This window comes from Seriola lalandi, unplaced genomic scaffold (genome assembly GCF_002814215.2).
Source record: "Seriola lalandi dorsalis isolate HSWRI2012SDOR001 ecotype SW California unplaced genomic scaffold, Sedor1 jcf7180002054947, whole genome shotgun sequence".
Lineage (NCBI taxonomy): Eukaryota > Metazoa > Chordata > Actinopteri > Carangiformes > Carangidae > Seriola > Seriola lalandi.
In genome coordinates, this window is record NW_019525498.1 from 1,191,504 (window position 1) to 1,252,420 (window position 60,917).

A 60,917-nucleotide genomic window follows, 5' to 3' on the forward strand; every position below is an offset into this window, starting at 1 on the left:
GTATAGTAAGACATAAAAATGTCAAAAAATGTCATAAAAATGTCATAGTATAGTAAGTCATAAAAATGTCATATTATAGTAAGGCATGAAAATGTCATAAAAATGTCATATTATAGTAAGGCATGAAAATGTCAAAAAATGTCATAGTATAGTAAGGCATAAAAATGTCAAAAAATGTCATAGTATAGTAAGACATAAAAATGTCAAAAAAAGTCATAAAAATGTCTTAGTATAGTAAGACATAAAAATGTCAAAAAAAAGTCATAAAAATGTCATAGTATAGTAAGACATAAAAATGTCATAGTATAGTATCACATAAAAACGTCAAAAAATGTCATAGTATAGTAACACATAAAAATGTCAAAAAAAGTCATAAAAATGTCATAGTATAGTAACACATAAAAATGTCAAAAAAAAGTCATAAAAATGTCATAGTCTAGTGAGGCATGAAAACGTCAAAAAATGTCATAGTATAGTAAGACATAAAAATGTCATAGTATAGTAAGGTATAAAATGTCATAATCTATTAAGGCGTGTAATGTCAGATTATTGTAAGACATTAATTGACATGAAGAACTGAGGCTGTCTGAGAGGCTGTACCCAGTATCATCAAGGTGTTCCTAATAAAGTGTACAATGCCCTCACATATGAAAATTTCGGATTACGTTGACATACAGTAAGTTCAATCACTGCCTGTATGAACATAAAAAGTATGGTGATATGTAAATAATCAATGATAAAAATCACATTCATTGATGTAATCTTTTTCAACTGCACTTATGATGGCTATAAATGATATAGATGTCCGGTTGCTTGTTTACAGCAACAAATCATCATCCATCACTGTTATCACCAGAGCTCTTCCTCATTTCACACACTGCAAACAGGAAAAAGCTGATATGGTTTTAAGGAACTAAAATGTCACTTCGGAAAAAAAAAAATCCTCTCTTTACTGTCTTTACTGGTGGAAAATTGCAGATTCATGTTGGGAAAACACACTTGCTTAATGTTCATTATTGTTCTTTATTGTTCAGTTTGCAATTTAGCAGCTTTTTCTTTTAGGAAACTTCTGTTTTAACTTTCAAATATAGATGTAGAGCTGACAGTTGTTCATTCATGGTGTACGTCTACATAGAATTTTAAAAAGCAATTTCTTCACCTCTTCTTGTCCTGTCCCTCCCATAACATCAAACTGCCTCTCTCCCACACACAAACACACACACACACACACACACACACACACACACACACACACACACACACACACACACACACACACACGTCCATTTTTTCCATAAGTTTTTTTTTTACATGTCCAACATCCTGGTTAGATAAAGGACAAACAATAAAAATGCTTTTTCATTGTGACTAATATCTTAACACTTCCTGTTCCTGGTCTTATGTTCTTCCCTGTGCTCACGTTGTCATCATTTCACCATCAAGCTGCCGTTTCTCTCCTGTTTTTGTCTTTATAAACACACAGGTGTTGAGATATTGAAGAAAAGCTGTTTGGCAGGAGATAAAGTCAGTGTGTGTGTGTGTGTGTGTGTGTGTGTGTGTGTGTGTGTGTGTGTGTGTGTGTGTGTGTGCATGGAGATCTGCAGAGGCTCAGTGGGAGCACAAACACTCCCACCACAGTCTGTGCACTTTGATCAAAGCGTTTCTCAGAATGAGAAGCGCTTCAGGTAAACTGTGTTCCCTTGTATCAGGCTGTGGTGTCAAATTACTCTTACTCTCTGTCAAATCACAATAAAATAATAATAATGTCAACACAATTAATATTACGAGTGTGTTTACCTGATGATTGTAAAAGGAATCTGTACTCATGAGCCTTTCCTGGAAAATCTGAGTTTTCCTGAAAGACAAACATCCTGCTGATGTGTTTAACAATGTGTGTGCCAGTCCTGAGCTCATGCATGTGGTTTGACAGTGAAAGTCGTTTTCATTCATTCCAAGGACACAGGACTGAGTGTCAACGAGATCATGTTTCACACTTTGAATTGGATCTCACCCTGTGGCTTTCTGAACAATATCAATATCAACAGATATTTCATATTATGTCAGATGCTAGGTTAATTAAATGATATTATAATATTACAGGTTTTGTTTTACCCTAACCCTTTTTCTTTGCACTTGTGTTTCTTCATTTTATTGTCATTGATTTTTTTCATAATGTGTACAGTTTGTCTTGCACTGGTTGTGTGTTCTTTGTTGTGTATTTTATTAGTGTTTACTCTGTGTGCACTTTAAATTGCCCCCTGTGAACAAATAAAGTTTATTGATTTGAAATGAACTGTGACATACGTTTAATGTTTTGTTTTATGTTGGTTTTCTGAAGCTGGAGATTTCCAACAGTTTAGATAGACGTTCATCTGTAAATATTTCGTAGGGTTTATGCCTAAAATGAAAGTTATGTTGTCATGGTGACCTGTGAAACAAAAAGACCATCGTTATACCTCGACATCTGTATAACAGACTAATCAAACTAGAGACCATCACAGCGGCTGGTCGACACGTTGATGCTCCGACCTATGAGCACTCAGTAGTCATTACTACATGAGTACTCAGCATTCGCTGTCAGGCCACGCCCCCTTTTGACCCAACCACACCTATAGATTTTAGTGACTTGGAAGTTGTGACACTATCGAAATGATAACATCACAGACAGACAGAGACACTCTCTGTGGTAGTTCCTGTTACAGTAGGAGTCAACTGTTGATGACACACAAACACAAGGTGACAAAAAACACCAGGCATATTTTTATCGTGGTGGAAAGTAGCAAATCGTCCATTATGGCAGATGTAAAGGAATAGTTTGACATTTTGGGAAATGCACTTTTTGCTTTTTGACAGACAGATGAAAAGGTCCTACCACTCTCGTATCTCGTATCTAAAAAATAAGGCTACACCAGCAGCCTGTTAGCTTAGCTAGCATAAAGGCTAGCTAGGTGCTGACTAGCAGTGACAAAATCCAGCCTAACAGTTTTTATGGTGTAAGAAGGAAAAGTGTCAGTTTAAAGGCAGGTTATGTGCAGGACTCTTCTTTGGTTTTAGGTTTGTTACTGTCGGACAGAGCCAGGCCAGCTGTTTCCAGCTGTTTCCAGCTGCTGCAGCTTCATATTTAACAGACAGATATGAGAATCTTATCAATCTTATCATCTAACTCTCTAATGGAAAGTAAATAAACATATTTCCCCAAATATTAAACTTTCACACAAATTAAATGATATGACACACACACAGATTTGAAATGACTCAATGACTAATAAAATTTCAACAGTCTGGAGCCTGTGTAGAGCTTGGCAGGCTTCCTGGTGCTTTTCACTGTTTTGTCAGAGACAGTCAGTCAGCATTTATTTCAGTAAACCATGGAGCGCTCAGAAAAGGGAAATAGTCCCACAGATCCTAGATCAGCTCTGACTACTGACAAGGAAGTAGCGATCATAAATATACAGGGTATTCTCTTCCTTGCTGTCAGAGAGAGTTTTGTTTCTGAGCAGCGAGTGCTCACTTCCTCCTGTGAGTAATAAGAGCTACTTCACACCGCTTGTCAGAGACTGACTGACTGAGAGAGAGAGAAGGACTCTGGTTCACAGCTCGCTGAATGTGTGAGTACAAAGTAAGATAATTTCAGTCATGTGACAGTGTAGCTCTATTTGTGTTTAAATGTGAATCCTCAGCCGCAGCCTGTATAGATTCTTGTCTTGTTAAGACTTGTCATGTTTCAGACTGTGAGAGACGAGTAAGTGTCAGGGTCGACTGTGTGTTGACTGTGTGTTCAGCGCTGCAAAGAGCAAAGGTTGTTGGAGGAGGTTTGGACATGTGAGACAAACAAGCAGAGATAATCATAGTCTTGGTTTTCTGAAAAAAGACAAGACTGAGGAATAAAGACGTAAATGAACTGAATGTCAACTCAGCAGCAGAGGATGTGGTTTGGTGCAGGTTGTAGCAAGTCTGTGCAAAGCCAAGCCCCTGCGCACAGTGTAAGTCAAAAACAATTTTAGCTGTAGTGTATGTTTTCTGACGGGTTTGTTAGGCTAAAAAAAGAAACTCTCACATGATTAACATCACATCTTTGTTTCTTTTCCTCATTCTTCAAATGTCAAGCGGACATATCAAATGCAGGAGAAGGTAATCAGTCCGTCTATCAAGGCGCAAAAAGGCTGTAAAAGAAAAATGCTACTTGATAGAATGATAGATATGTTTTGTATGTAGAGTTTGTCAGAGTAGTTTCACACACTTGTGTTAAAGTTTTGCACAAATAGTGCAGCAGATAACTGCAGTAATCTTTCAAATGTGGATATAAGCACCAAAGTTGGGGCCATTCATTTGAAAAATCCCATCAGCCACTGATGGGATTTAGATTTAAAAATTTCTGGCATAGGAAACATATTTTTACCACAGAATTTTACCCACAGGACGATTTTTTCGAATTTTTAAGTGGCTAACATGTTTTATCAAAAGAGTAATATAGGCTGAGCAGCTGTCCCCAGGAAATGTCCCTGATTTTAATGTTTGTAATTAAAAACAGATGTCTAGTGTTTAGCTTGTTCTGGCTGACAGAGGGGGCTGGCTGCTATCTATAGCAGCTTCAGAAAGTGAAGCTAAAACCATCCAAATAGTTTATCCAATCAGATTTTTCTTTTTTTGTTGGTCTCTAGGCAGAGAAGAGGTTAGCTGGCTCACTCATTGGTTAGGAGTTCATAACTGGGCAGTACACTAACAAAAACAAACATACTCCAAACAAACTTCCCAACTGCTTCAAAGGTATGGAGTTGTCATTTTATCTGTCATCACTTACTATTGTCAAAATACATGAATGTCCCCCTTTTTTATTTCTTAGGTAAAAACATCGGATATTTTAATGATATATTTGCTGCTGAACTGGAAATGTCTCCAGTTTTCACTTCAGATATCTGGTCACCTTAGAGGAATAACCAAGCAGGATTTGTGCCAAGTTTAGTACTTGTATCCACATTAGAAAGATTTCCCTGAACTACACCGCTGCCGCGCTTTAAGAATAGTTTTACTTGTGGGAGGGAAAAGTGGAAAAAGTTGGTTTGAGTCATTCAACAGTTTTCACCCTCAAGTGCATCAGTGTGATCTCTTTTTTGGCCCATGAAGTTCAGGGGGTTTCCAGAAAGTGCAATAAAACATGTGTGGAATGGGGAGAGGCTCACAACATTAATACCCACTCTCACATTCACATCAGTTCCATTCATTCATGTTTGTTTTGGTCGGTGACACTGGTGGTAAAATTAGACCAGAGATCAGTGAAGACCCTCAGCTTCCTCCTTTGGTGTGTTTGTGTGACAGGGGCTTTCTCAACCAGCGTGACGTCAGCCGCTGTTTGCGCTTGCGTTGGCAGTCATGAGGTTGTGGTGAGCAGGGCAGATTCTATCAGTGAGCGCTAAACCGCAACGATTTGTCCGAAAACCCCTGTGAGACCGCAGCTGTGCTTCCGGTGTTTACAGCGACAGAGGTTGACTCTGCCTCAGTCCCCTCTCTGACACCTGTCAACTATTCCAAAACATACAGGCTGTCACTGTGGAGATACCGATGAGCCGGAATAAGGAGGCGGAGAGGATTCCCCACACATACAGTCCTGAGACGACGGAGGAGAGGGAACACACTTGCTCTCAGTCAGCATCCACAATGGACCGCCAGCAGCAGCAGCACGCCAAAGTGGAGCGGTTTCTCAAGTTAGGATACTCGCACAGTGACATCCTGAGGGTGCTGGACAGCCTCCGCCACGACGCCCAGACCAATGACATCCTGGAGGAGCTGATAAAGACCTGCCACACTCAAAAGTGGGACAAAAGTGTCCCAAACAGCCCCAAGCTGGTGCCCAGAGGCTGCAGCCCCAGTCCCAGTCAGCCCAGACCTGGACCAGACAGAGAGCCGACTGCAGGCTTCAGACCAGTGGTTATAGATGGAAGCAATGTGGCCATGAGGTGAGTGCAGTCTGCATCCGTCAGTGTCACAAGTAAAAGTGTTTGTTGGTGCATTTATATAATTATAACTGATGCTTTAATATGTTAGCAGCATTTTAACTCTTTTAACTAATTCTAACTACTTCATTTATTGTTGGATAATTTGATCTATACTGATGCATCATAGTTTAAAAGTTGATCATGTTTTTTAAAACTTTTTTTTTTTAATGTTATTTTACAGAACACACCTTATACCCCAATAAAACACTAATTAAAAAATAAACAAATAATTAAAATAAATAAATAGAGGCAGACATTTGTCAAAGGGAGGCATTAGCAGCACATCAGTGTCCGTTATAGAGGAATATTACAATGACATTATAACCAAGTTTATCATGTTTTGTTTTTTAAAATCTTAATCTGCAAAGTAACTGTAGCTCTCAGACATAATGATGAGTACAATATATGCAGAAGGATAAAATAGAGCTAATCTTAAAATTGTCTTTATCTACAGCTCTTGAGAAAACATATTCAGATACTTTCCACCTGTCTGAAAATATCTAACATCATGGAAATAAAAAAAAGCTGATACTTGAGGCTTACAGAGAGAAATAACACTATAACTATTTTTTCAGTCTGCATTTGTGTCACTTCCTCTTTAAAGATGTGGGAAGTGAAAACGTGATGTGCGGCTTTATTCTTCTTTTAATGTCTGCTTCACGTTGCCTGAAGGACAAAACAGCACGTTCATTTCAATTCTGACATCAGAGCTGAGCTGCTGACGCTCATGCAGCGTGACTTACCTCTACTTCATGTGACCTCATTGTTGTCAGCTTTACCTGCCCTGAATTGGGTAACGAGGAAGTTCTTAGTCAAAATCTGCTCAAACAAATACCTTGGTGTAGGTAGGAGGAAGGCATGATATCAAAGGAGAAAACAAAGGACATGTTTTCATTGTGCATATTTCTGTAAGGACATAATTGTTGAATTGTTGGAAGAGGGTTGAAAACTATTTACTGTCACACCTCTGTGAACCTATGGCTTGATCCTCGGATCCGATTTCTAACTTTTCATTAGGTTTTCAGGCTCTTAAAGCAGCACTCCGGTGGTTTCAGCGCAGCACTGCCACATGACAGATTTTAAAGAGGTCAAAAATAAGGTCAGACTTGAAGCAGCAGATTTCCTCACTTGAATCCTATATTTCCCATAATGCAGCTCAGTATCATCTACTGCTAGACCCTCCATGCTCAGTAACCCCATGTATTTTTAACCTCGCCACCCACAGTGTGTACCGCAGGATTTATTATATAAATATGTAGTTTCCAGGCTCAAACCAAGATTACACAGACAATCTCACTTCTGTAATTTCCTCACACTTTAGCACTAAACTGTTTTCAGATAGCACTCAACATATTGAGACCAATACATTGACTTTGGTGTCATCCAATGATTGTTACATCCCACACATGTATCAGTTACATTTTAGTTACTGTGCAGAATGAGGCTTTGCATCCAGAACATTTAAGATCATAAGATATGAAACGATGTGATATCTTACAGCTGAATTGATCCATATATTTTTATATCAGGCCTAATAATGGGTAAAATGGCTGTGTGTAATGTTAAAGGTGTCTCCACAGACATTCCCCCAGGATTCATTTTTGGACTTATGTTCATCAGGTGGTCAGCTAGAAACCACGAGTCCTCCAACCTGAACAACCACGCAGGTGTTTTTTCTTTTTTTCTTCAACCCTGTGATATGACCCATAAGAGTGTCTCCTGAAATAGCAGGTGTGGCCTACTGGACCTCGGTTGTCATGGTTACAGTAATAAACAGTCAGACTGTACCGACAAACAGCGTACCAACCTTCGTTGCCATGGTTAGTGCGATAAGAGTCATGGTTAGGTTTAGGAAAAAGATTGTGATTTGTGTTGAAATTAGTACTTCCTCGACATCAGACGGCCTTTGTTGTCATGGTTACAATATAAACAGATAGTTTCACACTGCAATGCAAAATGTTATGTTGATCAACATACAGCTTTATAATATATATAATAATACATCAGTGTTGTGAGTACAGCTGCCTGCTTTAAACTATATGAAGTGGATCATGTACAGAACAATCACGATGAATACTTTTATTCATAGGCAGATATAACATTTTAAGTATTTTACTGCTAATGTATTTTAAATTTTGATATCTTTATGACTGCAGGACAGTTACTTCCACTGGATGGTTTGTTTACATTATGGTGTGGCTTGATGTATTTCTGGTAGAGCAGCACCATAACCGATTTAGGCTTTGATTAACACAGGGACACTTTCAACCAATGAAATATGAGCCAGCTGCAAAAGTGCTAAATATGCAACTCTCTAAATGCATGGATTCAACTTTGGAGGGACTGCAAGTGTAAATTATCCAGGAAACACCATTCAAAGTCAACGTTATCACCCCCCAGTGAAGTCATGCAGACAGATACATTTACTCAGAATCCATAAACTATATCTCATGCCAAGCCTTGTCTCTCATACCTGTTGTACGCAAAGTGTCTCACCACTTCCTGCTTACTGAAAGAAGGGGAACCCCCCCACACACACACACACACACACACACACACATGCGCACACGCAGACACACACAGACACACGCACACACACACACACACATGCGCACATGCAGACACACGCAGACACACGCAGACACACGGACACACACACACACACACACATGCGCACATGCAGACACACGCAGACACACCCATACACACACACACACGTGTTCTTCTTCCTGCAAGCAAAACAATCCAGTTTACATCTTCTGTAGCACTTGAGTTAATCCTTGTCACGTGAGTGTTACAGCAGGTTTGGGTTTCAGATCACAGCTGTTCTGAACTCACTGAACAACTGAAAGTAGGTCAGATTTAACTTCTGATACAAATTATTGATAATGATCATAATGCAAGACATTCCAGGCTTCAACACTCACTTCATCCTATAGTTTTCAATAACTTTTAGGTCATTCATTTGAAAAAGCCCATTAGCCACTTGAAATTTCAAGATGGTCACCGTTTCCAGTCCAGAGTTTTACCTACAGGACAGATTTAAATGATTTTGAAATTTAATCCTATGTTTTTGCCTCTGAGGATGTCAAGGTCACAATTGGTAAATTTCTTCAGAATTTTATTTTAATTTCTAATATGTGAAAAATTTATAAAACACAATGTAATTATAAACCATTTATTATGAATGAACCAAAAGTTCTGTGAAAGTTGACAGTCATCATTTTATTCAAGCCTTAAGTCAGCAGTAGGCTAGCTAACATTAGCTTGCTAGCTTGTTATCATAACCCGCTATCGCGCTAGGCTAGTTAGCGAGCTAGTAAGTTAGTAAACAAACCCTGTCCATTGAATTGCCCCCTGTGACATTTTAAAGGCACTTACTTAAAACACTTAACCTTGAAGCTTGGACTTCAATATGAAAACATTGTCAATGTTAGCTGATGTATGCTAACTAGCTTGCTAGCAGTGGGACTGTCATGTTCAGTTTCCAGGATATAAATTTTTACTTTGTTTTCTTTTTTTCCTCAGAATCAGCCACAGTGAATACAAAGGACTAGCTGCATAAAATAGACCTGACTTATCACCTAACACTGTCACATTCAGAGATCAAACACTGGATAATGTTCAGCAGGATTTGATCATAATAATATTAGGCAACATAAAACACAAACATCATCACCAAAAGAGAAACGTCCAGATATCTTAATATAAAAGAAGCGTTTTATGGTGTTCCCATTTTTAAGACATATACTCTGCAAAATGAATCAAAATCTTTGGTAAAAAAAAAAAAAAAAAAAAAAAGTTTAAATGCAAGAATCATCACAAAGTCATTATTTTATTAGGAAACTTTTATGAGTTTGCTGATATTTTTGCTGAAATGAATTCGTTTAGTAAAATTCACCTTCTACATTGTTAAACTGTATGATTTGACACCTGAATCGTTCATATGGGAAAATTGTGGGTGAACTTATTGCAATAAATGACATTTCCTTGCCAGAAATGGCGGCCATCTTGAATATTTGAACGGCTAATGTCTTCCATCAAAAGGGTAATACCCAAGGCTGCTTGGTCTGACCCTTAAACCTGTGTGGTGTTTGTGTGTCTGTTACCTGAACCTGCTGCCAAACTAAATGATTTTTATTTTGTGTGAGAACAATTTGGAGGCAAATACATGAGACTTTACTTACTTTCGCAATTTGCAAATGTCAACACTGTTTTGTAAAGCACAGTAAATTACAGTAAAATGTTATTTTTTTCAGTGGTGTGATTAACCGGAGTCACCTCTCCAGACAAAGTGCACGTGAACGGTCTCAGTTATGTGCCAAGTTACTCATCTCTGAACTTTTGCAATTGTGTTTTACACAACTCTGAGCTACAGGCCTTGCAACACCATCCACTTCCCGAAAAACAGAGATGTGCTTGTGTTTGTGTGTGTGTGTGTGTGTGTGTGTGTGTGTGTGTGTGTGTATGTGTGCATAATGTGAACAGAAACACAAAAGAAGAAGTTGTTTTTTTTTTTTTGTTGACTCTGGCTTCTGTGTCTTTGTAGCCATGGCGATAAGAAGGTGTTTTCGTGCCAGGGCCTCCAGCTGGCAGTGAACTGGTTCTGGGACAAAGGACTGCGCGACATCACGGTGTTCGTTCCCCTGTGGAGGAAGGAACAGCCGCGACCGGACGCACCCATGACAGGTAAGCTCACCTGAATGAGCTGCACCTGCTGGTTCTGACAGTGTGAGGTCAGTCAGAGGGAAGTGGCACCACTGAAGTTATTTTTGTTGTTGCGGTGTGTGGTTTGCACATTTTTCTTCCCTTCAGGCTGACCTCACCCAACTGTCGAGTCACATTGTATTTTAACATGGCTGCAGGTGGTTGATGGACAAGGAAGGAAGTTGTGCCAAACAACAAACACAATAACTCTCCTATTGTATTTCAGCCACAGCCAATCAGAATAAACAAGCGCTTTAACTTTTCTAGACGCACACACTAATGGATAAAACTTATGAGTCAATGAAAATCCATGACTTCATTCATTCATGTTAGATTCCAGCTTCATAATTAAAGCTTGTTGCGCAGCTTCAGGTTTTCATCTGTTTCATCTGTGTACAGGTGAACGAGTCATAACACGTCTAGACTATTTCATACATCCAGCCGACGGACAGCAACATTAGTTTCCTGTTATATATTTACTCTCCTTTCCACTTAATGGCTGCTAAATTCTTCGTGTTTTTAATGTAGGAAAATTTCAGTTTCACTGCTCTGTATCAGGAAGTTCAGGTCAACGCTATTGATTCAGTCTCCTGTGTGAAGCTCCCACAGAATCTGTATCACCTTTAAAAGCAGGTGCACTTCCTGGGGAAAAAGTTCTGCAGGAAATGAAACATTTTAACACTGAGAAAAACAGCAGATTCATTTGAATAAACCAAGGAAAAAGTAAAAGCCACAACACTGAGTGTCTGTCATACAACGTGTTGAAACAGCGCCTACATTTACTGGAAATATCTAAACTAGGATTTCTCATCAGCAAAACGGGCAACAAGGAAATGATAAAATAACGTGGTGTTTATAACTGTCCTGGCATGTTAAAGTTCCCATCCCTCTGCCCGGCTGTCGTCCTCATCCTGTTTGGCAGCTGTAGCCAGCTCGGAGTGACAGCAGCCAATTCTCTTCAACTTAGCTCCACTTAAAACAAGTATCAAACAGCCCATGGAAACGTCTCAACCAACTGAAATCCAGTTTGTTCTTCGTGTTGGATCATGTCAGATAAAAATAGCTTCTGTCCTAAAAGCAGTATGAGTACAGCTCCGCTTCTTTTATGATCATGCTGTAAAACTCTAAGATAAAGATAAAGCTGATAACGTGCAGCTCACCTGCCTCCATAAATGCCAGTTTATCATCAAGGACATTTTCATTCATCATATGAATTCAGCATTAACCTCAGGGTTCAAAATAACAGTTTAATAAGGCTGTGGGCAGCACAAGCATCAACGTATTTGTGACTTGTCAACTACGTAAATCACACACTCTCCACACACTCCTAAACAACATATTTGCTGTTGCAGTTTAGTCGTACAGAAACATCCGGGGTTGGAAATAAACAACGATAAACAGATGTGTTCTCGTGTGTCTCCTAGATCAGCACATTCTCCATCAGCTGGAGAGGAGGAAGATCCTGGTGTACACGCCGTCCCGCTGCGTGAACGGTAAGAGGGTGGTGTGCTACGATGACCGTTACATCGTCAAGCTGGCCTGCGACTCGGACGGCATCATCGTGTCCAACGACAACTACCGCGACCTCCAGACGGAGAATCCGCAGTGGAAGAAGTTCATCGAAGACAGGCTGCTCATGTACAGCTTCGCCAACGACAAGTAAGACTGGTGGCGGTCTAAGGGGTCGGGGTGCACAGGCAACGTGAAATGAAAAAAGGGTGGTGGGGGCATCACATCATGCATTGCACTGATGTCACTGGATCCTAACTGTGTCTCTGCGCTGGTGCAGGTTCATGCCTCCGGACGATCCTCTGGGCAGAAACGGTCCCACCATTGATGATTTTCTGAGGAAGAAGCCGTGGACCCCAGACAACAAGCTGCAGCACTGTCCCTACGGTTGGTTCACATTTCACTTTCAGCAAAACAACAGAGAGCTCTGCTCACGTTACACTTCCTTGTTCTCTCCTATGGGAACAGTAAGAACCTGGATAATAAGAGCCATCTTCAGAAATACAGAGGGTGTGACAAAACCAGTAAAAACAAATGTTACAAACTGCTTCCCAGAACATCAAACTAGAATCACCTCCTCGCGGTTGTTTCCTGTTGCCAACCAACCGAGTTACAGGAAACATGGTCACAGTCTCTCCCTCCTGAGTTACAGTGTTGAATAATGACCAGAAGTGTTTGTTACTGATGTCACAGTGAAGTTGACCTTTGACCTTTTGGATATAAAATGTCATCACTTCATTTTATCCTTAGAAACGTTTCAGTTAAATAGTGAGATAATTAGTGAATGAATTGTTGAGGTAAAGCCTAAAACGTGTCTGGGCGTTCCTGATATATCATTCACAAAAACGTGAGATCAACGTGATCTTGAACTTTGACCTTTGTCTACCAAAATCTAATCGGCTCATCCATGAGCCCTAGTGAATATTTATGCCAAATTTGAAGAAAATCCCTCGAGGTGTTACTGCGTTATTGTGTCCATAGCTACGTACAGACAGGGTGGTGCAGGCCGGCAGGTGTAGAACTGGTTTCAATGAGCAAACAACACTGATGACTCAGCAGAATGATAAGTGACTGTCTTCAAATAGTTGATTAGGGATGTTTCAACTATGGGAATGGAAACATGTGCACACCTCAGCAAATATGATGCAAACCACACATATGCTTATTCGTTTCTTTGCACTTTAAGCTTTTATCATTAGAGTTCCTCCAGACCTGTTTTAAACTCCCACATGAATCTGAGTCTGAAGATCATCTCATACTTCCTGATTGAGAAACCTGGATCAGGCCATGTGCCCCGCCCACCACCTGATTGCTCCAGGTGTACAGGTGAAAGAGCAGAGAGTATCATAATGGTTAGAGGAGGAAACATCAGAGAGACTCAGCCACATGTTTGAGCCTCAGTCAGACCCAGACTCAGAGGAGTCTGTTGAGACCAGAACCAGAGACTAGCAGACGGGTCAGAATGGTTAGCGCAGTTAGCATCTCCCAGAAAAGTTAGCATAGTTAGCCTCTTTTCAGAACTGTTAGTGTAGTTAGCATGTTGTTTGTTAGCTTGTAACTGGCAGTGGCTGACACAGTGTTAGCAGTGCTAATGCTAACTCTCTCTCTCTGTACTGACAAGGTTTCAGGTGTATTTAGCCCCAGCCCCCTGCATCCCCACACATTGACAGGATTGGTTCCTTAGGTTGGTGACATATGAAACTCTGGCTGTCTGAACGTCAGTGGTTCTCTCCGCTCCAAACGCAGCGTGGCTAACCGCTCTGAGAGGCGCAGGAAACAAATTGACCGCAGTGTATTTTCTAAGATTATCCAACTGGTTTTTAGAAATAAAACATTTCACAAGATTGAAACATTCTCAACACATAGAGGAAGTATAAAGTCCCCGAACATCTCACCAGGGTGGAGTTTCAAGAGTTTAAAAAGACGTGAGAAGCAGAAGCTGTGAGGAAATCTCTGTCCTCGCTTCACTTCTGTGTCAAGTGAAATCTGCCTGAACTGAAACTGTGATTTCAATCCAGCATGATCTGTTTTAGATGGTTTTTTATGAATGTCTCCTCACTGAAGCCTGTGAGTGGGGCTGAGAAACACAGACACCGTGGGAACCAGGGAGCAGGATCACTAAAAATAAGTTAACAAGTTTCCTTGTGTACCCAGCGGTCACAGCTGATGTGTTTGTAAAGCAGAGTGTGTTGACAGCAGTGCAGGTGTGAGAAGCTGCAGGTTACACAAATGTGGCGCACATGTTTCAAAAGCCGCTGCTCCTTCACGTCGAAAGGAGCCGGCTGTGGTGTTTCGGGCTGATGCGTCCTGGGCGCCTCCCTTTGGGGGTTTTTCCGGTCATGTCTGACTAGGAGGAGACGGCGGGGTGGACCCAGAACTCACTGGAGGGATTAGATATCCCATCTGGCCTGGGAACTCCTCAGGATCCCCCAGGAGGAAGATAATGGATGTATGGATGGGTGTTTCAAAGGCCTGTAAATAACCTCTTATTTATATATTTCAGGAAAGAAGTGCACCTATGGAGTGAAGTGCAAGTTCTACCACCCAGAACGGGCCAACCAATCCCAGCTGTCTGTGGCAGACGAGCTGAGGGCGCTCAGAGACAGAGCCAAGAACTTCTCGCCCACGCCCAGCCTGCAGGACACACCGCACCCTCTGTACCAGCCGGAGCTCAGGTACACCTCGTCCACCCCTCCCCCTCTGAGCATCGAGGACCAGTCACACAGGGCATCACCCAGCGAGCAGTTCCTGTACCAGAGAGACTCCTGCAGCCCGAGGAGCCAGCCCAACACCAACCTGCACCACTGTCCCAGCCCGGACGTGGACGAAGCCTTCAGCTCCATGGAGAGCTCCATGTCCAGGCTCTACATCCAAGACTCGTCCTACAGCATGGAGCCCCCTCCCCACAGCTACAGCAGCGGGGTGGCCAGCTACAGCCTGAGCCACGACGACTACTCCCTCTCAGGGTCGTTCAGCGGCGGCACGCAGAGTCGTCCCTGTCTGAGCAGAGGAGGTTACTACCCCCATCAAAACTGCCAGTGCAGGTGTGGCCACCAGCAGACCAGGATATCGCCCCCCCCCCACCACTCAGCGTGGGCCTCCTGCCCGGCTCTGCCTCCACACAACAGCGAGTATCCCAGCCACAGTTCCAAGAAGCAGTACTTCAGACAGGTCTCCAACAGACAGACCTACAGCTTACCCAGGGACCCGTGGGTGCAGGGCGGCCACCCGGACACCAGCCTGAACGGCCGGGCCGAGAGCCCCCCCAGCGAGCAGCGGAAGGCCCTGAGGAGCCAGCTGAGCACCCTGTTCCCCCAGAGCACGGTGGAGCAGGTGATGAAAGTTTACCCAGACGTGTCAGACATGTCCCAACTGATGTCTCTCATCCAGGACCACAGGACCAGCCACATGTCCTTCTGATGCCGAGCTCACAGCGGATCACAAAACATCTCCTGTTCTTAAAGTGACTGGATTTATATTCTTATGAATTCTACTAACTCAAACTCCGTCCCAAACCTATCTTTCCTCCAAGCATTAAAAGGCGACTCGATCGGATGGAGTCATGAAAATGTAGCAGACTGAATGCTCTCTCTTTATCCCAGTGTAAAAGTGCAATGCACTACCTCCGTACAAGCTACTTATTGTAGCTCTGATGAATGTCTTAAAGCAGCATGTGTTGTTTGTCTCATGTTGCCTCAAAATGAGGAATGATATCCTCTTTACTTCTGTAAAGAAAGTCATTGACCTATTTTTGATGCAGTGTTTCCTTATTTTTTTTTTATTTCTGTGCCTGTGAAATAAAAGCACTGACGTCACTCTGGGAGTTTGTCTGTGATTAACGCACAAAGTCGACTTCATGGAGGGAAATAACGGTGACACTGAGAGCTTCAGAAAACACATGTGAACAGATAAAACACAAACAAATACAGAAAACATCACTCTCAGAATTAAGGCAAAAAGTGATGAAGCCGCTGGGACGCACCTGTTGTTCAGTGCTTTTAACTCCAGAAGTCACAATTCAGCGTTGAACAACAAGTGCCTAACCCAAACCCTGGCAAACATTTCAAACCAAATAAATCTTTATTTCTAAACCTTCAAACACTGACTTCAGATCAGACTTAGTGAAGAATCTTCTGCCTCATCTTTATCTGTCTCTCTTGTTAGGACACCGACAGGTTCCAACATGGCTGACAGTAGAGGAGTCGGCTGTGATTGGTTTTTCTCCTGTGATGAACACAGTGTGTGGGCTATCATATTTTCAAAATAAAATAAAATTCATTCCACTGAGAAGCTCTACTTCAAAGTAAGAGTATTTCATAGAAATGTAGTGGAGTCAAAAGTACAGTATTTGTCTTTAAGTGTAATGGAGGAAAAAATATAATAAGGTACAAATACTGAAAAAGTTTACTCAAGTAAATGTACTTCATTACTGTCCACCTCTGATGCCAACTACTGTAAGTACATATAATAAGTGAGAAAAGGAAAATTACATAATAAACCTAGAGAGTAAATAAGGGGAAAAATTTGGGCAGGGAGGGAGGGAAGTTTGTACAGAGCTGAAGCAATCTATGAATCTTTTGAGAAAAAAAATGTGGAGGTGGTTTTCAGAGAATATTAGTTACACACCTCAGTGGTAAAGATCTGATGACATCATCTCGGGTTTATAGTCTTCAACTTCACATGAGCAGTTAAATACTTCATTAATCCTTAAAGAAATGATCATCCACCTGTCTGTAGTCCTGAACCAGCTGCATAAAGATTTACACCAGGTGAGACGCGCTGCATCTACTGAGATCTATGTTGCCGTCTGCTGCCACCTAGTGGAGAATCTGAGGGGAAGCATCACAAAGACACCAAGAACATTCAGAATAGATTCTTTTTTTTATTATTTTTACAAATAACTTATCTGTTACAAAGACAGTTTACCCAGCTAAAATCAAAAAAAAAAAAAAAAAAAAAAAAAAAAAAAAAATAAAAAAAAAAAAAAAAAAAAAAAAAAAAACTTTAAAAACTTTAGATATCCAAATTCTTTTTTTTCATTTAATAAAACATGAATAAACTGCCTCTTCACACCAAGGTGCAGATAAAGCTGAAAACTGGTATCTCTGGGTTGGAAAAAGGAAGAAGGATGGTGTAAGTGCTTAAGAGACAATAATTCATCTTCTACTTTTTAAAATGGGTTTATACAACAAGAAGGTTTCGCTTTTAAAAATGGCACTTGGACGTGACAAAATAGATCATCAATACAAATTCAATAGTTCTAAAAGGCACTAACGCAAGGCAACATTTCACAAATGTGGAAAAACAAAACAAAGTAACTACTCCACAGTTAAGGTAAGTTAATGACAATAAGTAAACTTTAGAAACACCCTCGTCAATGAAAGCTTAGGAGGATGAACCGAGCCAAATAAAAGTACGAGTTTACAGTCGTGGACGTGTTTTTGTCGTGGTGTGTTTTTGAGGTTTTGTTTTTGTTCTTTTTGTTTTTTGTTTTTGTTTGTTTTTGCCTTGTCTGCTCCCGAGATATTGTAACAATCCTGACCTGTTGCATTTAAGGCACGACGGGGAACGTGTGTGTATTTCTGCATCAGAGGAGCATTTAAACAGAAACATATTCACTTTGATCTTCGGACCTCACAGAAACTCTTCATCCAGTCCGCAGTAAGATCCTGATTGTACTGGAAACTGAGTGTCTCTTTGCATCGAGGTGGACTTGTCCCCAAACGTTAAACCTACATTCCAGTTGTCAGATAAGATGGCAGTTTGTAATTTTGATTTTTGACCCCTTCCCTCCCCCGACAGTCCCGAAAATATTTGGCGTCCGAAGAAAAAAAAACAAACAAACAAAAAAAAAAAAACAACAAAAAAAAACTAAAACAAAAACAAAAACAAAAAGACTCCTCCATCGCCTTCCACTTTGCTGCATCTGCAGATCGTACACAGGAAACTCAGCAATGACACAAGCGATGAACGGACCTGGCAGACGTAGCTTCATGATGACTGCTCTGCTCCTCTCCTTCTGCAAGGCTTCAACTCTCACAGATATCAAGTAAAAAGCTTAAAAAGGGAGCATGGTGCTTATTTGTTTGAAAGAGGGAAACAAAACAAGGACAAAAAAAAAAGTTAATAAAGTCTATAAAGCTATACTTACAGGAAATACAAGTGATTCATAGTGTGAGGAAGAAGGCTTTTAAGGCACATTCTAAAATTATGTACAGTAAAAAGCTCAAGGGGAGTTTCTGCCTCCGTGTACTGTACACAAAGCATGCAACTTAGTTTCTTTTTTCATTAACTCATGATTGAAGAGAAAGAAAAGGGAAACTGAAGGGGGAGGACAAGAGGCACGTTCGAGCCCCCCTTTAACATCCTCTAGAAACAGCAAACAAACTTTAAAGTCCATGAGTAGTCTGTTAGTTTTCCCTTCAGATGGAGAGCAGCGGCTGAGCACAGTTCCCGATCCCTCGCTCACGCCACCGCACAGGAAGAAAAACTCATTTATCAATTCAGCAAAAGCCCCATTGGCACCTGTGTTGTGTGTGTAAAGTGTGTGTAATGTGTGTGTAGGTGTGTGTGTGTGTGTGTGTGTGTAGGTGTGTGTATGTGTGCCGTCACACTGCAGGGCCACACTCGTAATACTGTAAGTGGGAGCAGCGAGGTATCCCCAGGGGTAAAGTGTCACCCGTCGAGCAGAAAAAGGGGGAAGTGACCCCACGCAATCTGAGTCTCTAAGGTGAGGTATCATCTGACTCTGTCAGCCTTTAGGAAGAAACACGAGTTGTAAACACTATCCAGTCGAGCCTTCAGTGGACAGCATTCTACAAACCTTAGAGAGGAAGAAGAAAGGACAAGAACCCCACCCCCCACCCCCCGAAGGAAAAACAAAAAACAAAAAAAAAACAAGGAAAACCGGCCGCACGATGCACGACGACTACGCCCCGTCCCAGTTTTCATACACGTAGGGAAGAAGAAACTAGAAGAAACTCTACTCTGGTAGACGACAGGCGGGCAGAGGAGGGAGCGGCGCGTCACAGCCTGGTTGGCTCAGAAGTGCCGCGGGAACTCGCACTGTTCACAGCGGTTGAGGGCGGGATGGTTGAGGAAGGTGCAGGCTGTGCAGCTCCACTGCGTCCCCTCGTCCTCCTCCTGGTCTGCAATGGGCTTCACAATCTTACTGCCCGGGTCTGTGACGAGGGGGGGGGGAGAACAGGAGGGTCAGAGCAGCACACCACACCAGAGCAGAGGTGCATGTTTATCCATGAAGTGATGAAAACACAGACATCAAAACTGTTTACACGTGTCTGTGGTGGAGTGAACAGTGCGTACACTCAGCGTGCTCACATGTGCCGCAGTAATCTGATTGTTGCCCACTTGGCAGCGATCTAACGTAAACACACAACCTGGAGGCCTTTTTTAGGTTAAAGCATTGAGAAGAAGTTGGATCACACAGCCGCATGTCTGCTCAAAAATGTTCCTGAAAAGTCCAAAGCGCACGAACATGGAGTCCAAGAATGGAAAGTGTCATCATACAGAAAAGCAGTGCTGTTAAAGCAACACGTCGTACTTCTAACACGCTGTCCCGACGTTAACTGCAGGTCACAGGGTAAATATGAGGCATTAACAACATAGGAAATAAACTAAATATATATATATATATATATATATATGTGTGTTCTACTAAGGTCTGTAAATGTTGCTCTTGACTGATTGTGTCACAGCGGCTCGACTTCGCTGTCAGGTTTGAAAAGGCTCCTTCAAAGAAAAGGCCGTTAATTCCTATTTGTTTACGGGACAGTGACGCCCGATCCAATATGGCGGCGCCGTTAACGTACGGCATCAACGGGCTGAAGTCTATGTATTTATGTCTATGCTGTTGAACGTCAGTCTAAACAATCAATAAAACTACAGTGTATGTGACACTAAGGGTAAATAAAGACAGACCCCTCCCTCCTCATAGTGCCGGGGTTGTAAACACGGCAACAGTCATTATATGATCAATAGAACAAACAAATCAAATAAATAAAGGGATGTTTACAACAAAGCGTGATGAAACTTACCAATAGATAAAGTACCTTTGGGTTTGGGTGGGACAGGACCGAGGAATCCAATGTTGTCGTAAAAATTATGGATTGCACTGGGATTAAAGTGTGGTCCTGTGAACAGAGGGAAGGTTGTGAGCTGATATCAAATCAACATCTAGAGAGAGTCGTGTGTTTACAGACTAAAAACAACAACAAATACACACATTTACAAGTAAATACTGTTGATGAATGAGCTGAAACCAGGTGATTGTGACTTAGCGTCAGAACTGGTCACAGGTCACTGGTTTTATTTATTTATTTATATATATATTTTATTGTCATTCCTCATCAGAATACTTCTTAATAAAGTTTACGTTTATAGAAAAGAGCCATGAAAAGGTCGGGATCGATATTTTCTCTACAACAAAATCATTGATTTGTGAAAATAAAATCCTCTTCACATGTAAAAATGTTTCTCCGATCGTCTCAGTCCCAGAAAATATGGTCGTGGTTTGTGTTTTGATTTCCAGTTTCTCCAGCAAACAGGAAGATTATCATCATAGTGGGATGAATAAAATACCTGATCAGGTGCTTCCAACCACACCCCCCCTCTATCTGTGTGAGCTGGCACACTTCCATTGGTACTTCAATAAAACTTCCTTCTCCCATTTGGTCTTAATGTATGAGGTTGAATTTGTTTTTAGGATTTAACAGATCCTCATATACGTATGAAATGATTCTACTACCAAAATGTTTTTACCTTCATGTTAACATCACGTCTGGGTTTAACTCCCGGGTATCACCAGGTCTGAGAGGAACTATTAATTTGATTCCGTCCTTCCTTCACCTGTGTAAAACGGTTTGGCCGGCGGCTCCATCTCCGGCGGCGGTGGAGTGTTGCCAGGGGGCCAATAAATCCCTTGTTACCAACCGGCAACAGGATGTAATTCAGGAAGCGGTGCTGGTTAAACAGCACAATGGCAGCGCCGTGACTGCGTGTGCCAAGAGGATGTGAGCAGGCCTGACCCGCGTGCTCCGGCTGCAGGCCCCCGGTTCACATCTGACCTCCCCGCACTTAATGACTTTATTATCAAACAACACGGTCGTGTGCATGAGCTGAATGCCAGTTTAACATTCCCAAGTTAAGGATGTTTTCCGCACCCTAACCTGACCGCCCGCCCGAGAAAATGAAGCGCGCCTGGATCCAAACAAACGCCGCCTGCTGTCTCTTACCTCTCCTTTAGCCAGCTGTGCAGTATTACTTAGACGGAGGGACGCCGCCCCGCCCACGCTCAACAGCTGGGAGACTATGTCCTGTTTAAGTCTTGAAAAGATCCGCTACTCGGTCTGTAACTAACAAAAAGATATGGAGACCTTTCCTAGAAAACTTTCAACATCTTTAGTCAAATGAAGGAAGGATTTCCCCTTTATTTTTTACTTAATTTTTATCAGTAACACCTTCTTCTCTCTCTTTCCACAATGTAAAACCCGACTTTAATGCCTCACTGATTCACCCACCCGAGGATGTGTCAGTCCATTTGTTGAAAATCTAATGAACAAAAACCACATTCCCACGTTATGCAGCAGAGAGACAAAGAAAGAAAGACTCACCTGTTTGGAGGAGATCGATTTCTTTGGTGAGGCAGTCGATGTCGATCTGCAGTAACCTGTTTTTACATCTCAACTGCTTCATTTCCTCAATCTGACAAAAGAGGGGAAAAGCACAGGTGTGAGCAGAGATCCAGCTGCTTGGACAACATTCAGAGCTGGTGCATGAGGAGCTACTACATCAAATGTCCTGGGCGATTTGGTTTTGCCTGGAACGAGGTACAGACTTTATGTGAAGTATGTGAGCGGCAGCCACGATAAGCTTCAGCGCTTCCCCTCTTATCTCCTTCAGCATGGGAAACACTGGACCTTCCTTTTACGAAAGGAGAGGAGAAAATGCCGTCCCACAATTCCTTGCCACAGCAACATTTAAAAAGCAACAGGCCGCTGTAGTTTCACCTCGGCAGAGCCGCGTAAATAAACAACAGAGCAGCTGTTTTATGTTTGTAACACGATCCGGAGCTGATGGAAATCCTGAAGCTCAAATCCATAAATATAGATTTACTCTCTTTCAGATCCGTGCAGTTAGGAGTCATCATGAAAAACAAATATATTGAATTTCTAGTCAACAATATCATCATAACAAAATACTGTACTGAACTTATTTTGCATATAGAAGTAAGATCCGATCACCGGGTGTGGACAGACAGTTAATGCTGCAGGGATGAGCTGTTTCCGCCTCACCCTGGGATTTTTTAAATTGACTTTTGGAGTTTACGTCAGCGTCACTTTATAAGGTTTGAAGCCTAAATATAATCAGCAGAAGAAGCAGAAGTAAAAAAAAAGCTGATGTTTGACTATAAACCAACTCCACCACGGTCACATGACTTCAGCGTCACCACCACTAGACTTCAACTTGTAGTTTGATTCAGCTGTGACCTCTGACACTGTTAGTAACAGGGTGTATAAACACAACGAGGCTGTAAAGACGGACGGGTGAGCAGATCAGTTTTCATGTTCAACCTCTGAGTCTCATTTAGACGCTCGTGAGCAACCGAGACGTAAAAGCTTCTTAAATCAGGACCCGAGTATTTACTGGCTGATTTTATGTTTTGAGCTCGACCTTATTTCAGCCGTCTAACAAAAACACAGAGACTTCAGGACGAGGGAACTGAAGGTGCTGAGATGCAACTAATTTCCATGTTTTAGGACTCACTAAATGCCAGGTATGAGCAGGGCCTGAGACTTCCTGTTTTGAAGTCAGTGGAGCAGGTCTGTGACCGTGTCAGGAGGAGAGCTGCTCCACTCTCCAGAGCTGGCTTGCCTCAGTAAACAACACTAAACCAAGGAGCTACTGAGCTCAGCAACACCAGCCAATTACCTGCCACAGCCACTTTTCCCCCTCAGCTGACTCAAACTGTAACAGCTGACGAAAACAGCTGACTCAACAGAAAGCTCGGCGCGCACTTCATCTGAACCCGAGAGGTTTCAACAAACTCGCAGCTGCAAAATCTAAACTTAATATGAAAATAAAAACAAAATACACGTTCGCTTCGTGTTCTGTTGAACTCTCCCCCCATCGCTGGTGTCTGAAGCAGCTGCAGGAGCTGCAGCAGGATGAATGTGAATGCAGATTACGTGCTCTGTCAGTCTGAAAATATGGAGCGGTATCAGCCAAATAATAAACAGACCCTGTAATCAACATAGTTTCAGGGTGTAGGAGCAGAAACCGAGAGTGGCAACGTGACCCAGATTCCGTTTTATCTCTCAGTATTAAACATAAAAACATCTCTTTCTCTTCAGCTACGAAGAACAGTTACTGAGTTAACTGTTCACAATTTGAAACATGAGAATTGGACTTCCGTGTAACTGCCACCTCCACAGCAAAATAAATTCACCACAGACAAAGAAATCGCTGATGTGACGTGATGTGATGTGCGTACAGAAGGAATTTGGGAGGCAGAGTTGGATCTCTCCAGCCGTCTCCTGGTCAGGTCGTTCTCCATCTCGTTGACCTCCTCTTTTAGCTTCTCCAGCTTCTTCTTCTTCAGCTCCAACTCGTGCCACAGCCTCTCCATGCGGGCCTTCTGATGGACCAACAACGCTGGAAGAAGCACACAGACAGCGATGTTAGCGACTCCTTGACACGAGACACCATAAAGGAGGAAAAAGGAAACGAATAAAAATTGTTAATCGTTACTGATATTATTATTATCATATTGAGAAACTCCCTGTAACCGAAGAATGTAGATGAAAGCGGGGAACAAAAGAAAAACTACTGATGAAAATCCCTTCAAGAAAAACTGTGAACACCAAACACCTGTCAAACCAGTTCTGACCATAATTCCCTGAGAAAAACAACTTGGTGTAAGAAGAGACAGGGGAATCACACAGTTTCCTCATTGTTCTCTATCAGTGTGTTTCATCACCTCCTGTGGTCAGATGAAGAGATCAGACTTATCCCAGTTAGCGAACTGCTGCAGAACACAGTGTTTAATGCACAGCCTGAACCATGCAGACGTTTTCCCATAATTCATCACAGTTCCAGTGTTTGTTGAGGGGTTAACGCCTCCTACAGACATTCAATCACACTTAACACTGAGGAGGCAGAAGAAGAAGAGATCATCCATTCAGACTCCTGAGAGCGCAGGAGCTAAATGTAAACTATGTGAATGTAAATTTAGTGTATTCTGAAAAACAAAAACAAACATGTTGGTTCAGATGTAATAACTGCAGATGTGCTGTTGCCTATTTGTTGTGGTACGTCTTTTACCCAGTGATGTATTGCCAAGCCTCACAGTGATTTCTCCTCATCTATGATAAAAGCAAATGTGTATTTTAATTTTCTAAATCAGGACCGTTTTCTCATCGTCTTCGTGATCGTCTCTCGACTCATCCTGTATCTTCTTCACTCAGATGTCGACATGAAAACATTAAGTGGAGATTATTTCTCCTGCGCCGAACTGAAATGGTAAAAAAGATGGACTGCACACGTCACTCACACACACTCTACAAATCAGGGGTTACTTGGGTTCAGTCTCTTGCCCGAGGACCCTTCGACACGCGGACTGAAGGAGGAATCAAACCACCGACTCGCTCGACCTCTTTGGCGCAGATGCAGGAACTTTTCTCATCACCTTCCTCAACACTGAGGGCCATTCTAGCTTTAATAGTTCTGTACATTCAGGAACCTGGGAGACAATGAAGTCAAATTACTATCCAAAGGTTCACTGAATCATCTGGTAATCCACATTAACATTTTAGTTTTAAAACATCTATTTTGTTATGTTTACTCCACACGCCTCCGGAGCCTCCAGCCACTGAAACAGAGACTTTGGGAAACGCTGCTGGACCCCGTTTCCACTTTGAAAACTCCAGGGTTGTGTTTTAGTCTGGATGGGCAGAAACTGAGATTTTTTTTGGGGGGGGAAAAGATGACGCAGACACCCACGGTCGTTCCCTATTTGGGTCTCATCGGCACATGACGTATTCTTCCCTGATTAGTCACGCTCCTTTCACGTGACCCTTTTTCTGCAAGAGAACAAACGGCATCAGCCTCGACTACCGGTGTTGTTGTGGAGGTAAATTCTGCGTTTTCTAAGAAATCTCCAGGTCTTACTTTTTGTCATTGCTGTTACTCCTTCGTATTATTATTTCTTTTTTGCAACCCAGTAACCAGCTGCAGAGTAGACAATCTGCTTCCTGTTTGAGTAACAAACTAAAACAATGCAATCAAAAAAAAACAAAAAAGAAAAACCAGTCTCCAGCAGGAATGCTTGCAGAATCAGAAAGGTTATGTCTTTTGGCACCTGGGGTCGGATGCATAAACCATGCGAACGCCGTTTCCCGCACACGAACTGGTACTTTATAAACACACACACTGTGTCACCTCACTCATTCCTCTGACCATGGCGAGCACACGCTTTCCCTAAGAGATCCAAGTTACAGTGAATTGAAAATACAAAATAAGAGACACGTAATTTAACACGAAATAAAAATACCCAACTTACATTATAAGATTTACAGTTTACACAGCAATAACGATTTTACAATTCATAAACAGAAATAACTGTTTGTGTGTCAATGTTTCCTTCAGCTTATTTACTGTGAGTCATTCTGTGACTGTTTGAAACTATTTTAATATTAATAATCAGAGTGTTGGAGCCTCGTTAAGACTCTCTAGTCCCAATAAATGAAGCTCAGAGTGAAACAGGACTTTACATTAGAGTGATTGAACTAAAGTAAACTGATGCAGGTTTTTACTTCAGTTTCACAATCAGTGAAACTGTTCTTGTTCCTCATCTTTCTTCTCTGTGTCTGATCACTTGTGGTGGAGACAAACTGATGGATTAAGGGAAAGTCTTCCTCCATTTTATGACTAATCGTGGGAGTGGAAATGAGGCTTGTGCACATGCCGCCCAATTTCTTAATGAGTGCGACTTATAAAGCAGAACCGTGATATATAATTCTGTGGAAAAGGATGTGTATAAACAGTTCTTGTTTTATGCGTCACGTAGTTTTAATCATGAATCTACACAGAGTTTTATGCTTCTCTTAAGTCAAAGGTATTCAATAAAAACAATAATAATGTTATTCTGCTGCCAAACAGGAAGAGCTGATTGGTTAATGTTGAGTTTGAACAGTTATATGGAGACAGGTGCGTCAGGTACAGCTGTGAATGTGACTCGCTGAAGCCACAGCAGACAAAATAAGGGGGGAAATCGGGTTCATGAGGGTCAGCAGCAGAGGCAGCGTGCCCAGTGTGAAGCCCCTCTTGGTTGTAGTCACTGCAGAGCGGGAGCCACAGCCGGTGACTCACATGTAATACAATCAAAAGCCCAAAAAAGGAAACAGCAGTGCGCGCTGACACGTTTGACTCACGCTACAGAATCCGCCAGTCTCAGGGGCTAATGGAGCAAACACAGCATTTAGTGCAGAGGACTCACACCACCGTCATCGCACAGCTAGTCACCTTTGCTTTTATCTACCCCATGAAGACGGACTTGCAAAGCAGTATTTCCACCCCGACTGAACATTAGAGACAGCAAGTATACACAGTTTGGCTCCAGAATTACATTACAGGCGATGTTATGGTGAGTGTCTTTTTAAAACCACACAGTATACTTTTATAGTAAAATTACTTTCTTGGCAGAATGCAGTGGAAAAAGCATTTAGGCCTACAGCTGGTAGCAGAAAACCTGTGCAGTATGATTTATTGCTAAAACAGTTCTAAAAACTTCACTGTGCACAATATGGCTATAGAGGAAGTGCACTCTTTTAGCCACTTGACATTTACTAAACAACCAATAAAAAGGGTGAAGCAAACACCTCCAACAAGACACTGGAGGCCTACTGGATGGAGGATTCACAGAGCAGACAATTTTTTTGGACATTTTTGTCTGCTTACTGCGAGCTGTGGGCGCTGACTCGTTATCTAAAGTATGTGTTCACAAGCTTGTGGGCATAAGAGCTTATCTGTGAAAATAGCCACAAGACACCAGCCAACAACACTACAGTGTCAAGCACTGTAAACACAATGAAAAGGGAAAATGGACACTGTATATAAAAAAGAAAAAAGAAAAAGGGTTTAAAGGGATGTCATATTCACACGGTGGCCATTTTCCTGTGACGTCGCGCTCGGGGTGGGAAGCTGTAAACAAAGAAATTCTGGCCAATCATTTCCATCTGATGATCCACGATCGATGAGCTACAGAAAAGACAATAGACAATAAAAATCCGAAAAGACATCGACGCATATTCCAGGTGAAAGAACATATTTGGAAAAACCCACTAGCGCCCATTAGACAACAGCTAACGTTAGCAATCAACCACTTCTGAGCTAACATTAACGTTTGATAGCGCTACGTGATTAATTCTGAAACATTAACGCAGATCTCGGAAACGCGCTGGACGTAATCAAGCTTGCGATGTAACGTTAGCTGCACCGCTAAGTTAGCACTGATGCACTTGCTCTGCTGTCATATTACTGTATCACTGATGCAGGTTAATTATGAAACCATAAAACATTAGCTAATGTTAAGCGTTTGCAGAAGCTTTAGTAGCGCCAACGTTGACACACGTTAATTGCAAAATTCACGTTTGCTAGCCTTTAGCATTAGCTTACAGTGTTTCCAGTGTTGGCCTGTCTCTACCTTCAACATCTGGAACACATTTATCAATGCGGTCAATGTCGCACAGGATTTATTCAGAGATATCAAAGTGTTCAAGGCCTCAGCGTGATGTCAGAGGAAAATGGCCGCTGTGTGAATACGGTCTACTGAGTACGAACCTAAATACTTTATCTGTGTTTAGTCTTCCGTCAAAGTCCTTTGGTGTCGGTTTCACTGGGGAATAAAGGCTGAGATTACAATCACAGTGATGACACTCAGGATCGCTCACCTTGTGTGTACGCTGCATCGTCAGAGCTCATGCTGAGTCTGCGAGGCTCGCTCGGCCTCTCCCTGTGCGGCGACAGCGGGTCTGAGAGATGGAGGGGGTCTGGCTCCACAAAGTGGTGGTCTGAGGGTAGGCTTAGGAGTTTGTTGGGCTCAAAAGTAGGCGAGACTACTCCGGGGGACACAGCTGGGGGCTTATTGGGGGACACGGTGATTTTAAAAGTGTATTTGGTGTTGGGCTGAGTCACCACCACGCGAGGGGAAGAAGCTGTGCCTCCCCCTCCCACGGAGGTACGAGACTTAGGTGGATGGTGGTGGATGTAGGCAGGGCCCATGCTCACTTGGCCTCCCATGTTCCTGGGCCCTGAAGGGCCCTGCAAAGGAGGGTTGGCTGAGATGTAGACTGTGGGAGGGTTCCTACTCCCACCATCGTCGCTGGAGGCATTGGCAGAAATGTAAAACTTGGGTTGGGCGCGGGAGCCGGCTGAGGCCACGATGGCCTCCTCAGAGGGGGTGGTAGCAGCAGTAGGCGGGCTGGCAGAGATGTAAACAGTGGGCTGGCTGCGGCTCAGACCAGGGCATCCAATGGACAGAGGGGTGGTGGGGACAGTAGCCACCCCGGTTGAGGAGGAGGAAGAGGAAGGACAGGAGGAGGAGGTCGAGGACGTACGGGGGCCACTACTTGTCCGCAGCACAGCTGTTGTGGTTGTGGAGTTGCTCCTCTGAGGAGATTCAAGTTTGATCTCTATCTGATTCTTCCGTGGGCCAGTGGAGATGTTCTGGATGTTGTACTGGCTGATGGTAGAGGAGGTGGGCATGACAGAAGAGGAGGAGGAGGAAGAAGAGCACGAGGAGACGCCGGAGGAAGAGGCCTGGCTCCCAGAGGGAAGGATGGAGGGCGCCTGGGGGTTTGTCGGGGAGCTGATTGGCATGTAGACATGAGAGGTCTGGTGGCCCTGGGTCTGGTGCTGTGAGGTATGTGAAGAGGAGGCGTGCTGAGGGCCGGACCAGGAGCCGGACAGGGAGGAGGGGTGGGAGATCTGGTAGATCTGCTGCTGGGGCTGGGAGGTGGGGCTGTACTGGGCCCTGCTTCCCTGCTGCTGGTTCTGCCGGGTCGTACCGGGCTGGCTAACGTAGGGCCTGATGTAGATAGAGTTACCCTGTGGACTGCTTAGGCCCGACTGTGGCCCGCCGTGTATGTGCAAAGAAGTGGGGGTGTTGCGGCCCGTCTGGATATTGGGGCCCAGCGTCACTGTAATGGGGTTGAAGCGCGGCGTCTGCTGGGCGCCCATAGTCGTCCCTTTGACACCCAGAGGGTAAAGTCCAAGGTGCTGTGGAGGCTGCGGTTTGCGCGTGGGTTCCATCACACCGAATACATTGAGGCTGGACGGCACCTGCACTGGGGCTGACTGAGGCTCCTGCTGAAAGAAGTCACTATTGGGGGCCTGGCTCGTCTGGAGGGGCCCGTCACTCAGGCTGTGGGCCAGAGTCCGGCTGCCGTTCATTCTCAGGCCGTCCCGAACCGGGGCCGCATGCACATTCTGAGACTGCAGGCCCAGGTTCAACTGGGTCATGTGATTACGGAGCCTGGTGAAGCTGGGGTCGTCGGAAAAGCTTCCTTCTTCGCTGTACAGGTAGCCCGGACTGACCTGGGACAGGTATTCACAGCAGGCGTCTAAGTTGTTGTTGTTCTGGAGGAAAGAGAGAGAGAGAGAGAGGAAATAAAGTTATTATCCAACATTAATAAAGTATCTATCCATCTATCTAATGTTTCACATGAGAATTGAATGTTTTTTATACCATATTCTTAATTAGTATGTTATATTGTGATTTTACAACTCCTAAGAGTGTCTAACTGAGGACACACACACACACAAAATTTGGTTATTTAACAACTGTGATTCAAGATATTTAGTGAGCGTGAGAAACAGCCTTTAAACTGAAACTGTTTCCACATCATACACTGTAAACATATCTTCAACATTACTGTAATTTCTTGTTATTTATCAGCTCTACTGTGTAGTCACCAAAACATCCTAATGCCCCTAAAGAGAGACTCCTTGCTCAAAGAGGAATTCACAAAGAGGATCCTCCACTCACACCTGTACACCTGGTTATTGTGCTATCAGTCAATCACGTGGCAACAGTTCATAAAAATTCATCAAATTCTGCAGATACAAGTCAGGAGCTTCAGTTAATGTTCAACCTGTGAACCACTGTGGACACACCTGTCACCTGCTGCAGCTTCACTGCACTCACCGGTGTGAAAGAGCGAAGCTGCAGCCTCCAAATAAGTTTCAAAAACACACAATCACCGACCGAAGCGTCTCACACAGAGACTCCTACACTTACGAGAGCGCGTTCTCTCAGAAGGAAAAACTGAGCTGGAAGTGTAAAAGGAGTAAAAAAAAAAAAAAGGCTTATACACCCCGCTTTACCTGCAGAACACACTGGGAGACAACAACCTCTGGGACTTCAGGGAACTTCTGGCGCAGGTCATGCAAAACCTGAGTGTCAATCTGGTGGCTTCCCTGGGCCATTCGTATGTTGCCAGGTCAGGACTGCTTGTTCTGTTCAGTGCACTGGGGCGTCAGTTGTGGCAGCAAGTCGCCTTCATCTTGAACATCTTCTGAAATTAAACAAAGACAAGAAAACATCTGATAAGAAAAACAAAAGTTCTCTCCATAAATATTCACACAGAAGCCAACGGTTCTTCAGCAGGGAGGATTCACACACTCATATCAGCTGGATTCTGTGTTTTGTAACGTCCGAGTCTACTGTAACTCCCCTTTACAAGACCATCGGGCATTTGAGGTCGTCTGTTTTGTAATGCGTGGGAGATTTCAAAACTAAATTTGAGAGATTCATTCATTTCAGACGCCCTCCTCCTCCTCTTAATAAAAGAGCCGCAGAGGGAGAAACCCCCACTCTGACTGACCACTGAGAAAACCAGCTTTTCCAACCGATCCTAACATCAACATTTGCTCATTAAGGAGAGGAGCAGCCAAGCTGTAGTCCGGCCTGGATGAGGAACGTTTCATAGCTCCGCAGAACAGTTGAGCTCCAAGAATAACTTCTTTATTTCTGCAGAGCTATATTCTGTTTTTTGCCCCCTGATTGTCTCACACACACAAAAAGCCTGAGGAACTCTGACTGCAGCACGTGAACGCTCACTAACTGCTGTTACTGACCAAACCTTTTGTGATGACGACATTCGTTCAACTGTAACTTTCATCAGTCATGTAGGTTTTAACAGATATCGAATACATACAATTACTAATTAAAAGTAATTAGTACAGCTAACTATTGGCTAATAGCGATATCAGTTGATTAATTGGCCTTTATAACTCCACCACTGGTCGACCTCTGATTGGGACACCTTGCTCTGTGTCGATCAATACAGTGTGATGCAGAACAGGAGAGAAGCTCTCTCGACAGGAATCTTTGCACTTCAGAGAAAATGAAGTCTGAAAGAATCCAGAGCTAAATGCACAAACACTTGACTACACTTATTTGATGATGAGGAAAAGTCAAGAGTGTGCTTCAGATCTCACCCGGGCCGTTTATGTGCACCGAGAAAGACACAGAGTTTGTATCTGGACAGCTGTGCCTCTGTCTTATCTGGGCTACGAGGATGTTTAATGTCATAACTGAAAAACCATAAATCAGCTTTGCAAAACATCCGTCTGTAGCTGATAACAGGAGGAGGAGCCGTTTGGCTACTTTCAATAGTAGAGCACCGGCTGCAACGAGGGGAGAGAGAGAGACCCGAGCTCCGAGTCTGATGAGATGCAGTTCATGTCTGAGTCACTGAGGTGGATGCAATCACACTTTTAATAAAAAGAGAAAACTATCTGTCATGAAAGCATAATAGTTTCTCCAAATATTTATTTCTGAGAGAGTTTCCTGTGTGTGAATATCTGGATAGTAAAACTTGAAAACTGATTTTCTAAAGTCTTTTGCAATACAAGGAAATTAAAAAAAATAAAAAAAAGTTTTGCAATTACGCCACTGGGTCTGAGGAATTCATTTTGCGTGTGTCAAAAGAAGAAGCACAAAACACAGCATGGAGATCCTCTAAATGCAAACCAGAGGAAAACATTGTCATACTCTCGGATTACATGTTTAGAGCAAATCTTTCTGCCTTCCAGTGAAACATTTTCCATCTCCTCCAACAGATGAACCAAATAAAGTGTACAGAAGGTCAAGCCTCACACAGCGCCGCCACTTCTGGAGCCTAGAACATTATTAGTTTACTTCGACCTGTTTCATTGAAAAGCCAAGAAGCTGCGACGCCATCAGCGCCGCCGTCACTCGGGCTCCAGTCGGGGGCAGCTCGACTGCTGCTGTGGGAAAAAGGAAATGCCCTACTTGGTGGTAGAGCTGTGACGATAACGGCGTAACCGCGGTCATGTGATCCCCACTGCGAGGTCGAGCTCATTACCGTCATCACTGAAACTGCATTTTGTATTTCATTGTTTTCTTGCTGATTTGAAATATAAACAGAAGAATCACTGTTGAAGTCATCACCGCCTGCCTCCCACCCCATCGGCGAGTGAGTGGATGTAGACCAGGATGCACGCCTGGTAATTCTCTCGTTAACCACGTCATGTTTGCAGATGATTTGGTGATTTTCTCGCCATGTTGCGCCGCTCTTCAACAGTCACGGAGGGTCTGTTCACAGTATGGTCTAGATTTCGACATCAAATAAGTCAGAAAAGTAGTAGTAGTAGTAGTATTTCCCTGAATGATGTAAAGAGATTAAATATTTCAGACGTTACGTAACCAATGACCAGATGATCAGATGACGAGGACGTCTACGGAATCTGCAAACGGCATTATTTCAGTCTCCATCACGTCAGAATGTGGAACCACTGGCGTTGCAGCCTGTAGGAAAAATGTCTGAGTATCATGGAATGTCTTTTGTTTTGATTTGATTTTGTGTTATTTCCTTTTGTTTGTCATTTGTTTTCTTCCTTAATAAACACTGAATGAAAGTCATTGGCGATGAACCACCAGGCCACGGGGGATACATTGCTTTTTTTTTCACCGCCCTACTTGACGACTCACCCGGCTACAGGACAACAGTGCGGTTAGATTGTTTCCCAGCTTCTAAAACAAAAAGGTCCACACCTCTTGACTGTACAGAATTATAGGCCTGCAGCCGCCCATGTGTTGGGAGGCTTTGAGGGAGGCAGATTAGTCCTTGCTGTCCCTGGGGGCGCTGGTGGAACAGGGCCTGAGGCAGCGCTGCGTTGCCAGCAGAGATAGAGACAAAGCTTCTATTGCTGAGGCTGTTATTCGCCATGCCAAAGCACTGACCCACAGCCCCAAACTCATTTCTGGAGGTAGCAGGCCTGCCATGCTCCATCAATAGGCTCATTCACTACGCCAGAGTGAATGCACCTAAAAACGTCCAAATCAATTAAAGCCTAAATAAAAATGTGGATAAATAATCAACAGGAGCCTTTGGCAGAAAAATCAGCACAGCACCTGACGCTGTGGCTGGAGTTATAGTCCACACAAAACTAGTTAACCTAAACAAAGAGGCTACACATTACAAGAAACAAAAAAAAAAGAAAAGAAAAAGAAACACACACACAACGAAATGTCACGCCATTCTGCTTCAGCGTGCGTATCTTCAGCCTTGAATGTCTGATCACGATTGTTCGGGATCTTCCAACAACGTGTCTGCAGAAATGCTTTACAGTGGAGTACAGTGGGAGCAGTGACTGAACCTCAATCAGAAACATCCTCTGCAGCTTCAAGGAGCAGCCGAGTGGAATGTCTAACTGCTGAGTCTTGGTCCAGAAAAATTTAAACAAATAAAAAGGACTAATTGGCAGTGGATGCTGTTGAGGCCTGCTGGCAGGCTCCCCAGTCTTCCAAAGAAGCAACGGACATGCTTGTGTATGTGTGGTGCATTCACTGACACATGCACATTCACGAGAACGCTGTGCTGCAGCATACACAGCCAGCTACCGCTCAAAGTGCTAACACCCTAATCTTGATCAGTTATTTTCACAACAGCAAACTGTAATGTTGCACCGTGGCAAAGTGGAGCTGTTTGTGCTTCGATTCAAAACATCCAACGGTTTGTTAACGTCAAAAAATGTAGAGAATCTACTTGTAAAGAAAACAAAAGGCTCATTTAATATTAACAGATCTACTGGACTAGATAAAGTTGAACATTGATGACGTTGCAGAGCGTGCAGCCTGGTGTACCTCAGATTGCAGGACTGATGAAAAGTAGAATCACCTCCTTGTTGTCTGCCTCCTCCACTCAGACCGGTTTCAGGTCACACCCCTGTTTATCCAGAGTCATATAAAATATGAACCGTTTGTGAGGAATTTTGGCATAATTGCTGTGTGAAGTCCCAAAATCTTATCAGTTCATCCTCGAGTCCTAGCGAATGTTTGTGGCGTTACTTAGATACCGTGTTTACAAGGCCAAAACCACATTTTTGTGAGATCACCACGCCCTTGACCTTTGACCCTTGATGACCAAAATCTTACCAGTTCCTCCTCGAGTCCTAGCGAGTGTTTGTGGTGAATTTTAAGAAGCTCTGTCAAGGTGTTACTGAGATATCATGTCCATGAGAATGGGGCGTACGTACGGAGAACCTGAAAACAATATGGCTGCTGCTCTGGTCGTCGCCTGCTGCACTTTGACTGATGCTGTTCTTTCCTCATTTTCCTGTGAACTACTCATATACACTCGTAGCTCCTAAAGAATGCATCTTGATTCATACATTATTTATTTTTTTTACGTTTCATTCTGATTGAATGACTCTGAAGAACCACAGGCCATACCCTCGCCTCCCACGGAGCGCAGGAATATTCAGGCATGGAAACTTCACCGAGGAGACTCGTCTTAACAAAAGAGCTTTTTTAAGGCATCACAAAAAGCCTCGTGATGAATCAAAGCGATTTCCCACCATGTTAATGTCAAAAGTCTGACTAAAATAAACTTTAAGATCGACTGCAATTGTATCATCACTGGAAACTTGAAACAGTTGCACATCTTCAACAACGTCGTATTAAAACATCCTGAAACATCACTGTGGAAGAGTGTAAATCTTCAGTCTTATTACCGGTTTATTACCAGTTTATGTGCTCGGAGTGAACGATTCACCACATCACTCGAGAGTTTCAAGCAATAATATTTTCTTTAATCAGTTTGAATTCATCACACTAACGCCGGCGTGAGTAGACGACACTGTACTGCGAGTATGTTCAGCCTGCACATGAGCGCCATACAGTGTGAGGCACCTCTTTTGTTCTAGGCCGTGTCTGCAGAACAGAAACAAACCGCACTTTATGTACAGAACCCAAAATTGCACTCAAGTGTGCCATGAAGCCTGGGCCTCACAGCGCACACAGAGCTGGGACCGGCTCCTCCACACGGCCTGCTCTGCTTTGAGTTGCCCACTTTTGAAAACAGGGGCATGACAGTGTTTTGTATGTGCACATGTGTGTGTGTGCGCACGGTGGTGGGAAAGTGTGTGTGTGTGTGTGTGTGTGTGTGTGTGTGTGTGCAGGAAATCAAAAATTCTTCAATACCGCAGCCTGCAGCTGGTGGTTGATTGGAAGCAGGCAAGGGCACCAGCTCCCCAGGTTGACCAACCACTCCCAAGGCACTGTGGGAATGGGAGGTCTTAAAAACATGTCGGAGCTGTGTGAAGTCAACGGACTGCCACTCCAGACTTTTAAACAACTTTTTGTTTTCCTGCGTAAACACATAAATAATGGCTGAAACAGACGCCTGGACGGTTGTGTCTGTGTCGGCCGTATAAGGAAGGAGGGGGAGGAAAGAGGGGGGTATTTAGAGGATGTGAGTAGGTGAAGCTGTGCTTGCTGCAGCTTGCTTCTCTGTGTATGTGTACTCAGATACCAGCTGACTCCAACCTCCCTCCCTCCCTTTTTTTTTTGTCCTCCCCTCCTCCTCCCCCTTCCACCTCTTCAATACAAACTGTGTGGGCAACAAACTGTTGAGCTCATCCAGCAGCTTCTCAAAGTGCAAACCGGCGTTTTTTCCCCGATCGACTCTGACAGCTGCTTTCACCTGCAGCCGCTGCGACCTCACACTACCTGTTCTCCGGCCTGTCATCCACCGACAGGCCCGATCAAAAGGTACAACCAAAACCAGCAGCCGTTCACAATCTGCACAACGAAGACGCACGATAATTAACAATATAGGAATTAATATAATTGACATAATAATCATTGTAAACTATTTGCGTCATTGATGGGTGTAACATCTACAAAGCAGGGATGCTGTAATGATCGTTTCTGCGGACGACCGCGATTCAGGCTCCGACACGTTAGCTTTGCATATCAATTACGTTCCGTTACTTCATGTAGTTTAAGAGTTACTTAGTTCACAGTTACCTCCCACAATTAAAAATGAAACAAGATTGATAATGACAAAAATGAGCATCACAAGTGATTTGTAAACTACTGTAAACTTTACATATTTCAAATGTTTGTCAGCTTTCAAGCATTTTTGTGTTTGAGTATCACAGACTTCATAACACTGGACAGAGCATAAGAAAATGTTTCTTGACAGGATTTTTCTCATCCTTCTTAATATGGATTCATGACATACTACCACGAACCATGCTCCAACTCCACGTCCACATGTGGAAACAGATGACCAGAGGGTCAACCCTCCACAATTACATAAACAAGCTCATCTTCGCAGAGCTGCGTTCCTCCTTTATGGTATGAACGAGATGCAAAGTCACAGATACGTAGTCGCCAGCAGGAAATGTCCGGTCCAACAACGGTGCGGTTACTGACAGAACGACAACATCTGTACATTGTACACATATCAAAGTGATTCCCCAGCGTCTCTCCCACGCCGATTTCAAATGAAACTTTCTTCAGTAATATGATACAGTTTGATATGATAATGATAAGGTCCCAGCCTCGGTTAAAACAACAGTCGCCATCAAGGCTGAACAGAATGCAAAAAAAATCATATTGTGGTTGTTTTTGGCAGATTGCGACGTGAGTCACAATTTCAGTTGGAATGGTCATTTTTGCTTTTTTATTTTTCCCTTGAAAAATAAATAAATAAATTTAAAAAAAAAAAATGATGAAGATGTGATTTTTGTTGGGTCTCGTACCAAACGATCATGTTCCTTTACATCTGGAGAATATGATGCTTCATTTATGGTCTTGTTGTCTGTCTGGTTATTAATTGAGATCCCAAAAAATATTTTAATCAATTGCTCATCAATCATTCTGCATTTTTTTTTAAATTTGTATTAAAACAACCTTTATTAGGTTTACTATGACAAACCTAAATAAAAGTCGTTTTTAGCTGCAGAATTTGGAGAGACTCTCAAACCAAATAAAATATGAATCAAATTACAACGACTAACGACCCTATGTATTCAAGTTTAGTCTCACATTAGCATTTCAGACAGAAAAGCTTTATAATGATGTGAAAACACCATGAGGATTTGATTCAATGATTTCTAATCAGACTAAACTAGATTCAGGCCATTTTGAGTTTCTATTTTTCTTTCCTCAACAAGGAATCGTGAATTAGGAATAATTTGTTTTTCTGCTTATTCACCTCGGAGAAAACAATGAATTATAAATTTCACAAAGCAGATTTCTCAAAGTGCTTGAAATCTGTTGCAGATTGGACTCAAGGCACTTTTCTCCCCAAGCTGCTTGTTTGCAAATAGAAACCATCACCACAAAAACATCTGTAAAGACGGACTGTCTCGTTTTTTAAAGATGAAGATAAACGCCGACCTGGACACAGCCCGCACGAGTAAACCTGTAAAAGGAAACCAAAGCGTCCTCACAAAACCATCACACAGACATCCATGGTCGTTCAAACCCTGGCCCAGCTGCAGCTTTATTTGTGGCGGCGCAGCACAATATCAATGCTGACATATTGATTTTCTATGTCAAAGGGTAAAATCATTGCATTGCTCGCCTCCTCTCGCTCTCAGACCCGTCTGTCGCAGGCTGCCGTCCACACCGCTACTGACACGGAGACTTTTGGAAACGCAGCTGGACCCGTTTCAGTTTGAAAACTCTGGGGTTGTGTTGGAGTCTTGGACGGGCGAAAACGGAGACCTTTGGAAACAATGACGCAGACAGCCGCGGTCTCTCCCACGATTGGCTCTCGCAGCCTCGACTACCGGTGGTGAAAGCAACATGATAATGAACTACAAGTGTTACTGACCTTGACTCTTTACCAGTTTTCTCTTTGTGTGTGTCATTCAGGGTGCACATGAGACTGGGGGCACTGGTCAATCACAATGTGTAATCAACCCTCACTGACCAGAGTCGAGTCGCCACAAAATACTTAGTTAATAGTTTTGTCCACACATAATCAGGCTTTACACCCTGGGTCTCACTGTTTTAACAGATAAGTTTAGCCAAAAGGTGCATCTGTTTAGTGAGAGAGTCGTCCACCTCTGCACAGCAGCAGTTGTTTCTGAGGACCCCCACTCCCCGTTTAACTTTCCTTAGGTGTTATATGTCACGACCACAGCCTGGGCTTAAAATAGAAACCTCAGCAAAATGAAAAGCCTTTTCCTAAACCACTAATCTTTTTGTTTGGTTTCTCGTGAGAACATCTGAAGTAAAAAAAAAAAGGGGGTGTGAGTTATCTACACTATCTAAGTGAAAGGAAACAAGCGTGCAGCAGCGACGGCCTCAGCAGAGCGCAGTGCAGTGTTTTTCCTTACATTGTGGAAACATTAATTGCCAGCTGACAAGCCCCGACACAGACTCTCATTGAGCAGGTAGAGTGAAATCCATAAGCTGAACTTTCCAAAACCGACTTTCAGGGGAGATAGGTCACATGATAGAGGTTGTTTTTCCAGCAATAAAACAAACATTCTGCAAAACAACGGCATCCAAGTCACATGACTATGTACATTACTCTCACACCTTATTGGGACAGTGTGCGTGAAAGGAGCCAAAAGCTTTACAAAATGTTGGCATCCATTGCAAGCAGTGTAGTATTCTTCCAAATACTGCCACAGGCCAAGAGGAGGGTGGAGATTTTACCCGACCAATCAACGTCGAGACAATGGGAGGAAAAAAACTGCAATGAAAACCTTTAAAATGGGTATATAAAGCAGTTGGATGCATGTCTGAGCACTTTATATAAGATATCACAAAGTCAGCAAAGTGCAGCAGCGGGGATCTGGCATGACCAAACAACGAACAGCTTTCTGCTCCATATCTTGATATTTTTCCCATCACTGCACGTCTTGGTGGATCCTCTTGTGTTTGGACAGCAAAACAACATTTCTGCGACAACAAGATATGTCGCGGCAAATGCTGAAAACTCAGATATTTAGGAGAATCGAGATGAGTGAAAACACGGAGCAAAAAGGCATTTTCCTTTCACTTCCTTTCACTGACAGCTACACGAGAGAGAGAGAGAGAGAGAGAGAGAGAGAGAGAGAGAGAGAGAGAGAGAGAGAGAGAGAGAGAGAACATGGGCCCAGGTGAACTACATCAGCTGTCTCCACTTGCAGCTGCTAAAATGGTTAAAAGATATGATATTTATATTTTCTCATGTCTGTGTCATATTCAGATTCACAAACAAAATTAAAACACCAACGCAAGTCAAAAGACAAAACCACAAGGATGACTATTAAACAAACATACAATATTAATGGTGACCTATTTACAAACACTGATACCCATCTTACCAGAAGCAAGCTCAACATAACCAGGATATCTGCTTTCTGTTTCACAAGTATGAAGTGAATCCTGCAGTTACACAACCACCAAATAATAATAATAATAATAATAATAATAATAATAATAATAATAAAGACGTCCCGAGGCGTGCCGGGTTAACACATAACCAGACAACACTATTTCAGATACCAGAACCAGAGAGAATAAAGAATAAAGTCACAATATTACAAGGAAAAAAAGTTATATTATAATGAGAATAAAGTTGTAATTTAAGGTCGCATGTTGTTTTAGAGGGGAAATATCAGAAGCATTAAAATGAGGGATGTGGAGCTGTGAAGGTCTACTTTAGCAGCAGCATCATCATCATCATCATCATCATCATCATGACACTGAAAACATTGTCTAACAAAAGAATAGACTAAGTTTCTTTACAATCAGCAGCTGCCACATGTCCTTTCACCTGTTTTTATTTGTTGTAATGTGTCCTTTTCTCTCAAAATTTTACATTTTAAATTCTCATAACAACTTTTTCCTTGTAAAATTACAACTTAAATCTCAAAATTTCATATTTCTGTGTTTTCCTCAATGTTTTGCTGAGGCTCGCCAGAAAGTGGGAGGGGCATCACAATATACACGGCACACAACAAGTGGTCTCAGACTTTTGTAAATCTCTGTAAATAATATTTAAAGGTAAATTATCAGGAAAAAAATGAAAAAAGCAAAATCCACACATTTGAAAAGCTGGAACCAGATCACTTTCTTAATTATTAATTTTCAAAAATATCTTCCCATTAATTTTGTGACAATCGACTAATTAACTTTATGTATCGTAAAGTTCCCATATAAACTTGAAGCATAACATTTTTTCTATCTTCATTTTAGATGAAGAATTTCTTTCAGCGACTTTGTACTTTAAAAAAAGAAAAAGAAAAGAAAAGAGGTGTGACTTTAGGCTGCGGCAGGTGTGTTTGGTTTTTGGCAGGTAGCCGTCCGTCAGGTGAAGGATTAACTCTGCCTTCATGTGTTTGTCCAATGCTCCCATCTACCAGCTGTCAAGACGACCCTGAGTCACACGGAGGAAGTGACGAGAACCATCACGTACAGATAAACATGATTATTCTAAAACATTATAATTCAAGAACATTTACATCCAGATCATTTTGCATCTGTAACTTCACTGTGCAGCTTTAGTTTCCAGTATTTCCGACAGCATGTGGGGGCAGGATACGTCGTGGGTTAAAAGGGTTGTGAAACAGCTCACGTGGTTGCAGAACATTGAGATGCACGGGGCAGCGAGGCCGCTGGACAAACAGAGATACTTCACTGCGCTCACTGATTGCACAAAGGAGCTCTGTTTTTTTTTTTTTGTTCTGATCACTGTGTGGAAGAGCTCTTAAGTCCATCTACAACAACGAGTCATATAGTGACTCATGGACATGTGGCAGAGTGAACCTGCTGGCTCCGACTAACAAAAAAAAAGAAATAGCAGCGGAGTTGTTAAGTGGAGGACGGGGTTACACAAGCAGCCCGTGACTTACACCGATCAGGTACAAAACACTTAACGTCTGCTGAGGTTAACTGAACTGAGAGTCGATGCAGGGCCGACGTCCGGCTCAGAACAACACGACTGCTTTTATGTCAGATCAACACAGACGGCAGTGAAGTGGAGGAAACCAAAGTTATGTGAAAACTGATCTGATACCAGTGAGGGTTGGGTTGGGTGGTTGGTTGTGACAGATTTTCTCTGCTCAGCTGCGTGGCAGCAGATTCCTCCACAATTACCAACAGATACAACCTCTTATACTAGTTCTTTCTTTTTTATTGCAATTCTTTGTTTAGTGGATAGTTGAGAAGATTTCACCAGTTACAGAAAAACTACTGTTACAGAGTAGTAGCAGTAAATTAACAGAATGGCATGTAATCAATAGAATTTCCCATAGCTATTTTACAATATGAAGAATCATGTGTGCATTAATGAGTTCGGAGACATTCCAGGAAAAAAAGAAATGTATATACACCTACAAACACAAACAGGCGTCCAAGCTCCCGTACAAACAACCGGCGTTCAATTCATTTGTTAACGCCACAAAATGAGGCCATGACCGTCGAACACAGGAAACCCAGTTTGACCATAACTTAGTAAATTTATTCATTTGTAGGCGAAGTGAAAATGTAATTTATTTAAATTTAAATATATATTTCATTAACTATCTCTGCCCATTCCTCTATTTTGGGAGAGTCAGGAAGCAACTTGTGCCTAGTGAAAGCTCAGTTCTGCTGCTGGCTGCCTCGGTCAAGGTGCTCAGGCCTGGGAATTCATTGGGTTGTCTTTTTCCGGCATCAAACAATTACAAGTCCAGACATTATCAGCTGAAGCACTAGCACTGTGTCTATACAGCAGGGGTGTAACGGTACATTTATTTGAGACGGGCCGTTCAGCTCAGGACGTCCGGTTCAGATTCCGGGGGAAATGGTGCAGCGAATTCACCAAGTGAGACACTTTTGAAAAGACTTTCTGTCAACTCAAAACCGTGGGGCTCATTTTCATAATAGTAATAGAGGAGGTCGACTAATTCCTGCTTTGTACTCAGGTACATTCACAGCCTTCTGTGCCCCGTCCCTGAGATAACAAAGCTGCAAACAAAGCGCCATAAATACCAGACATAACTTCCATGTCAATCCCATTCCACAGCCCCACCTTCAAGAGGAAGTCACACACACACACACACACACACACACACACACACACACACACACACACACACACACACACACACACAGAAACACACACACCTCTTTCACAGTGTTGCAACAATGCAAACACACCAACCGAGCTTGCCATCTCCCTCAAAGAAAACACATCATATTTCCTACAGAACAAAGCAGGTCGTTCAAGTTGAACTTTAATTTGAACTTGAACTCATCTGTAAAAAGCAATGCCTCTTTAACACTTTGAACACACATTTAATAAGTGACACTTTACACTTCTACACTACAACACGTATTTAAGACCAGACTCCAGAATAAATTACTGCAAACAGATACAACAAATGATCACTCTATGACTGAATCATTTTAACAGGCCACTTGGCAAAAAACCTAAAGGATCCAGTTTGGAAAGAAATGAGGGATTTTTATTGTAGTTTCACTTGAAAAATATAAAATCAGTTTATTACTGCTGCAACAATTAGTCGATTGAAAGAAAATTAATCCACAATTATTCTGATAATCAAATAATCACATAAAAAAGGGTCTCAAATGCTCTTGATCTTAAATCATAGTAAACTGAATAATTTGGGGTTTTAAACTGTTTGATGACGTCACCTCGGGCTCTAGGATACAGTGAATCTTCTTCACTGTTTCCTAATATTTAATAGATCATTTGGCAAGTCAATTAATCAAGCAGCAGATTAACTGATAAAAAAAAAAAATTGTTACAGAAAGAGGGAAAACATATTAGGATTGCAACTAACATCACAAATCATAAATGTCCTAATTTATTAATCTAATTAAACTAATTTATACATCTACATTACACAAAACTACAAACTTTCCTTCTCGGTACAGTTACAGCTTCTATTGTTCAGTGAGCTCTAAGTGCCTTGCTCAAAGGCGCCTCCACACCAGAGACTGAGGGATGGGAAAGAATGTGTCATCCAGTTCCCGCTCCCAGACTCAGCTGGCCTGGGATTCAAACCGGTGACCTCTGGGTCAACTGCAGCGAGAGCTTGGGTGGCAGCGCCGTCTCTCAACACTCATTGCGAGGCGATTGAACACAACGAGGTTGCTTGCACTCAGGCGCTAATAGCGATGACATGCCAAGTATGCAGCGGCCAAATCTTCACCCTTTATTGCCTGAGGAAATGCACTTACTGTATGTCATCGTGCTCTTTGAAGCACTCAGACGGCGGGACATTAGCTGCACTTCTGTCTTTGGTCAGCTCGTTGCATCAGTTCACGAATAAACCACACCTCCAACAGGTTCTCGCCGATTAACCACGAATAAATCTATAAAATCAGATATAAATGCCTTTATAGAAAACATGTCAGATTTCTCCACAGGATAGAAAATAAAAAATTAACTATTCCTCCGAATGGCCCCTGATATGTTTCTGCTTAGTCAGAGAAAAGTAAAAGTTCAGTGCATATAATACGTATTGGTTAGTGGAGGAGTGGTTATCGATACATCCCTGCTCCAGTGTGCTGCTGGACCTCCGTGTGCTTGGCAGAGGAGAAACCCCTCCGCCGGAAATGCTTCCCGCAGCTGTTAGGAGTATCATTCCCCACCTTGAGGCCAACCAAAAGACAAATAGCAGCCAAGTCACGTGACTCCTCTGCTGCTGAGATACCACTCGGTCTTATTCCAGCCCTCTCCAAACATTCAAGTCATACTTGTCGCCCCTCAGTGAGCAGGGCCTTTTCACCTACGTCAGGGCAATTGACTTGTAATATAACCCTGTGTAGTATCACCACAGCTATCCAAAACACGCAAAATGTCAGTAACTCCCTCTCACTGTAAAACGTTATATCTACATTTTATTTTGTTTTGTTTTATTTTCCACAATCATCCGTCCTTTCCTGATGCAAACGTCACATCTTGAATAGTGAGGCAGTAAATCAAAACACACCCTCTCATCACACTGTGTGTTCAGGAAGAAGCCAACAACGCCATCATCTGCTGCGTGTCACAGCACATGGACGTCACAGTGTTTGTTTCAATAAAACTTAACACTATGAAACATCAGGACTTACACAGTGGATAAAGGGCGTGGCGTATATAACTGTACTGTGCCGGTAACTGGAAGCGATCGGAAACTGCTAGCCTGGCTCCATCAAAAGAAGAAAAGTTCTTATTATGATCATGAGTGTTTCTTCTTTAATGTGTAGACAGATAAATAAAAAGACATAGTGACTTTAGAAGCAGTCCGTGTTTGCCAAGTTACTTCTTGGCGAATAAACGCTGCAAGAACGATGACCTGGACCGGCCCCTGATAGCGTGCTAGCTAACAATGTACAACAAGCAAAGTGGTTGTCTTGAAATTGTTACCAGCCCCCAAAAAAGTCTTTCGGAATCTTTTATCAGCATATTTATGAAGTCATTGTCTGATCCTCTACAACTGAAAAGTATTCCCAAAGAAGCACGGAGGCTCGTTAGCTAATAGAGATCATTTCATCACCATTGAAAAGATGATTCTAAGTGGGGGCTAAAGGTAATCCATCGCTCTTATCGTCCTTTATCAGTGATTAATGAAGCCAGGTTGTCTTAGTAAAATGTCCGGTAAATTTATGAAAATGCCAAAAAGTGAATAACACCACTTTGTTTCCCTTTGTTTTAAACAAGGATTTAGTCATTTTCCAACTGGCAGGACGTCCCCCTCCCCAGCTCCTCCCTCGGGGTCCCCCAGGAGGAGGAGCTGGGGAGGGGGACGTCTGGACTACCTAGCTTCACCTGCTGCTACCTCGACCCAGAATATATATAAATGGATGGATATCTGAAATGTGTTGTTGTCCGTTGTTAGGTTGACAATGCAAATGATACGGTATCTTAGCACCTGCCCAGGAACACAGTGAGTCAGTGCGCGCTGATCAACAACCCTAAAAACCTTCCATATTATTGAGATGACTCTGCAGCAGTTGGCTCATGTGAAATGTGCTGGTGCCTGCGGAGGACGAGGGGAACAACACAGCGCCGGTTCTGCCCAGAATGGCACCAGCAGGTGGTACCACGGAGGGTGCCAGCACGGGCCAGGCCTGATCCGTTGCACCAAAAGCAGCCAAACCACACACATACACGTAAACACCAGAACGTTCCTCTGGGGAATACCACAGCAGAACGGTTCTGTTATGGCATCTCTAACCAGGGGCGGAGACAGACCCGTGGGTTGAAGAGTCCAAAGGGCAGCAGGGAAGAGAAGGTGAATATACCTCTGCTCAGTTCTCCACTTCCCGGCTTAAAGCCAAAGATATAATTTCTGCATCTGTGAGTGTGCAAGGGTTCGTCATCAGAGGGTGCACGCGAGGCTCTGCTGCAGACGTCCACGTACCACCAATTTGTTACGGCACTGTGCTGCAAGGGAACCAACTGTGCTCGGTTAAGTTGCAGCTTGTTTCGGAGGTTATGTAACCTGTAAACTGTTCCTACGGTGACAAGTTTCCACAGATCAGTCAACTACGAGTCGAATGATCTGTGGAAAGATGTTTGACTGAATTTATGATCAGTTTGATCATGTTGAGAATATGATGCAGCATCAGACAAACATCCAGCTCAGTGATATTAGACCACGGATGTAGCAGGTTGTAATTAGCGCAGCATTAAGCAGCAGGTGAATGAACACGTTTGAACAGGTAGTTTGTGTTTTGAATGATTTTATTTACTTACTTTGAGTAAATGAAGCTGCATTACAAACATCACTTTTGAGGTGAAGCTGCAGTGCAGGGAGAAGTCAAGCTATGCTAACAGGCTAGGCTATGAAACCGTAGCTAAGCTAGCTTTCACTTCCAGCAGCACAAGTAGTCCGACTTTTTCATGCGTCTTTACTAATTAACGATTTAATTCACTGAGCAGCTCAGAGGCTACTGGCAGCTACTGGACACTTTTAAGGTGGAATGTTTTCTTGCATGATTGACGTTTGAAAATAAGTCAGTACACCTTAAATGTCAATATAACAACTTTGACCATTTCATTTGTTTTTATTAGCTCTGTAACAACATACACTGTAGTGCTGATCTGGATCTTCAAGTGCTTCAAAATGTAAATAAATTTCAGCGGGATTATGTGAACTGTAAATATTTTATTTTACTTGGAGAAAAAAGCATCAATCCGTTGTGCTCCGGCAGCTCTACACATATGCAATGAAACTATGAGAAACAATCTCAAACAGAGGGAGAGACTCTGAGCAGCATGTCTTTTTTTTGTACTGGATCTCTGGATAGTTATAGAAACTTATCTCTGCATTCAAATCGTTTTATGCCTTTGCAGATTGCAGATGTGAGTGTGTGGAACTTTAAGTCCACCCAAAGTATTATGGGAAGTAAGGTTTGTTTTGTTCGAGAGCTCAGGTTGTTGTATCCGAGATGCAAAAAGTTGCAAAACATCAGGAAACGTAGGGTCTAATTTAACAGACCACTACTAATGCAAGAATGTCATAGAGATCCACTCAGGCAGTTGCCCTTGGCAAAGCTACGCTGAACCACAACAAACAAAGGCTCTTCAGCTGGGTGGACTGCGTTGTCCACCACGCCCTGACAATATGTTTTCAGAGAGAGGCTGCAAGGGAGCGAGGAGGAGTATGAGAGCGTAAAGCCCACACTCTTACTGATAGGACACTAGATCAAAGCCCTTTCCCATCGTTAGTGGGTACAAAAAAAAAAAAAAAACCTGAGCGAGATGAAAGACCATCAACAGACTGTGGGAGAAATGATGAAGGACAGAGCAGTCCCTGTATGGCATTTACAAACAGCACAGATCAAGACAAGCTCTCCATGCTGCGTCTGCGAGGAACAGTTGGGAGTCAGAGGGGATGTGGGGCCAGAACCTGCCCACAGGATAAGCAAGGGAGTGATAAGACGGCAGCCTGCGATATCCATCCTACACAAAACAAGCAGCTGGGAGATCGATTCACTATCTGCTCCTTACTCACACTGCCTTTATTAATGGATGCAATTATGAAAATGATTACAAATCCTGCAAAAATAGGTTTATTCTACTAAACAGTGCTGTCTATGTAGCTATAGTCTGAAGTAGCTCCAGTCTTCATGCACGCAACTCTTAATCTAATCAGCTCCCTGTGGCTGCTGCTGCTTTTACCATACCTTTATGTAAACCTGTTTCTCCTCTGATTAAGCAGACGGCTGCAGAAAGCTGCAACTGCACCACAAAAGAGAAACATTACCAGGAAGTTTGTCGTTTATTATAAACAAATCTACATGTATTATATTCAATATCTGAACGGTAGCTTGGGGCAGACCGCACTGAGCGCGCTCAGGGAAACGGTTTCAGCTGCTAGTCTGACAAAATGTAAGGAATAAACTCTTATTTAGAGATCATGTTTGTTTTGTTTCTGGTGTGATGCCCCTTTGACACATAAATCAATCATTTCATTATTTGTTTATTCACTGAAACCAAGAACATGAATTTAATTTTTTTTTTTTTTAAACAGTCTTAGCAGTGAATATCTGGCCAAATCAATTCAAAATTATGCGCTTGGCTAGACACACTGAGGGAAAGTGAGAAGACATTTTAGTGATGTGGGTGGTTGTAGTTTGCATCACCATGTCTTGGTATAAATACAGAAAATTTGAATCTGCTCAAAACGTGGTTAAACATTTTGATAAAATAGCATTTTCAGAATTCTTCACTCACACTTGACCTAAAACCTGAAACGATGCAGGATTTATTCCAGCTACATCTAACGTTTACCAGCCGCCACACCACGGCCTCTTGTTTTCACCTTGTGTGTGTGTGTGTGTGTGTGTGTGTGTGTGTGTGTGTGTGTGTGTGTGTGTGTGTGTGTGTGTGTGTAAACGTGGTCCTGCAGACACCTACTGTAGCAGCAACAACCACAGAGGAGGATTTGAGCACTTTGGCAGGAGTTTATTTGTCTGTGGACAGATTTTGTCCGTGTGATAGTCACAACCTGCAAGATACGTTGAACCAACACCACGTAGTCAGCAGTAATAATACTCATGGGACTGTAAAGCAACATGCTGACCGGTGTTGCGCCTGGTGTGATCCCATTGTCTCTAGTTTTGCAGTGCCAACAATAACATAACAATAAGTAATAATAGAAAAATATGTATGTGTGTATACAGTATATATGTATATGTGTTTATTTATTTATTAATTTATTTTTATTGTTTATATATTTTTGCTTGTGGACATTACTCAAGTTATTTTAATTCTTGTTTATAGTCACTTCAACCTATATGCATAACACAATATTTAAGTAAGTTAATAAGGGTGGGAGGGAGGGTCTTAATGAATGTTTGAATGTTCTGTTTTACTCTGTAAATTCAAAATGAACGAAAGCCAATGAACAAAGTAATGAAAAGAGTTGCTCTCAGACAACTCCTGCTAAAAACAGGGGGAATCCCTTCAAGTCCATGTACGTGTCACAGCTTTAATTGTAGCAGGCTGGAAAAAAACTGAACTCATTAACCTCCCCAAAATCAATAATCATGATCCTGGATGTCATGCAAGGTGCGAAACAGCGATACAGATCAGCAATTAGTGCGTTAGACGTCTATTTATTTCAGAGCAGAGAAAAGTCAGAGAGCCTGTAAAAAAACATTAAAGGGAGACCACATGAAACCAGGCCAGTAACAGGTCGGTGCCTTAAAGGAAATAAAAGACATAAAAAGCTACTAATCTCAGTGCCAGTGCCCCCCCGAAGAAATCAAAAGTAAAAGCAAATGAAAAAAGACGACAAAACAAAACATTGTGTTTGTAATTTACGCTCCTTTCATTTCAGCTCAGAGTGAAATTTTCAGATGTGTGTTGCTGTCATTTACAGTCGCATTTCTTTTCCCTGCTTTCCGTTTCACCTTGTGAGCGTCTTCCCCCCTCCCACACACACCAGCACAGACAGGCTGACGACTTCTGACATTAAGTGCAATAAAAGCTTTTCAACAAGTGTTATAAATTAGGCCAAACTCAGGCCAATATATCAGCTTTTTTTCCTTCTTTTTTTTTATTTTACTTTTTTTTTTAGGGAAATCGTTTGATAACTGCCTCAAAAATATGATGTTTCACTGGATACTCACTATTATTATATTAATTTATTATGATGATTATTATCAGTTAGAATGACCCTTAAAGGAATGAAAACAGAAGAGTTTATATTAGTTGAAACTTGAAATTATTGTTTTAATGGAAGTCTGTGCATAAATTTTCTCTTTTGGAAACACATTAAATAAATGACAAAGTTGTACATCTCTCAAGAATGAAAAGAATTATAAAATAAACAAGTACAAAAATTATTTTTTTATTTATTTATTTTTTTAAATAGCAAGTAACTAGAACATGTCATATAACTAAAGCCTATTAGTTTGCATGTTAGCACTAATACCACTCTGTTAAAATTAATTAAATTACTTAATTAAGAAGTATGTGTTACAAAAATATACGTGTGTCCTCATCAGAGAGTTGTGGATGTATCACAGAAAAGAAACGGGACGACCAGGTCCATGACTATACTTCTCTCTGTCTCAACACGAACCCTGCTCCTCTGACATGTAAAAGTAAGCAGCGAAGGCCAAATGTGAAAATGCAGACTGAGGTGTTTCTCAGGGTAATGCACGACGAGAGGAAGTGTTTGTGTCACATACACACATCCCGCTGCAGAGGCTACAGCCTGCATGACTGTGAGGAGCACAGAGGCCAAAGATAACCACTGAACCATCTTCCTGTACGCTGTCCCTCCGTGGCTGCAGGCAAAAAAGCAGCTCATGTTGGAGCAGCGGCGCAGTTACACGTAACACTAGAAAGGTCAGTGGATTTGTGGACATAAGACAAAGTCAATGAGCAACTTGAAGGGATACTTTGCAATTACAGTTAATATTTGAACGGCTGTTTGTCAAAGCGCTGGTTTGCTCTGCGAGTGGGTCCAGGAAAAGTCACAGAGAGCCAGTTTGAAATCTGAGAAATGTTTTCTGCTTGAAAATTCAAAACAGCTATTAACTGGTGTGGAAGAATGTGACACAGCTGGCAGCTTGACCTTTTACTGATAAACCACGATAGAGCTAACATTAACTTTGAATAATCATTTGTAAAGGAGATACGCGCTATTTGGAAAAGTGACACATTTTTACACAGAGACTGCCAACACACACACACACACACACACACACACAAAACACAGTTTTACTTTCAAAAACTTTTGAGGTGACTTAAAGTGTCTATTATGAAGAAACAACTCAAAAAGTATGTACAAGTATGTGATTCGATTCCCTTCTATGATCCTGCTCTGTCAAATTGAATCTTCAAAACCTGTTGATTCTTGCACCTGGTTTTATGTGAAAGTAAATCACACTGAAGACGTTCAGTCTGACAACAGGAAGTGAACGAGTTTTCTGTGGGCTCAACATGTTACCGCGCTGCTGTTGTGACGGCACATTTTGCCATTCGGAACAAAGAGCGCCCTAATCGTCCTGGTCTGCCGCTTCGATTGACCAATAAATCATGAACAGAAACAAGGGTGGTGATGAACACTCGAAGCAGAAACACTGGACCCACTAACAATGCCGGAGCGTCTCGAGAGCTGCACTGCTGTCTTTCCAAACATGCCTGTTTAACACACCAGCGGCTCTGGTTCCAATTAGTTTAAATGGTACATCCAAAGGGAGTCAGCGGAGGAGCTCTACTATGCTCCTTTAATTGATGGTTGCACTACTATCCTATTTCATAGCTGAGTTTCTGTAAAGGAAACTTGAAAAACACTTCATTAGCATGAAAAGCTCCTCTTTAATTATTCCATCGCGTTTGAGTCTGATTTACAAGAGCTATTACACAGGACTTCTATTTTGAGTTAATTTATTTAGCTGAACAATTCAGCAGTCTGTAAACGTTGGTAAAACTGGGGTTAATGTAACTTTCTCCCCACACCAGGAACACGGGAAGGTTTTCTGACACTCATCGCTGAAACTAAGAGTCACTGCAACATGGCAAGCGCCCATCAAGTTTTAATGATTAACGGTAAATTCACAAACATCCAACGATAATTAACAAATATAGAGAAGTATTTCAGTCTGCCATTAAAATATCCATCACAATTCATGAGTGAATAATCTCTCTATGATCCTGTTGCAGATTAGACGTCAATGCACATGTTTCTTGAATAAGCTAAACAGTTTGTGAAACATTTAATTCTAATACTGCTGAATATTTCAAATAAATATGGAGCATTAGTGGCTGTTGTGTTGAGGAGGCTGCCAGGTTAAGTTGTCCAACCCTCAGGTAAACTACTCCCTGGATAGACAGTGGTTTTACAGGGCCACTCCCAAGTGTACATGTGTGTGCCTGTGCAAATGTGAACCAAGACAGTGATGACAGTGTTCTTTCAGAGATGACTTGACACGATTTTTTAAATAAAGAACGGTGCTAAAATTAAAGTTTTAATAAAACAGCCTTGAGGAATTAGACCCACCCAAGGAGTTCATGGTCTGTTGGGCTTGTGACAGAGGATGTGTCAGTTTAGGGAAGCTGGGGCAGGAAAAGAAAAGCATCAGAGATGAAACCCAGAGCCCAGGTCAAGGGCACAGGGATGGGGGAGGGTTCAGCTCTCTGCAGAGTCTCTGCATAGGATGTGGTTCACTCTTCTGCTGTTTACTGATCCATGTAATGAGAGAGACAATGACAAGGTAAGCTACAATAACACCTTTGCCTGCAGAGTGCGTGCTGCATTGGTAAGGTGTGACTACAGAGGGCCGACAAAGTGGAGCTGCACCTCGTGGGCACAGCGTTGCAATAACCAGCTGACGGCTGTAAAAGCTGCCTGAAGCAACTTTAACCTGAATTGCACAGAGCGGCAAAGTTCACTGTGAAGTTCTGCAAAAAGTTCAACGTCTACATGAAAATACGTTTTCTGTCATAGAAACTGTGAGCTCCAAAAAACCCTGAGAGATCAGGATCAGCAGCAGATTATCACCCAATGACACAATGAGCTCAGGCTGCGCCACAGCCGATCTAAATTACCGGGATGGTTTTTTTTTTTTTTTGGGTTATGCTAACTGTTTTTAACTAACCTTCCAATTCATCATCTAAGTGAGCAACGTCTAAAACAGTCATATAACAAGAGGAGAAAACCACATTCAATGTAATGTATCTAAGAAATTCCATAAACAACAACAAACAGAAGCAGGAAGAGCCTGAGAGAAACATTTATGTGTTCCAGCAACTAAAATGGAAACTGTCAGTGGTACTTCTCTTTATTTTCCAGATCGAGAAATCTGTATACAAGTACTGAAAGAGCCCAGTTTTGACTAAATAGCAATGGCTTAGTGGAATGGGAACAATGACGACGATCTATATCTGTATGATCTTGACATTTTTATCAGACATTGCTTAATCTTCATGCATCTTCATTAGGGATGTCACAATACCAGACCAATGAAGTTCAGCGATTCTCAAAACCAAACAGCATAAAAAAAACATGAAAACAGCAGAGGCTTCCACCCACACACACACACACACCAACACACACCAACACACACACACACACACACACACACACACACACACACCTCTATATACTCACTGTGCAAGCTGTAGTTTAAATTGACTAACAGTTGACAGAACAGCGGTGTGAAAATATTCATTCAAAAGTCAGCGTTACATCCTGTTATTATGTTATGAGCTGAGGCTATATTAGCTTCAACAAGCTAACGTTAGCCCTTGTGCGCAACAGACGCCAGCATTCGCAATTCACAAACAATAAGGGAGACGTGTTAATATAAAGTGAATAATAGACTGACTCAGTCTGAACTTTGTACATAGATCTGACGTCCGTCTCTGAGCTGCTCATATCAGTCTGAAGTGTTTCCTCCTTTCATTTAAAACCTCTGTGAAACCGTTTGGTCGTCTATAACTCGCCCCCGCTGATCCACGTACGCAATATCTCCATAAACCAGTCTTGTGGACCTGTTGCTGCACCCTCACCTGCTGCAGCAACTCCATGTGTTGCTATTACTGTTTACTGTGCCTCCTTTCTTCTTATCCAACAACATCTACAGTTCTGCAGAGAGAAATTTCTTGGCGTCGACTTGGTACTAAAATATTGATTTTTGTGCCATCCCTAATCTTCATTAGTTTATCTGCATTATCTAACCTGTGAATTGCTGCAAACCCCTTTGCCATTAGTTGGTCTGACGTATTAAAACGTGGCTTGTCACCTGTTGAACAAATAAAGAGGTGTTGTGGAGAGGTGAAGAAACTACATACAATATTGTGTCCATAGCAGAGAGTATCAGAGCTGTCTGCTGATGAAAACACTTAATCCTTATTTACACTCTTAGACGTCACGACTTGTTCACTGCCAACTGACAATACAATAAGAATACCCATATAAAGGCTTTATAAATTAAAGTTTATTAATGTGGTTGTTAACACGTTATAAATCATAAACAAGCAATAATAAAGTTATAACACAGTTTTCATTCATTGATGCAGGCTCACTTTTTGGCAAGATGAAGTAAATGCTGACCACTCGTTAATCCTACCAATGAGTTACTATCGTTTATAACTGGTAAAGGGCCTTATTGTTAAGTGTGAAACACATCATTATTAATGATTAACCAGTTATTAATGTTTGTAAGTGATAATAAATGGTAGGAACAGGAAGGTGGCTGGAGGGAGAATCACAGAGATGTGAACAGTGGGACAAAAGGATGGGTGAGCAGTTCACCAGGTAAAGGATGGTTCCCACCTGTGTTCTACCTGGAGGGCTAAAGTCCTAAAGAAGAGACCAACCAGCAAAAAGCCTCTCCATGTTAATTGCCACCGTGCAGAACAATCTGCTGTGATCGTAGGGAGGACGGCTGCTGAGAGCATGTCGAGGTAAACAATTTGAATCTGATCATTTGATGTGATCTGCCATAATTTGATCTGCCAGATGAAACTTTTTGACCATTAAGACGCTGACGGTGGTTAATTGCTGGTAACTTCAACATGCGATGAAGCAGCAGGTAGAGACGCTGGATGATGGAGAAAAACAAAGAGATATGAGGCTGAACAGTACAGAGAAATGTGGGCTCACTATTTGGCAAGCAACGGGTCACTGTTGCCCCTTTTCTTTCTGATGTGTTATAACGGCTTATAAAAGTGTTAACAAGCTAATAATAAACTAGTTATAAACCATTCATAGATCCTTTATAAGGGGTAGTCTGATTGTAAAGTGGTGCCCAGATGAATTTAATGTCTGTCCTGTCTGTGCTCGGTCTTAAACTTGATGTTTGTATGTAGTTGAGGTATCTGCTGCTGACAGTCCATATGTAGCTGTATGGGGCAGCTCTTATTTTTGTATTATTATCTCAACTGTACTGCACATGTAGGCTTACTTAGAAATATATAGATGCGTCATATTTTACTCATTTTGCATTTGCCAAAGAAAATGAATCCACAGCCCAGAGTTTTACAACTGGGAAATGTGTTTACAATTTAGCCTCAAGCACTTTACGCAACACTGGTATTTATCTGATATAACGGAACGATCGAGATTTTAATCCAATCAAACGGAATTGCGAGATCGGTGCTGACATTCGGCCCTAGTGGTAAAGTATTGACTGAGTATGACCAGTATTAATTTATCTCATAGTGCCAAAAGTCTCGTCAAAATGATCACCAAGCTCTTCAGCTTTGTGGAGCTTTTCAGCTTCATTTAGGCCAGAGTTTCAGTTTGACCACCCTGCTGTTTGGAGCAGCAGGCAGATGTTTGCAGCAAACAATCTATAATAAACGAAACACTTGCCCAGCACCAGTTAGCATGGACAGACTAAGTTAGTGAGCGGCTGGTTAAGAAAATCAAGCATGTTGTTCCCAGGAGTTAACTTGCATGTATGAAGTGGCCAGAAACAAAACAGAAATAGAAATTTAAAAAAAAAAACACTTATCAAACTAAGCCCTAATCGTGCACGACAACAAATTCTTGTGCAAATACTATTATTACTGTGCACAAATAGCACTTGTACGAATGGTCTTGTGCAAGCGCTACCATAACTGTGGATAATGCACACAGCGAAATGAACAAGCAGTGAGCAGGCAACAGCTAGAGGTGTAGTGGACTGTTGAGCGTCAGCCTCAATGCATGCAATTTAACCCTTGAACTGGAGAGGACCATGAGCAGCATGTGTAATGGAGGACTCCATTTAAAGCGGAGAAGTCAGGAGAGCTCAACAGGGGGAGGGGGCTCCAATAAGAGCCTCTCTTCCTGACAACCACACACTGTAGTGGGGGAGGGTTAAACAACACCAAGCCCTCTTCCTGAGTCTGCAGCTATGGGCATAATGTGATGGATCCTTCCCCTCCACCTACTCGATTCCCATTTGGCATTATAGGTCTTGAACTGACTTGAACTAACTTTGACTAGAAGACAGACGCTGAATAGGAACCTATGTGAACAGGTCACTGAGCTGCCTGAAAGAACATGTATCATATTATATCTACACAAGCCCAGAGTTTGCAGCCTCATAAAGAAAATCTGTTCTGACACACAGAAAAGGAAAAAGGTAAGCCTATATCATTTCCTGGGTTAAACTGGCTCTGCACCGTTGATCCGAACAACAAGCATTTGTGCTCCATCCAAACACACTCATATGCAGTAATTATCCTTCCCCTTGTGAATAAGGAACGCACAGCGCACCCCCACCCTTTGCTCTCTGGTGATAAGTTGTGCAAACTGCAAATGATAAATCAGGAAACAGGTTTTTCTGGAAACAAGATTTAAGTATTGGCACAGACCTCTCGACAACATGCCACAAAACTCAGCTTGTTGTAAAAGTTCTCAAGCACAAGTGTTAGTCCTGTTTGTTTACTGTACGAAAGCAAACACAACAAGTGAGCCCAATTCTTCACCTCTATCAACAAACATCGAAGCGATTTAGGTAAAACACTCAGAGTTGAGATCTGTAATCTGTGCATTAGTCATGTTGATTTAGCCTGCTAGCATGCGCTTAATGACATCCAAACAAAGCAATTAGCAGCCTGTCATTCTTTACAAGCACATGATCCTCACCAAAATCTTGATTTAGCACTGATCATACAGGCTCTGAGCATTCGTTGCCGAGTCCCCAAAGAGTGGCAAATCAGCAAGGCCTCCTAGCAACATATTTGCCCAGCTACAGGCACACATGGTTTCAGTTAGGGGTCTGCACCTATAAACAGTTGGCCATGGCAGCTTATTGGTCAGGAAGTGCAATGTTGACTGCAAGTCAAGAAAGGCACAAGCTGCTAATGAATGATATACACTCCTACAATCTAGCTATGACAAGAGGGTTTAGACTGGAGGTGTTCAGAGGCCAACAGAGGAGTGATTCTGAGAGGACAGAGTAAAACTAGAAGCCTGGATTAAAACAACCACAGTCAGGAAGGCTGTGCTATGAATGTGTGATTTTTACCTACACCGCACTGAAACAAAGAACGTTTTGGATTTCAAAGGGCAATCTCGTTTCTTAGCTGCCAGTGAGAATAGAATAAAAACACTAATTGGACACAGGCCAATTACCTGCCAAACTGGCTAGTAGAGCTGACAGACTTTCCAGCCACAACCAACAGTTTGCATCATTTGACTGGTGGCTGGTGTGTTAATATGAAGACTAACCTAAGTGATACAACATGGAGAAACACACTGTCATACACACCCAGAGGCCAAGTATACCACCGCAAATGGCCTAACATGAATTCAAAGAGGCTGTATAACCACAGTGCATTAAAAAAAAATAAGAAAAGACCTGTCATCACGCAGTAATGTTCATGTCACATTTGGTTGCAATCGCAATGATTAAATACAATTTGGACTGTATGAAAATAACCAACATGGAAAGAGAAAGCAAAGAAAATATCTCTACGATCTTCAATTAACATATTAACAGATAAAATAAAAAAGAAAGATAATGACAGGTTAGGTTATCTCAGGATACACATCTCTCCTCTTCACTCAAACAACTACTAAAGTGTCATCTCAGCTGGCAAAGGCTCAGATTCATCCCAATTATCAGTTTCACTCACAACTACCACAAATCAGGAACATCTGATCCATGGGAGACACAGTCAGAGACATGTAGTTACCAAACAGGTGAAGTGACACCCTTATCACCTGAGTCATTAAACAATCACACACACAGTCTTGAATACCGTGTGTCCCTTTTACTCAACTTGCCTGCAGTTGTGCAACACTAAAATTCAAATCAATGTTTATACCCTGGAAGCTTTATTTGCATTATCTCACTATGAAAAGGACAGGGCTGCACCAAACTGGCAACCCAGCTAGGATACTACTTATAACAAAGTTTCCATGTTACACAAAGTATTCTCAGCGTTATAGCAAAAAATAAAGCATTGATTGAGGTGTAACGGCTTTATTTGGAGTCGTGTTAGAAATAACACGCTCCGTGTGTGACGTTAGGTGAAGCTACAGTTTTATGATTTAACGTTTCCATCCACGACTAGCCCTGCGACGTTTCAACTGAGAGCTCAATGGAAAAACTAGCCCAACATGGGCTACACAACATGTAGCGTCAGTCAGTGTTGTGCTCAAATAAAAACAGCCAAAATGTCTATTTACGGGTTTAAATATTAAGGAGACTTGTGGGAGTTAACGAGTGTGTTTCAAACTTAAGACAGCGACTTGTAACTCGGCCGAGACGAGAACAGCCTCCAAACACTTCAGGTTAGCTAGCTTAGCTAGCTGCTTCACTTTAGACAAAAACTTTTTCCACATCTGAAAAGTTTTTCTTTCAAACAGTGTGTGGCCGTTTACAACAGCGCTGATCACACACGACTGAAACGCTTTTACATTTCGCAGTAACGCTATTAAAACGGGTTTTCTCCCGGCTGTTGCTAACTGACAAAAGCCTACCTTAATGTACCTTACTTTCCCGTCTCGGCTGCCGCTGCCGCCGCCGCTCCCCGGGCCGCCTTCAACACCCGAGACCGCCACCGGACCTCCAGAGGGCCGCGGAGCTGGGAGAGGAGAAGCCGAGAGGGGTCCAGCTACTACCAGGGAGACGAAGAGCCAACTGCACCGAGGCCCCGGGCCTTGTGTGTCCTCGAAATAGCGTTAGAGGAGGGATACCGAGCCTCAGCCGTCCGCCGTTGGACAGAGACTCGGGAATACCTTTTTGACAGCTCCTCTTCTTCAGCCCCCCCCCTCCCCTCGACAGCACTTCACTTTTCTCTTTTTCCTCACTTCCAGCAGATACGAATCAAAATACTGTCACAGAATATGGCGGCTGCATAAGCACGCTACTATCGCGAGACTTGTTTTTCTTTTTTTCTAAAGTTTCCCAAAGTTGTTCTGAGGGAGGGAGGAGAAAGTTGTGATTGTTAATGGGCTGAGCTGCAGAAATATGGAATGCCATCTAAATCAATATTAAATAAATCAATACATTCATACATGAATAAATGCAGCTATGAAATAAATCCTGAAATAAATAAATTACTAAAATAAATATATAATATTTAATTGAGTAAATAAAAAGAATAGCTACGTAAATGAATAAATAAATTAACAAATTGCTTTTTATTTTTTTTAAATGACCTTTTATTTGGTCCGTGCATGAAGTATAATTCTTCTGCAGTTGTTCACGTTGTATAATGTAAAATGCCAGTTTACGGTAAGATTGTGTTGCCTAATTTCATTATTTATCATACTTGTGCAAAGAGCAAATGTAAGTTGACGTTTGTGAGCTCGTTCTTCGTTCATTCTTCCTAAATGAAGACGTTCAATTAAATTCAGCGCATCGAAGCGTCAGTTTGTTCCATTAACCAACTTGTACAATGAAAATTGAAGGAGGAAGTCGAGAGCCGGAAACAGAGACAGCTCGTCTTCAGAGTAAAGGTTGCAGCGTTCATTTAAAGGAGAGCTAAGCTAAATAAATAAACTGTCTAAATAATTAACATAATTAATAATTGTTATTGTTACTTTTTTAGCCCACAACTGATTGGGAATACATTTCCAATGAACACTAGAATTATTATATTGTTATTCCTGGGATGTAGCATGACAACCCAGCTGAGGAAGTCCAGGAGATGCAGCTGAAAGCTTTAGAAGAAAGCTTGTAAGTGGACCTTGAGTGAAAACTTTTCTTGTCATACCATTTTCCAAAGTTCCCATGGTCAGAATCAACTTTCACTTACATTTAAACTCACTTACATCTTACATTTTAAATGCATATTGGAGTTTTAATCAGAATTTATAAAGTAAATTTAAAGTAAAATGAGGTCACTGAGTGAAAGCCCCGTCATATAAAACAGTTAAAGGTGTCACACAATGGTGGAATTTAGATTTTAAACATTGTTGTACGATGAAAATATTGTTCCTTGATAATAAATAGGTTGGTTGGCAGGTCGCTGAGGCAGCACAGTACAAGTCCTCAGGGCAGGATTTCATTGTTATTAGTGTTTATTCAGACAACTTGAGTCACTAATCTATTCATTGCATAGTCCTTATCATGTATAATAAAATATATCTCAGCAAATAAATCATATGTAGAAGAAAAAACAGGAAAACAAAAAAGTTGCACAGAGATACAAATAAATAAATAATATAAAGGAGAAAGAGACGTTTTTATATAAAGTCTCCTGTATGAAGCTAATATACAATTAATTCCACAGTTTCAGTAAAGTTTTGACCTTCAGTGATGAATACAGTAGTAAAGATTTACCAAATTTATCTACATATGATCAAAAGATTCACTATGTGTTGTAATTTTTGGTTTTGACTCTCGTACAATAAGATAATATATTTGGCTGCTAATTGACTGAATGGTTTGTCACTTGATCAACATGCTGCTTCTCCGGTCCAAGAAACATCATGTCCAGTTTCAATGCTGCAACCACTTTTTAAATTAGACACTTTTGCGTGGACGCCATAAACAGGTGTCCCGTTTAATTTTCCTTCTGTGACATAATTGATGCGGACCACTTCTTCTTCTTCTTCTTCTTCTTCTTCTTCTTCTTCTGCTGCTGCTGCTGCTTCTTGCTGCGTGAACCCACACATGAGGGATGAGTGAGAAAACAGATGCTTGTGGGAACTCTCATGAAAAAGGACGCCGCATTTGTTCTTCAGTGAACTGGGTGGAAACATATGGCGTCTCGTGTGTCGGCATAATGCAGTGACTCACACACACACTCACACACACACACAGTCACTCACACACTAACTGCTATCTCACACAGACTGTGACCCCCTGACTCTGGGTTTGATGCCCGGGGAGCTGAAATCCCCTTCAGTGCGAGCAGCGAGCTGCACAGTGCAGCCTCTTATCCTCTCTGACCAGTCCTCTCACTGAGTATTCATCACTTCACACAATGCCTTACACACTGTGTGATGTGCCAGTGGCAGGGTGGG

General features: G+C 42.2%; 2 protein-coding genes across 5 annotated transcripts; one reads left to right on the top strand and one right to left on the bottom strand.

Annotated features, from left to right (window-relative positions):
• The first annotated feature begins 3,346 nt into the window (after positions 1-3,346).
• On the top strand, positions 3,347-16,024 carry LOC111645186 (endoribonuclease ZC3H12A). 2 transcript variants are annotated; one of them, XM_023394277.2, is made up of 6 exons: positions 3,347-3,619; positions 5,539-5,954; positions 10,543-10,682; positions 12,125-12,359; positions 12,490-12,596; positions 14,713-16,024. In XM_023394277.2, exons 1-6 carry the CDS (start codon positions 3,605-3,607, stop codon positions 15,627-15,629), a joined length of 1,830 nt encoding a protein of 609 aa, XP_023250045.1. In that variant the 5' UTR covers positions 3,347-3,604; the 3' UTR covers positions 15,630-16,024. The 2 variants fall into 2 exon arrangements, with proteins under 2 accessions (XP_023250045.1, XP_023250046.1); XM_023394278.2 differs by having other exon boundaries at positions 3,347-3,608.
• A 1,047-nt stretch (positions 16,025-17,071) lies between these two features.
• Positions 17,072-58,800, bottom strand: tab2 (TGF-beta activated kinase 1 (MAP3K7) binding protein 2). Of its 3 annotated transcripts, none has more exons than XM_087170399.1 (7): positions 58,435-58,800; positions 30,609-30,799; positions 28,175-29,861; positions 23,719-23,879; positions 21,839-21,929; positions 20,264-20,359; positions 17,072-19,390 (listed from the first exon to the last, which is right to left on the bottom strand). In XM_087170399.1, exons 2-7 carry the CDS (start codon positions 30,708-30,710, stop codon positions 19,251-19,253), a joined length of 2,277 nt encoding a protein of 758 aa, XP_087026525.1. In that variant the 5' UTR covers positions 30,711-30,799; positions 58,435-58,800; the 3' UTR covers positions 17,072-19,250. The 3 variants fall into 3 exon arrangements, with proteins under 3 accessions (XP_087026525.1, XP_023250109.1, XP_023250108.1); XM_023394341.2 differs by having other exon boundaries at positions 20,279-20,359; positions 58,425-58,800; XM_023394340.2 differs by having other exon boundaries at positions 58,425-58,800.
• Between the last annotated feature and the right edge of the window lie 2,117 nt (positions 58,801-60,917).

Excerpts from the sequence above, each read along its gene's own strand:
- tab2 (XM_087170399.1), bottom strand. The coding sequence starts at position 30,710 with ATGGCCCAGGGAAGCCACCAGATTGACACTCAGGTTTTGCATGACCTG. Across the intron at positions 23,880-28,174 it reads CGATGCAGCGTACACACAAG|CGTTGTTGGTCCATCAGAAG; the intron begins GTGAGCGATCCT and ends TGCTTCTTCCAG. Across the intron at positions 21,930-23,718 it reads CTGCCTCCCAAATTCCTTCT|ATTGAGGAAATGAAGCAGTT; the intron begins GTACGCACATCA and ends CTCTTTTGTCAG.
- LOC111645186 (XM_023394277.2), top strand. Across the intron at positions 12,360-12,489 it reads TACAGCTTCGCCAACGACAA|GTTCATGCCTCCGGACGATC; the intron begins GTAAGACTGGTG and ends GCGCTGGTGCAG. Across the intron at positions 12,597-14,712 it reads GCTGCAGCACTGTCCCTACG|GAAAGAAGTGCACCTATGGA; the intron begins GTTGGTTCACAT and ends TATATATTTCAG.